This window comes from Ictalurus furcatus, chromosome 15, assembly GCF_023375685.1.
Source record: "Ictalurus furcatus strain D&B chromosome 15, Billie_1.0, whole genome shotgun sequence".
Lineage (NCBI taxonomy): Eukaryota > Metazoa > Chordata > Actinopteri > Siluriformes > Ictaluridae > Ictalurus > Ictalurus furcatus.
The window spans coordinates 8298583-8369587 of record NC_071269.1 but is presented as its reverse complement, the minus strand read 5'-3'; the positions used below and the strand labels follow the sequence as shown (position 1 = coordinate 8369587).

Here is a 71005-nt window from a genome sequence, read left to right as displayed (position 1 = left end):
CAAACAGAGAAAAAGTAAGGAAAGGGAAATGCCCACACTGAACCGATCCACTGAACACACACTGAGGGAAAGTTCAGATTAGATGGAACAAGTTATTGAACCCACTGATGATAAAACGTTTGTAAAAGTTTGGATTTGTTATTCAAATCAATTTGCTTCATTCGCTTAAAAAGCGTTTAATGAAAAAGAATCAATTCAGTTGACCGGTTTATTCGCTCAGGAAATTACTAATAACTATTTTTTTAATTGAAAACTGACAACGATAGGTTTGATTTATTGTTTTTTGACTTGGTGAGCCTCGTTAAACTCATTATTAAATCTTCTGAAGACATGGACGAGGAGCGGAAGGAGAGGAAGCGCAGCAGCGTGCTGAACTGGGAGCAGGTGAAGCGTCTGGACACCGTCCTCACCGAGTCCATCCCCATCCATGGCCGATGGAGTTTCCCCACGCTGCAGATGAAGCCGCGGGACATCGTTAAAGCCGTGCGATGCAGAATGGCCGAGCAGAACATCTGTGTACGCGAAGTTCGGCTAAACGGTTCGGCCGCTAGTCACGTCCTGCACGAGGACAGCGGCTTAGGATACAAAGACCTGGACTTGATCTTCTGCACCAAGCTCAAGGATGAGCTGGACTTCCAGACTGTCAAGGACATCGTGCTGGACGCTCTCCTGGACTTCCTGCCCGAAATAGTGAACAAGACCAAAATAACGCCATCCACGCTAAAGGTAACTCAGCTCCGTCCTCAAACACTCGTTTGTATTTTACTAGAACATTGACAACTTAATGAAAGACACCTGACTGGTAGAACAGAGAAAATGCATTCGAATGACACGTGATGTTCGTGAATATTTTATTGTTGAACGTTTATATGGAGTTATTCCTGTGTGCATTACCTATGATGCAGTGCTGGTGCACATACTCGACACTGGAGGCTCCTTCTATAAATATTACCATATCAATGATTACACACACTTTTTAATCCATTTATGTAGCGCATCGCTATCCACGTCCCTGATAAATTCAATTCAATTCAATTTTATTTGTATAGCACGTTTTACAATGGACATTGTCTCAAAGCAGCTTTACAGAAACATATAAACACAGGATACAGATTTTAAGTGTGTGAATTAATCCGTAATGAGCAAGCCAGTGGTGACGATGGTGAGGAAAAACTCCCTAAGATGTTAAGAGGAAAAAACCTTGAGAGGAACTAGACTCAGAAGGGAATCCATCCTCATCTGAGTAACAACGGATAGTGTAAAAGCAAAGGAAAGTTCATTATGGTTTTTACATGAAGTCTGTTTGTTGAACTAGTCCACTGTTCAAAGAAGACCCTTTAAACCCTTAGAACAGACGCTTAAAGAGCTGCTACAGAAAATTAATCAGCACCTTAATGCTGTAATAACACATTCGAAAACTTGTGGGTATGTGGAAGGAAGCGGAAGTGATAAGGGAGAGAAAAACACTGGGTTCTGCTTTCACAAGTCGCTCCTCTGTGTAGATGACAAGCGAATAGTTCACCACTTCAGGCTTGTCTGCGTTTTAACCAATCCTCTATGCATGTTTTATAAACTGAAACAAACCTTTGTTTAGTGCAAACTGAAAAAATTCAGTCCAAGTAATAATAAATAATAAACGTCTCTCTCTCTAGACATTTTCCACTTTCTGGACTCGATGTGCAAACTCTCCCACTGTGTCACGTTGCCTAACGTGTGATAGTCATGTGATGGAGGAAAGAGTAACAATCATAAATGTTATGTCATCCAGTGACTCTATATTCCTACACTGAGTTACCACTTTATTATGTACACTCTTAGAACATTTAAAGGTTCTCCTAGAGAGACAACCAAAGACATGTTAAGGGTTCTAGACTTCTGTAGAACAACAGAGCTCTTTCCTATCAGAAAAGATTCCAAACTAGGACCTTTTCAGGAAGCCAAGAACCTGTTAAAGAACCTACTAAAGGACCTGAATCTGTGAATGTGTACAAGTTCAATACTTCATTTAAATTGTCTCTCTCTCTCTCTCTCTCTCTCTCTCTCTCTCACTCTCTCTCTCTCTCTGTGTTTCTCTCAGGAGGCGTATGTTCAGAAGATGGTGAAGGTGTGTAATGACTCGGACCGCTGGAGTCTGATCTCTCTGTCCAATAACAGCGGGAAGAATGTGGAGCTGAAGTTCGTCGACTCTCTGCGCCGTCAGTTCGAGTTCAGTGTCGATTCCTTCCAGATCCGCTTGGACTCGCTCCTTCTGTTCTACGAGTGCTCTCTTGAGAACCTCATGAGCGTCTCGTTCCACCCGTCCATCCTGGCCGAGAGCGTGTACGGCGATTTCTCCGAGGCCCTGGATCACCTCCGGCAGCGTCTCATCGTCACTCACAACCCTGAAGAGATCCGTGGTGGAGGCTTGCTCAAATATTGCCACCTGCTGCTGCGAGGCTTTCAAGCCCCAAACCGACAGGAAAAAGGCATCTACCGAGAGCTGCTGCAGCGCTACATGTGCTCGCGCTTCTTCATTGACTTCCCACGTGCATCTGAGCAGCATCGCAAGCTCGAGTCATACCTCCAGAGCCATTTCGTCGGGCAGGAGGAGTGTAAGTTTGCATACCTGAGCATGCTGCACGACGTGGTGCGCGAGAGCAGCATGTGTCTGATGAACCGCGAGAGATGCCGAGTGCTCGAGATCATCGCTGCGATGGCTGTGAGAGCGCTGGCTGAACACAGCGACGTCCCGAATGTGGAAAACGTCACGTGCTACTACCAGCCCGCTCCGTACGTCAAAGACGGAAACTTCAGCAACTACAGCGTGGCTCAGGTGCAGAACGTGTACACCTGCGAAACGGACCAATCGGGACAAGTCTGGCTCTGTTTGTTCATCTGAGACACGTGCTGAAAATATAGTTTCCATGTCAACCAATCAAAGTGGAGCTAATGATGGACAGCACCACAGACCAGTCAGAATGACTTCTCACGTGGGATGAGAAAGAAAATCCAACCAATCAGAGATCAGCGATTGTATAATGGACCAATCTGGACAGCTGTGGTTTGGTTTGATCTGCACAAATCCTTTTTTCCGAATTATTAAATCCAGTTTAATTCACCTGAAGCCACCAATTACAGAGCGGGAGCCATGTGATGAAACGCTTGGGTTTTTCTGACCTGAACGTTGGATTGTTGTATACTGCTTTTCATGTGCTTTAAAAATATGAAGCAGAATTCAGAACCAGAACTTTATATGACAGATGGAGAAAATGGACCAATCGAGATGGGATGGTGGTTTGACACATGGGTGTTCTTTTGTTGTTTTCAGAGAATTAGCATCACGTCTATTTGGGACACCTTTTGGTTTGGTTTCTTCTGAGGCAACCAATCATGAAGCAGGGATCTAAAGATGACATCAAAATCGACCAATCACCATGATGTTGGTTTGGTTTGGTTTGGTTTGCTGGCCTGAGGGATTTTTTTGTTTTTAATTTCCAAGAGAGAAAACATGGAGAAGAATTAGAGTCCACACCTTTCTGGCTGTATAAGAACGTTCATAAATTACTTTTTACACAAGAGAGTAAGAGGGAGAACGCAATGGTGGGAGACGAGAACGGAGAGAGAGAGAGGAGAGAGAGAAGGTCACTCGGTTCAGTTTCCAGTGGACGCCAAAATCTGAAGAAACAGATCACACTGGCAACATGAGCCTGAGAGCTAAAACCGAGCTCTGATTCTGATTAGGAAAATAAAGAGACAGGACAGAGAGAGAGAGAGAGGGAGAATATTCCTGCTAGCTTTGCTCTGGATTTAGTGTGAATATAAAAATGTCATGTTTCCACATTGCAGCAGATGTGTTCTCATTTTAGCATTAGCCAAACTCTAATATGCACGTATACTAAAATGGAGAATTTTACAGATCTATCTGTGATTTTAAGATTTTGAGCCATTATTTTACACCTCAAATACAACTTTCCAATATACTATATATCTTTGTACATCTATAAACAACATTCTCGGGTATAATTAGTCATATTCCTGCCAAAAAAAATGTCAGAACTTTAATTCCAAAGTCTCAGAATGCTCATTATATTAATGCGGCTTATTCACTGACGTGATGTATATATTGATTTTTTTTCTCCTTTAAGTAGCTTATTGACTGAAAGATATGATATAAATCCAGATGTGTTGCTATACTCCAGATGAGTTTTGATGATAAAGGATTAAAAAAAAGAAAACTCATGACACTCGGCTCACTGGGAGTCAGGATGGAGGAATAAAATAACTGAAGAGATTTTTTGAAAACAGAATTCTAAAACTATTCAAGTGCCTGTAACGCGATATGAAAAGACTCGTTTTAGTGTGTGTTTTTTAGAAAAATGCATTTGTTATGCATTATTATAATGATATAAAGGAATATTAGGGGCAGGGTCTCCTCTGCTGATCTGCAAGGGCTGTTAATTGCATTAACAAAGGTGTGTGTGTAAGCTCTGTGTGTGTGTGTGTGTGTGTGTGTGTGTGTGTGTGTGTGTGTGTGTAAGATATGTGTTACTCCAGGACGCTCACCTCCTTCTGTGTGACCTCAGTGAGCTCCAGCTAAGCTCAGATTAGTATGTAGAGCCAATGCCATTACAGCGGAAGGAGAAGATGAAAGTCATTTCCATTCGATCACAGCACAAAATGTAAAATAGCGTCACGCTCGTAAACTTTTTTAAAGTTTTCACGCCCAGTTTGGCATGCTACACATTACAGCATGGCGCTGTAGAGTTCTGGATGGTGATTGGTCAGAAAGTGTTGATTGGTTTTCTATAACAGCGGCTCTGACAATAGTGCAGGTTTATATTAACACGCTCGTTCTGATACGTTACCGTTTCTATGGTAACAGCTCGTTCACAGGGACATGTACAGCGGACGCTCCACATAAACGGATTTGAAAAATAGTTAATATGGTGAAGTTTTCTCCAGAGTAAGGAGATGTTTATGTAACATGTATGGAAGGAGTCTCCAGTGTCAGCGCTCTGTGACAGTCAGAGGTAAAGCTGTATAGGTTTTGAGACATTTTCAGGACAGAGAGAGAAAAAGAGATAGGCTGAGAGAGTGTGATGTGTTTCTGCAGTGTGGATTTTCCCTTCATCTTTAGACCTCTTTATCATCCTCGACATCTATTTTTGACTCCGCTGTTTTCTGTAATGTGATGCTGAACATTTAAAGAATATTTTCATGGTTTATGATGCTGTGAAAAGATAAAAATGTTACAAGTGATTTAAAAAAAATCATTACTGTGTGTTTTCTGAAAAATCTAGCTTTATTATTTTTTTCCAGCACATTCTGGTGTGTTCATATATACTTACAGATTGTGTATTTGTGCAGTTGTGTGTGTGTGTGTGTGTGTGTGTGTACGTGTGTGTTTAATATGTCTGTATCACAGGGTTTACCGTTAAATTGAAATTAAAGTGCCCTTGAAATTGAGTGAAGGTCATGATTTGAGTGTTTTTTTTATATCAGTTTTTACAAGCAGTTACTCATCCATTACAGCATGTGTCTGGTTACTTCAACTTCTAAACTAGGGATTAATCGATAGTGACTAGGGTATGTGGTTTGGGACATGCCCACAGAGCTTGTATCTAGCACATAATACTTGTTGTTAATCTACACAGGTACATCTAGAAAAAATTGAATATCGTGGAAAATTTTTCCCGTAATTTAATTCAAAAAGTGGAACTTTCATATATTCTAGATTCAGTACACATAAAGTGAAATATTACAAGCCATTTTTGTTTTAATTTTGATGATTACGGCTTAAGGCTCATGGAAATCAAAAATCCAGTATCTCAAAATATAAGGATAAAAATTTATGCAGAAATGTCAACCTGAGAAGACTCTAATCCGCTAATTAACTCAAAACACCTGCAAAGATTTCCTGAGTCTTTAATCTCTCAGTCTGGTTCTGTCAGTACACACAACCACAATCATGGGGAAGATGAAAGTAAATTTTGCATTTCATTTGGAAATCAAGGTCCCAGAGTCTGGAGGAAGAGTGGAGAGGCACAGAATCCAAGTTGCTTCAAGTCCAGTGTGAAGTTTCCACAGTCAGTGATGATTTGAGGTGCCATGTCCTCTGCTAGTCCACTGTGTTTTCTCAAGTTGAGAGTCAATGCAATGTCTACCAGGAGATTTTAGAGCACTTCATGCTTATATCTGCTGATAAGCTTTATGGAGATGCTGATTTCCTTTTCCAGCAGGACTTGGCACCTGCCCACAGTGCCAAAACTACTAGTAACTGGTTTCTGAACATGGTATTACTGTGCTTGATTGGCCAGCCGACTCGCCTGACCCGAACCCCATAGAGAATCTATGAGAGACACCAGACCCAACAATACAGACGAGCTGAAGGCCGCTATCAAAGCAACCTGGGCTTCCAGAACACCTCAGCAGTGCCACAGGCTGATTGCCTCCATGCCACGCCAAGTTGATGCAGTAATTCCTGCAAAAGGATAAAATCCCTGCCCGAGTATCAGCGCATAACTTAACATACTTTTCACAAGGTCGACATTTCTGTATTATAAACTCTTTATTCTAATATTTTGAAATGCTGGATTTTTAATTTCCATGAGATGTAAGACATAATCATCAAAATTAAAACAAAATAAGGCTTGAAATATTTAACTTTATTTGTAATCTAGAATATATGAAAGTTCCACTTTTTGAATTAAATTACGGGGGGAAAAAACAAATTTTTCCATGATATTCAACTTTTTTGAGATGCACCTGTATATTAGATTAGTGTGATGCATAGTGCTGCTGCTTTAATGCGTGTCCATCGTAGGAAATAGGGATTAGGGAGTAGTGAATAGGGAGTAGGGCGCCTTCAGTGATGATGAACAAGGGGTTAGGGTGCACAAGACCTACATTATCTCATTATGTAGCTACAGAGATTGTGCTATATTTAGGGTTTTGTGATAATCACATTAACCTGCATCTCCTAATCTAATGAACTGCTTAACAGCTGAGAGAGAGAGAGAGAGAGAGAGAGAGAGAGAGAGAGAGATTTAGGTAAGAAGTAAAAAAAGGAAAAGTCTTATCTTGTCCACTTTGTCCTTATGTCTTGAAAGAAACCCATGAGGTAAATAATAATATGCAGTTATCAGAATTTGATATATTTATTTGTTTGTTTGTTTGTTTGTTTGTTTAATCAGTCAATACATCTCATCTGGATGCAGTTCACATACGGCCCAAATTATTCCCAGACTCAGTAAGCTTCGTTATGATGTTATAAGTAAACAAAACTAAATATTTTGTCTTTAAACGACAAATCAGTGTTCAAATAAATAAATAAATACATAAATAAAAACATTTATGTACGTGTTTAGAATGAAATCTTCACTCAGCTAAACAATGCATTCATACGTCGACCATGTTGCTTGTGATGAACACACATAATTTATGTCCTGAATATGATATTAATATGGAGGCAGTAATGTTTGTGTTGTAGCGCCTCCTCGTGATAGGAATGCGACATTACATCTCATACACAGCTACAATTCTTTACCTTTCTTTTGTTTAATGGTTTCAGGTAAAACCCAGTCTCTGTGCACTTACAGTATAAGAATTTCCTGAGTTATTCATCTCTAATCTGATTCCGTGAAATTATATTTCTACATCGTCCTTCGATACGAGCTTATTTATTATTCATTATTTATTTATTTGAAAGCAAAATTGTAACATCTAAATCAGCTGCTTCCAATCAGTCTGTTATTGTTATTAACACATTTAATACATTACAGTGTCGCACAATGGTTAAGTTGTGTTTATAACTTACCCAATACTCCTCGACAAGACACTTGTAATTCTCAGTGTTGGACTCGTGCAGTGTTTCCCACACACCACCGGTTCAACTAAAACTCATCAGATTTATAAGGAGATGAGCAGCACTTTTCTCTCCATCTTATTTCATTGTATTTATAGAACTTTATTAGTGTGACCTTCTCATCCATTTCCTTCTTCTCATGATTTTATTAGCACTATTTAGAGAGGTTTTTTTTATAGCTGTTTTTTTTAAATGATCAAAAGCCTGTGTTTATAAACAAATATTTCAGTTTTTATGACATCATTTAATAATATAAAAAAACACCACTGTCCTGGAATAACCTTATTGGAGAGATGGTGACCTTTAACCTGCGCTCCAGCTGAGGACTCTCTGAGCTGAGTGTGTGTGTGTGTGTTTGTGTGTGTGACATCCAAACAAACACGATGAGTGTTTCAGTAAATCTCCAGAGGCTTTTCCAGAGGTTGTAGTGAACTGTAAATGTTTTGGCAGATTGATAAAGCAACTGAATGAGAAGGAAAACCAGTTATCAGGGCCATGTGTGTGTGTGTGTGTGTGTGTGTGTGTGTGTGTGCGCGTGAACAGTTAAGGCACTTTAGCCAATGTAAGGTGTTACGAAGCATAGGCTACTCTGTATGGTAAGATAAGGTACTCATTATTATGAAACACATTCCTCAATTCAGCACACACACAGACACACAAACACACGCACACACACACACACAGGGATATAAATTCCACTGGACGTTTTTATGTGTGTGGTGTTCAGTGGAAAAGCCGCGGCTGTGTCTCTTCACCGCACACAGATTTATCTTCTCTCTGAATTCCAGCTGTTGTGTGTCTTTGGTACTCGGTTGTATTTTAGAGCGAACCCTCACACAAGCTCGCCTCAGAGATCTGCGGCGATAAGATACGCTGAGATACTCTAAGATACTCTAAGATACTCTGAGATACTCTGAGATACTCTAAGATACTCTGAGTCGCTAACTGTTTGAGGTGAGCACTTTCTAATAGATTTACTGTAAATTATAAATAAATATAAATACAAGTATATTAGCAGCCCACTGAGTTTATATGTAAAGTTAAGAATGAAGTAAACGTATTTATTAGTCAGTCTCTCCAGGATTTAGTGATTTCGTGATCGCAGAAATGACCGCAAAATCAAGGAAACCCCGCAATATTCCGAGGAGTGTGCAATTTTCCAAAATTACCACAGATTTAACGCAAATTCGGGCCGAGATGCGTCATGTGACGTCATCACGACGCGCGTTCAGCCAAAGCACTCTTCCATTCACGTGCGTCAAACACGAGTACAGATAAAAGCTCTCGTTTACCGACAAACATCACTGCGAAAGAGCGCGCAGAACTATTTCGTGCGATTGTGATTTCGCCGATTCTATGTAAATTAACTGTGATGCTATAAAGCAACAAATCCACACAAGTGTCTCAAACGATTCCTCAGATCAATCCTACTCCACGTGTGGTTCTACGTTTCTTCAGTTCCTCGCTCAAAACTTTAAATTAGTTCCTATTAACTGTGGTTTCAGCTTATCCTGTTATATAAATGTGTACAGAGACATTAGGAAATAAAATAAAGCTCAGAAGGAAGTAGCAGAGATGGTTGGTGCATCTGGTGAGTGTATGTAGCTAGTACAGTTAGCTTGCTTTGCTAATCTAACCTAAGAATCGTATGAAGCCAAGCAGGTAACACGTAAATCAAGCTAGTTAGCTTTATAAGTTATATATAGCTACTACTGTTTCTTATTGGAACAACCCTGGACAGGCCACGCGGACAAGAGACAACATTAGCACTCGCTACATGCTCAAAGGATACACAAGCGACTTGTCACATACTAGTGTGAAGGTAGCGTAACTGTAAAGGTACAGAGAGCGTGTGTAATATTATTCTGTTTATTATGGGGAAATATAGTCAACTAAATGTGTCAGAAAATATCACAGGTAGTACGAACAGAGTGGATTAGAAATGTTCTCGTGTGTATCTCCACTCGGCATGGAGTTATGTCCACTGTGCAGCTCTCTCAGCAGGGAAAAGGCCGAATCGTGAACGTTTTCTTCCTTCTTTTTCTCATCATCCAAGAAAAACTCAAGAAAAAAGTTATTTACCTTTGCTATCGGTCCGAGCGTCACGCGCTGGCATCACAGAGCGTTTCACAACACTCCCATACAGTGAGGTAATACTCACAAACACCAGCGCTAGCTTAATGATTTTTAACACTTGTGAGCAAGTGACATGATTCAGATGTCTGGCTCTTTCACTGAGAGAGAGAGAGAGAGAGAGAGAGAGAGAGAGAGAGATAACGAGAGATATTGTGGCAGAATATTCATGAGCTAAACACATTTGGAAGAAAGAGATGGGGATTCTGGGTTTTCCTCTGAGATGATGTTGGGATCCTCTTGTTTTTGGCAATTCTCATGCTCTCTGTCTGTCTGTCTGTCTGTCTCTCTTTCTCTCTGTCATGACCCTGATTCGGAGTGGAGCATGAGACTGTCTGGAAAAGAAAATCAGAGTCATGTTTACTGACCAAAACCAAGCAGGAGAATAAATAAAGCTGTGTATGTATCTCTCTCTGTATGTATTTGTGTCTCCGTGTCTGTCTATCTGCATCTCTCTCTCTCTCTCTCTCACACCTTCCTTAAATGTTAAACGTTAAATGTTAAATGTTTTCTCTTACAGAAAACTTCACCAGATCAATGTGGTTTTTAATGTATTTATGTGGAGTGTTCGCTGTATGAGTCTCTGCTGATGGGCTGTTACTATAGAAACGATAACGTATCAGAACGAGCGCATCTACATCTTCTGACCAATCCGAATCCAGCTGTGGTTATAAGCTGAGACCGAAACCCGGGTGAATGAACTTCAGTGAAGGTTGTGTCCTTATAAAACAGCGTGATGTCTCATTGTGCAGATGATCAAACACCTGCTGTTTACTGCAGAGGTGCTATAAAAAACAGGATCATCTCTCTGTCTCTTTCTCAGTGTCACTACAGGACACTGCTTTCATGTATTTGTGTTTAAGAGTGCTAAATGTCTCCAGGACACGTGATCTAAAGCTTTCTCTCTAAGCCCAAGATCTTTAAAGGAAGAAATGTTTCAATCCATTATTCAATAAATTATATTCAAAACATAAAAACTCATCATTTTTTAAACAATGCCTATTAATTAAGTTGATATACTACAAGAAAACCACATGGAACATGGGCTTTTTCAATCATGTATTCAACTTTTTTTTGCTTAATTGTCCACCAAGCTTATAATTTTTGACCAATCTTCCATGCAATATTCTTTCTGTTGCAATATGTTTGAGGGTTTTCTTGTATGTTCTGCCTGTTTCAAATCCCCCTACAACATTTCAATGGGATTCAAATCCGGGCTTTGACTAGGCCATTCCATAACCCTCCATTTCTTCTTTTTGAGCCATTCCTTGATGGATTTGCTAGTGTGCTTATGATCATTATCCTGGTGAAAGGTCCACTTTCGGTTCAACTTCAACTTTTGGACAGATGGCCTCACATTATCGACAAGCACTCTTTGATATGATGCAGAATTCATAGATAATTCAATGAATGCAAGCTGTCCAGTCCCTGAGGCTGTGAAGCAACCCCAAACCATAACATTTCCACCACCATGCTTTACAGTTGGTATGAGGTGCTTCTCTTGTAAAGCTGTCTTTGGTCAGCACCAAACATGTCTGCTGTTACTGTGGCCAAACAACTCTATCTTTGATTCGTCTGTCCAGGGCACATTATTCCAAAAGGCCTGGTCTTTGCCTATATGCTCATTGGCATGAGCTATGCTCATAGTCTTGCAAAGGCTTTTTCCTGGCACGCCTCCCATGCAGGTCAAATTTGTGCAATCTCTTTCTGATTCTAGAAGCATGCACTTTAACACCAACAGCTGCAAGTCTTACTAGCACATCCTGTGATGAAATTCTTCTTTTTCAAAAAGACGGACTGCTCTTGGGCTGAATTTTCTGGGACGGCCAGTCCTGGACAAATCGGCAGTCGTTTGCAATCCGCAACATTTGTAGATTATTTTTCTTACAGTGGAATGATGTATTTCAAATAATTTGGAGATCTTTTTAAATCCCTTACCAGACTCATAGGCATCCACAACTTTTTTTCTGAAGGCCTTACAGAACTCTTTAGATCTTGGCATAATGACACCACCCACCTCAATAACAAAGGGAACACCAGACACTAGAACTGAGAGGGGTATAAATAAGACTGGATCACTGGCACCCAATCTTCAACACCTGATTCTAATTTTATAGATTTGAAGGTATGATAAATGTAGGGGTGTACTTACTTTTTCCATGTGACTGATTTTTTGTTAATTTAAATTGTGAAAATTACTACAAAAAGAGGATCAAATGTTTGCTTGTCCAAATATGTCAAACAAGCCAATGATTTCCATGGGGTGTACTTATTTTTTCACATGACTGTATATTAACTATACAATTTTTATGTACTGTGGTATGTTATAGATAACATAGCTAACTTTACACTTTATTTGAGTACACAATCCATCATCTTATGTATGAGAGAGAAAGTGTGAGAGAGTTTGAGAGAGAGAGAGAGATTAAGTGTGTGTGTGTGTGTGTGTGTGTGTGTGTGTGTGTGTGTGTGTGTGTGTGAGTATATGAGACAGAGAAACGTCTTGAAGCTAAAAAAAAACAACCTCCAACAACTGCTTTTGATTAGTGTGTGATTACTGCCAGAGAGAGAGAGAGAGAGAGAGAGAGAGAGAGAGAGAGAGAGAGAGAGAGAAACAGAGACAGATACAAAAAAATAATAATTATTATTATTTTATTTTATTATTATTATGATTATTGTATATTTTTTAATCTATGTTGACACTTTGGCAATATTGTATGTAAAAAATCACGCCAATAAAGTACTTGAAACATTTCAATTGAATTGAGAGAGAGAGAGAGAGAGAGAGAGAGAGAGAGAGAGATTTCTGTATCAGGAATCTGAGAGAGAACACCAGAGGAATGTTTGGCTGTAGTGTGTTTGTGAGTGTGTGTGTGTGTGTGCGTGTGCGTGTGAGACAATAAATCAGTGTAGTCCAAATATTAAACACAAACCTACTCTAAACTAAGCATTAAAAAATACACAACACAAAACTACAAAACACACACACCTGAACAATAAACACTACATAGACAACTACACTGTACACAAATTACACAACTATACACTTCTACAGACCAACCTCCCCCCATTAAAACCTCTAAGTTTATGTACAGTATTAGCATGATAACTCTCCGCTTTAGGTAGCATGTACAGTGATAAAAAACAAAACAAAGCGAAGATAGGCTTTTTATCATCACACATGTTGTTGTTCTCCATCAGAGCTTCTAATAAATAACTAACTGTAAAAAAAATAATAATAATAAAATAAATGACACTCTGGTATAATTCCTGAGCAGGAGAGCAGGAACGATCATGGAGGCTGGACGGAGTTCCTCATTTTTCATTTCTCACAGGAGGCTACGCTAAACTGGCTAAAGGCAACACGAGTCCGAGTCTGAAAACCGATCCACAGGATCTCAATTTTATTCTTCTGCTGTCTGGAATCTCATAAAGCCTTTATCACTGTCTGGCTCTTTTACACACACACACACACACACACACACACTTTATATTAGCAGGAAGCATTAGCATCAAGGTCAGTTTCAGGAACACACACGACGCTGAAGGTAGAGGCACATAATGATGATGAGAAAGACAGAAAGAGAACTTTATTCCGATTAGCACTTTCATACTTTTTTTTGCGTTTTGTTTTTTAACGTTCTCATGTCTGATACAAATGACAACATTTATACAATCCTGACCTCCCGAGCCATAATTACAAACCCACACTGTAAGATTTACGCACAATCAAACTAACCACCCTGCTGATATAACCATCAGAAACCACTAGAAATGTCTAGTGCGTCCTAATGAGGTTTAATGGGTCTGTAATGGGAATTTAATGGAATATGTTAAATATCTACCCATAAAAGATGATCCTATTGGATGCCGGTGGTGTTTACTGGAATCTGATGGAATCCATTATGTAACGGAAACTATGGACTGCTTTTTTTCAGCAGGGGCACTAGCTCACATGAGCTAACCTGACAGGATTCCTAAAAGAAAATGTAAGTACTATTTATAAATGTTTATAATCTTTATAGCTACTGCCAGCTAGCTGGCAAACATGAGCTAACCTGACAGGATCTCTGAGAGGATTTTAACTTCATAATCAGAATTGCTCATAAACTTTACTACACTACGTAGCAAGATAATATAAAAAGTATTGACAATTTCTTACAGGATTAAAAAAAGTATTCACTGCTAAGGCTAGCTAATATAAGCTAACCGGACAGGATGCCTGACTGAATTGCATATACTGCATAATTCATATAATTTTATTAATTATATACAAGTTCTACTCATGAATGTTGCAAAAGCTGACAAGTTTTTTTCCAGAAAGTTAATTTTATTCGCTGATAATGCTCGACAGATAGCTAGCACCAGCTAACCTGACAGGAATGTTTTTTATTTTATTATTTTATTCACCAGTAATGCTCACCAGATTTTCATAATGGATTAATGTGTTTCTTTTTTTTTTCTCGGCAAGGTTAGCATCAATTCAGAAATTGTTCATTGCAGCTTTAATGGACCAAATACTGAAGTGATAAAATACACCTGGGGTTAAAAATACACCAGACCAGAACAAGAACTTTCCCATGGCCTCATGGCCCCTTCGGCTCCAACGCCTCCGTTAAATGCATTGTAGGAACACGGACCCAAAAGATCTGGCCTTCTTTTTCCTCACGTCATCTCCACACATCAACGCGAATGCAGCCAGAACACACTTGCCAAAAACCCCAAACCCGTACGCCAACAGAACCACATCACCAAGCCATAAAGCATCAACAAGATGCCATAAATGTGTTTACAATCTGTCAGTGCTGCCGTTTCACACACTCACCAGTTTTAGTGCATGGGAAATCAGGACTTACACTTAATTAACTTAAACTTTAATTACAGTGCTGACTGTGGTGAGCTGGATACGATACAATAGTCTTACTGGTTTCATTTAGGGTCACACACACACACACAGAGTAGTTAAACTACTGTATGGCCAATAGATTAAAATGGCAACTGTAATTTGCGCCTCAGTGATGTTTGGATTTGGTCAAATTAACTCTAAATATCAGATTCAGAGGCGTGAGCCTGCCACAAAATCATGTGTTATCAAATTTCCAAAATCACACACAACTGACTGGAATAAAGTGACGTGCATTTGATATACAGTGCCATTTGTAAGTATTCACTCCCCCCCCCTTTAACTTTTTTTTATATATATTATTTTATACATCAAGAATCTACACAAAATAACCCATAATAATTCAGCAAGAGAAATTCAATACAGTTTGTAAAACTGTTATTGTTAAAACAATTATGTTTGGATAAGTATTCATCCCCTGGTGAACTGTACAGGAGCTGGAGACAGCCACGGCTCAGACAGAAGACTATCGCCACATGGAAAACCAACATTACCCCGAGAACACCATGCACGGTGAAGCATGGTGGTGGTAGCATCATACTAAACATTCTGCTTGCCCTCTTGTTTGCTTCTCTGTCTAATCTCCTCTTTACCCAATCACTGACTTTTGGTGGATGGGTTCCTCCAGTCAGAGTCACGGTTGTACGGTTTATTCTTCGGATTTTTTAACAATGGATTTAATGTCCCTCTGCAGAATGTTCAAAGTTTGTGATATTATTTTTAAGAACCAAACTCTTTTTCAGTACTTTGTCTCAGATTTGTTTTAATAGCTCCTTGGTCTTCAAGATGCTGTTTTTTTATAGGTATGTTCTCTATTAAACTCTGGGTTCTTCCAGTAACAAGTTTATACACACGCCCACACACACACACACAGAGCAATATGAGAATGGATTTATCATTCTACTCTGGAATATAGTAAAGTGAGCGAGTGAGAGAGTAAAAATGTGAAGGACACACAGTTTTTCTAAAAGAGGGATGATTAAATGGACTAACACAGAGTCAGGTTCAGATCGGTTTACATGAGACAGAAAGGTCAGCACACCTCCTCAGGATTACATAACAATAATGGTTGGCACAGCAACAACTTTCCACAAGTTTCTTTTTAATTAATGGAATAAGTTCAAAGTGTTGTCAACTTTGTGACTTTGTCGCTGGATTTGGTGACTTTTTAAACCCCTTTAGTGATTTAAAAAAGAGACCAGTGACAAATCTAGCAACTAACAGATGTAAGCGACAGTCCTGCACTCGATACAGCTCTCTAGCTCACAGCTCACATCACAGCTGCTGGGATACAGACAGAGAGAAAAGGTTCACCCCATTCACCACCAGTGTGTAAAGTCAATCACTCATCCCCACTGTTCCCAATCACTCATCACCACTGTTCCCAATCACTTACCCCCACTGTTCCCAATCAATTATCCCCAATGTTCCAAATCACTTATTCCCACTGTTCCCAATCACTCATCACCATTGTTCCCAATCACAATCACTCATCACCACTGTTCCCAATCACTTATCCCCACTGTTCCCATTCACTTATCCCCACTGTTCCCAAACACTTATCCCCATTGTTCCCAATCACTTATCCCCACTGTTTCCAATCACTTATTCCCACTGTTCCCAATCACTCATCACCACTGTTCCCAATTACAATCACTCATCACCATTGTTCACAATCACTAATCACCACTGTTCTAAATCACTAATTCCCACTGTTCCCAGTCACTCATCACCACTGTTCCCAGTCAGTTACAAGGTGGGGTGGATGGGGTGCCAATCCATCGCAGGACACAATCACACACACATCCACACACTATGGACACTTTGGACATGCCAATCAGCCTACCATGCATGTCTTTGGACTAGGGGAGGAAACCGGAGTACCCAGAGGAAACCCGGAGGAGAACATGCAAACTCCTCTCACACAGGGCAGCGGCGGGCAAATGACAACAACAACAACAACAACAACAATCGGAGCAATTAACACAAGAAAAAGAAGTGGTAAATATTTAAATTATTATTAATCCTCTGCTGCCCCCGTGTGGTCAGAGTCCGAAGCGCATCAGGCTGCATTTTTCGTTTGTTCTTTAGTTTCAATGACAGAAGTAAAAAAAACACAGAAAGAAAATAAGAAGTAAGTAAGCAGTAAAATATCATTATGTTTATTATTATTTATAAGAAAAAAATAACAGCAATAAAACAGATTTGCAATAAAAAATGGCCAACGTGAGTTAGGTATTGAAATTTTTCAAATAACCCTGCTGAAAAACAACAACAGAAACCATCACTGAATTTGTAATGGTTTTAATAGTTATAATGGGAATTGTATTCTAAACTAGTTTAGAAAGTTAACACATAATAAGACAGATTGTACTGTTAAATGATTTAAAGAAAATGAAATCCGAGTTTATGATTAAAACACTAAGACACTGTAAACTGTTTGTATATGAATGTAACTTTATTTTATGAAGTTTAAGACAGTAACTGTGCTTCATCACTCCACCTCACTGTTTAATTCTTTTTAATTACATCATATGATATTAAAAATGTAGTTTTATCTCGACTGCTGTTTAGTTAAAGACTCAATAACCTAACACATAGTCAGCCTAGCAGTCACTAATGCTAGCATGAGTGAACCTAACAGGTGGCTTTAATGACAGCTTTTCAGTATCCAGGCAACGCGGTAACGCTTTGATGCCTCAAAGGGTACGTCTCAAATCAGACTACTTTAAAGTGGCCTTGAAATCATAACGAGTGTTTCAGAGCTGTTGTTGTTGTTTTTGTTGTTTAGTGTTATGGACATGATCATAACATGGTAAATTATTGGGGGAAAAAAGAAGTTCAGAGATTTAAAAATTTGTACTTTGTGACTTAACATGGTTTGTCTGTGTGTTTTTGTCGTGTGGCTTCTGTTCCCTTTTCTATCTGAGTAAATGTTTTGGGGTTTATTAGTTTGGAAGTGGGTGGAGTTTGTGCGAGTCTGTTTTGTGTCTTTTCTGAGGCATGTTTTAGGAAATGGGGTCTGTTTAGTGCTGGAACGTGGCTCCCTCAGACTCATGGAGAATTCCGTCTTTATACGCCGCCTCCATCAGTAAGAGTCAGTAATATCACTTTATTTAAGTGTCCCAGTGAGGACATCGTGCCATTTCCCGAGGACACCGGACCTAATATTCATGACTCGTTAGTGTTCTTCCTGGAACATCAGCCACATGTAAAGAGATGTGAAGAAGAACCTGATATTTCAGTTACAGTGATATAACCGTGTCCGTTTGGGACGCAGCCACATCAGACTCATTAGAAGGCAGTGAGGGTGCAAGTTCAGCAGCTCTTCAGTTTCATACACACCCTGAGCTCTCTTCTACCCGTGACCCCTGTGTAGGGCAGATGGGGTATAGACTCCGCCCCCGCGCTCGAGCTGCTGAGTTGCACGGAGCGGTTCGGGCGCAGGAGCGAACGGAGGCGCGCGGAGGGCATGTGACCGTGTCAGGGGTAAAGCTAAAGAAACAAACATTACAACAATTACAGGCTGTGTGAATGTTTTTAGTTTACCTTCAGAGGTTGTGCACTTTGATGTTACCGCGCGCTTTGGCACTCGGAGATATTTAAGGAGAGAGAGAGAGAGAGAGAGAGCGCTCGCGAGGTTCCGCTGCACCGGATGCCGGTGTAAAGTTACTGACCTGCAGCCAAGAGGTAATATTTACACTGTGCATAAAGATTATGTTCAACTTCCTGTAGACTTTAGTGACCACCTGCTCTAACACCCACACACACACGCATACATGCATGCATATATATATATATATATATATATATATATATATATATATATATATATATATATATATATATATATTAAACTTTGTGTTCACTGACACTTTTACAATCCAGAAAACGAGAAAAATACATTTTACCATCAATGCTATCTATCTATCTATCTATCTATCTAGATAGATAGATAGATAGAGTGTGTGAGTGTGTGTTATAGAGTACATGTATGATCACAGCTGGTTACATATGTGTTAGGGTGAACAGTTAGAGTACAAAAAGTTTGTGAATCCTATGAAAAAGTTGTGTAATATAAAAAACCTTAAACTGTAGAATGTTTGTAGAGAAATTGTTCAGTGGAATAAAACCGATGTTCTGTTCACTTCACCTTTTCCACTGGTGGATGGACTGATACGTCATACAGAGATGGTTAAGTTATGTATATACGTTTTAATGAACACTCCTCAGTGTGTGTGTATGTGTGTGTGTGTGTGTGTGTGTGTGTGAGATGTGGGTCGTGTCACACTCGTCCTCTAAGCTCTTAGATCAGATGGAATTAAGGTCCAGTGACAAGTGTGTGTGAAAGCTGCTGACACACACAGCGCAGGGCTTTGGGGCCGGAGTGTGAATAAGTTCCTATAGTCTGGAGGGTTAATCCATTTTCACTCTGTGCTGTAACACACACACACACACACACACACACACACACACACAATGAAGCCTATGAGTTCTAATATGTAAATTATGGTTGTACATGAACCCAAGTGTGACGTGTCGTGAGTGGTCTGGCCAAAACAAATGGGTTTTTTTTTACTTGAAGTTTTTTTTGGCTTTAAGTTTACGCTTCTTTGTGGTTTCTCAGTAAAATGACAAGCTGCGATTTTTTGTCTTATTAACCTGAAGAGAGAGAATAAAGAGAGGGAACGAAGAGAGAGAATAAAGAGAGAGAATAAAGAGAGAGAATAAAGAGATAGAATAGTGAGAGCGAATAGAGAGAGAGAGAGAATAAAGAGAGAGAATAAAGAGAGAATAAAGAGAGAGAATGAAGAGAGAGAATGAAGAGAGGCTGGTGAGGGAACGAGTGTTTATAGCTGCTATAACGTAAACCAGAACACAACAATAATAACAGATGACACTTTGTGGTGGTAACAGTAACTCCGCTTCATCACTCCACCTCATCGCTTTATTCTTTTCTGTTTTCTCTTTTTCATAATTATAGAATAATAAAATAGAGTGTTGCCATGGATACGGTGCTTCACCTCATCAATGATACAGCAGAGTTTTACAAATGGAGCCTTACCATAGCAGGTAAGTGTCTGTCTGTCTGTCTGTCTGTCTGTCTGTCTCCCCTACTTAGTTTGAGATTGTGTGTGTGTTTGTCTTAGACAAGCGGGTGGAGCAATGGCCGATGATGTCATCACCCCTCCCAACACTGGGCTTTAGCGTGCTGTATTTGCTCTTCCTGTGGGCGGGGCCTCGCTACATGCAGCACCGGGACGCTTTCAAACTGCGCAAAACTCTCATCATCTACAACTTCAGCATGGTGCTGCTCAACTTCTACATCTGCAAAGAGGTGCGCTGTCTTCCATCACTCTTCATCCATCCAGTCCTACGTCCATCTGTCTGTCCATCCATCTATCCATCAGTCCTTCGTCTATCCATCCATCTGTCCATTCAACCACCTGTTCATCCATCCCTCTATCCATCTACCTGTCCATCAGTCCATTCCTTCACCCGTAAATCCTTTTGATCGTCTGTCCGCCCATCCATCGTTCCATCACGCCTCTATATATAACTCCATTCATCCATCCATCCATCCATCCATCCATCCATTCACCCCTCAGTCCAATCCCTCACTCATTCACTATCATCTGACACCCATCCCTCTCCTCAGCCCTCCAACCAGATCTCTGAGCTATCTATCCATACCTCCATCACAGTCTTCCATTCAAAATCTCACATTTATCCATCTGTTCATCCATCCATTTATTCCTCCATCTTTTATCTCTTAGCCTTCCATTCAGGCATCCATCTCCATCTCTCTATCCTCCTTCATATCTGAGTCTTTTCATCAGTTACCAAACACTTATACTATTAGAAGCATCAAAGTTAGGTTCTGCTATCTCTCTCTCTCTCTCTCTCTCTCTCTCTCTCTCTCTCTCTCTCTCTTTCTCTCACTCTCTCTTCAGCTGCTGTTGGGTTCCAGAGCGGCGGGATACAGCTACCTCTGCCAGCCTGTCAACTACTCCAATGACGGCAACGAAGTTAGGGTGAGAAACACATTACACACACAGACACACACACACGCCAAATCAGTAGGTTATTTCACTTGAAAGGAATGTGAAGGGAACTGAATCTTCTTGGTGAGAGTGTGGTGATTAAATAAACCATAGCCAGGAGGGGGCGCTGTGTTACAGTCACACATTACACACACAAGGATATCTGACATGGCACTGATACACACACTGTGCGTCATGCTAACATCTCTTCAAGTTCATCACAAGTGCATCTGAAGCACATGCCCTTTGCGAGTGTGAGTGCTTCAGACAGGGTGCACACACAGTCTGTAAAAAATGACTGACGTGATGTATTCAGAATAAAATCCCAGAGATACACTGGGAATAATTACTTTGCACACCTCCACATGGAAGACTTATCCTGTCTGAATAGGGGTTAATCTAAACACCAAATATTGGGGACAGATTGGTTGCTGAGTTGCCACAGTGACCAAATATTGGTCCTGTGACCTGTAAAAATTACTTCAGCATATCAACAGATAGCATTTTCAGGTCTTATATTTCACCAAAACTGTGCAGAAAACTTATATTGTGTGTGTGTGTGTGTGTGTGCGTGTGTAGATAGCATCAGCTCTGTGGTGGTACTACATCTCTAAAGGTGTGGAGTTTTTAGACACAGTGTTCTTCATCATGAGGAAGAAGTTTAACCAGATCAGCTTCCTGCACGTCTACCACCACTGCACCATGTTCATTCTCTGGTGGATTGGCGTCAAATGGGTCCCCGGAGGCCAGTGTGAGAACACACACACACACACACACACACACACACACAGTAGTGGAGTGGAGAGATGGAGTCGTATGTGGAAGCAGACGAGGAAAGACAGGTTGGTAGGAAGGTCACAGGGGGTCAACATTAATGATCGTTAGAGGAGCAGGAGTCTTTTGAGGTCTGGAGTGTATTTTAAGGAGGAGATGAGGGATAAATGAAGCAGATGCTCCAGTCTAATGCCTTCTTAGTGTACAGGCAGATTATATACTCTTTACATTTAGAGGCTTGTGTTTCCAAAAGGCCAAAATTCAGACGGTTGGCACATTTTGTAAACAATTCGAATGACTTTCCTTGCTACTGTCATCTGTTTTTTGATGTCTCGTGTACATTGATACCCAACACCTGGTCAATCACATGATCTAAACCTATTTTTAAAAACTTTGTAACTCATATGCTGAATGCACAACACCTGAAAATTTTCCTGGGGTCCCAGAGTGGAACATCTCACAACAATACAGTTTAACATGCATCTACTGCAAACTGCATGTTCACTCACAAGCAAGTGGTGGGTTATGGACTGATTTTATGGGCTCCTGTAGCTGTTTTACACGATACTACTACATAATCAATGTTTACAGCTTGAAGCAGAGGAGAGGTCTTTGGAAGAAAAAAAAACAAGCAAGCTCAATGTTCTGTCTGATTTCCATGCATAAAATAAACATGTTTACAGTTAGGATTATTTTTCATATATTGTCTTTAAAAGATCTTTTGTTTTTCAGAAAATGTAAAAAATTCATATATATATATATATATATATATATATATATATATATATATACATACATACATATATATATATATATATATATATATATATATATATATATATATATATATATATATATATATATATATATATATAGTGGCTGACCTTAGGCTAGTTCTTTATTTCCTCCAGTGTTCATCAGCCTATCAGCTCAGGCCAGGGATTTCTCTGCCCAATCACAGACTGTTAATGTGGATCTCAGGAACACCCCTTGTTCTGATGTGTGCTAAACTCTCATTATAATCTTATTAAAAAAGCCAACAGCATGATGTACTGAAAGCCATGCTACACACCTGTTAACCTGACATGTTTTGTTTTTAACTTTGTTTCCTCACAGCGTTTTTCGGTGCGACTATAAACTCGGGTATCCACGTCCTAATGTACAGCTACTATGGTCTCGCAGCTGTTGGTCCGCACATGCACAAATACCTTTGGTGGAAGAAATACCTCACTATCATTCAGATGGTAAACACGCTCATCACACGCTTACCACGTGCTTACCACACACTCACCACGCACTCATCACTCACTCAGCACATCCTCATTACACACAAATCACACAGTCATTACAAACATATCTCATTCTCCTCAAAAGTATACTACACTCATCACACATTCATCATACACTCATGCACACTCTCATCCAAATTCATCCATACTCATCCCACACTCATCCACACTGATCACAAACACATTCATCACACATTCATCACAGACACTCATCATGCACTCATCACACACACGTGTGTGTTACAGATCCAGTTCCACGTCACTATCGGTCATGCGGCTCACTCGCTGTACTCCGGCTGCCCATTCCCAGCATGGATGCAGTGGGCTCTCATCGCCTATGCCATCACCTTCATCATCCTCTTTGCCAACTTCTACTACCAGACCTACCGCCTCCGGCCACGTTCTAAATCACCCAAGAGCGCCTCCAACGGTGTCACCGATTCCGCTATGACGAATGGATCAGCGAGGTGTGTAGAGCACGTAGAGGAGAATGGCAAGAAGCACAAGAAGGAACAAACAAAGAGGGAATGAAGGAAGGAGAGAGGAGCGCTGGGAACTTTTCATCGGTGGGATTGTGGGGGTTTTAAAGGGGAGTAGTGTGTGTGTAGGCTGTTTGTTGATGGGCTAGATGGTGTTTACAAAACCGCTAACAATGCTAAGTGTGTAACTGTTGGGGGGAAAAAATAGAAATGATTCAGTCAGTCCCTCCAGGATTCTGTGATTTTGCGATCACAGAAATGAACGCAAAATCAAGCAAACTCCACAATATTCGTAGGAGCTTGCAATTTTTCTAAATTACCGCAGATTTTATGTGATGTCATCACAACGAGCATTCAACCAAACCCTCTTCGAACACGAGTACAGCTAAAAGGTCTCATTTACCAACAAACATGACTGCGAAACCGTGCAGAACAATTCTGTTCGATTGCGATTTCGCAGATTCAAGTAGTTTTCGGCAAAAAAACCTCCGTGAAATCCTGTACGGACTGTTCAGTGCTGATTGAGGGCTGCCATTTCGCTGGATTCCATTTTTTAAATTTATTTATATTTATTTATTTCAGGGCATGTGCTGATCATCTGTTTGTTAATATTTATCACAATATGCACTCTGCGTGGATCGACGTAATCGTTCTCAGACAATCCGTAACTCTACTGCTAATCTGCCATTTTTCATTTATTATTGTAAATAATGAAAAAAAGTGTTATGAAGAATAATTGCGATATGGAAATGACATCAGCACATAAACGTTTATTTATCTAAATCTCAGGAAACACATCGAGATCAAAAACAAAAATAAACCAAATGAATTTATATCAGATTCTACGCTCATGTCTAAACACAACCTTAGACACCATGTGATATTTAAATAATTTAGTGTCATTAGAGACCCTGGTTTCCTTTAATGTTTATTCCAGTGTGTGTGTGTGTGTGTGTGTGTGTGTGTGTGTTAGGCTGCTTTACTACTAGCTGTTTTGTTCTACAGAAAAAAACAACACTGGCTAAAGCGCCTTCTCTGCTGATGAGAAAGAACATGTAAGAGTACAAGTTTCAGTAACGTACAAATCTTCCAAATCACAACATGGGTATGTTCACAAAGTACAGTTACTGAAATATTTCCCTGATAACAGAGCACTGTTTTTGATCGTATCACGTAGCACAGTGAGTATTGGAAACTTGACATGCTGAATAATTTGTGTAAATAACGACTTGTGAAGGCTGAGTGTGTGTGATCGTACTGAAGCTGATGCTGTGATAGATTTAGGGAGTGTTTGGCTGGAGCGGTTTCTCTGAGCTGTTATACGGTTATTGTACATTCTGCTTGCTGACCTCATATAAGCTGATGTTTATTAATGTGTAATTACCGGCGGTGGTAATTTTATTATAAATAAAGTAAGCATTTAGATCTGTGGATTGAGAACTCTTTACAGTCTATTGGCCAGTCTAGCGTGTGAACGGCTAATTAGATTTTAAATCAAGCAATAACAATCGCTCTGTCTAAAAAAAATTATAAATTTGATGTTTGATGTTTATTGGTTAAATTGTGGGCAATTCAAGTGACTAAAAGCCAACATCTTCATCATTAAATATCTGTTAGTGTTTACGAAGTTTTCTCGTTCATGTCCTTTTACAAATAATTTCCCCCACAAAAAGTGTTACATAACACATAACATCTAAATAAAATGTATGTATGGCTTTCCACAGATTATTTTTGCAAGCTTGGCTTTGTGTGTGTGTGTGTGTGTGTGTGTGTGTGTGTTCGTTTTTATGGATTTATATAGGAAATATGGAAAGATGATTTTTAACCATTGTTTTGATGGGACTGCTGAAAATAGCAAATATCTGTCATTCTTTAATAAATATAAAATTGGAATTGTTGGTAAACTGCTGTGGTGTAAGAGGAATAAAACACTCAGGGACGTGCTGTTAGAGGAAAATAATCAAGTCCAGGGTGTTAACAGTAACTCCACTTCATCACAACATCCTGTCACTCAGTATTGTACTGTAACACACACACACACAGTGCATCGTATTTTTATATATCGCCTTTATATTTTGCTTTTATCTATTGCTTAGTGCTGCAGGTTTTTGACATTTTATGATCTTTAACATTTTATAATAAGGTTCTGGCACCTGATCTTCATAATGTGGAACCTCACAGTACTACAGTTTCCACTTATAACACATCTGATCTGAATAAGTGCTACAGTAAATTACTGTACTGTAATAAACTGTGGGAAAATATTTGCAGACTATCATGATATATAGATTTAACACTTAACGTTTATTTCAGGAAGCATTTATTGTGATGTTTTTTAGTCTGAGACTGAAGTGTTTACTCTGAATCGCCTCTCTAACTCGTCTTCTCTCTCTCGGTGACAGAGGACAGAGCTGTATGACTTAGGGCCCTCAATTCAGGAAGATCTAACCTAAGCAGTCCAGCAAATTGGCTTTAGCTGCAAAAGAGCTTACACACACACACACACACACACACACACACACACACAATTTATGCTGAGAGGTTACTAAGGAGAGCGGGTCAGTGGAGAGGTGAAGGAGCGTCTTTAGTCCACTAAGCATGGTGAGTACACTGAACACCAGCTAAAAGACAATCAGGTTATAGTAAACTGTTCTGACAATGTATTATAGTGTGTGTTTAACAGTTTTATTCACTCCTGAAACAAAATAATCAATAACAGGGTGTTGTGATGGCCCAAAGTTGATTATATTCCTATAACAGCACATCCCCAAGTGTTTTATTTCTCATACCACAACAGCTTGATAATTACATTTTTGAAATGAAAGAATGGTATGTTGTGCTTTTTATTCATATTTAGTTACATTTGATGTTGTAGAACATGTGTGAATCAAGTCAGTTCCTGTTCTCGCTTACGTTATAGCAGCTATAAACTGTCACTCCCTCATCAGCCCTCTCTTTATTCTCTGTCTTCTTTTCTTAAAAAAAACCACACCTTGTCTTGTTATTGAGAAACTATAGTGGTTGAATGTTCTTTGTTTTAAACTTTCATCCTTGTTCCTGCAAAGGAAGCTGTTGAGAACCCTACTCATACCGCACAGTTATATAGTTATACTGCACTTTTTGAAAGTGTTATATGAAAATGTAGGAGCTGATTGAATGGAAAGAACTTGATTTTGCAACATAAGCGTCTATATGACAGGTAAACTTATTTCATTTTAAAGAAATAATCTTTTGTAACTGATTTAGGAGACGAGCGGAGATATGTTCAACATTACTCTTCATCTTTTTCATTATAATAGCAAGCAAGGGGATTCTGTTGGTTAAGTGGGTCGAAGCCGACAAATTAGTCACACACGCACGCACACACACACACACACACACACACACACACACACACACACACACAGATCAGGGATTGTGAAGTAAGAGGATTGGGGATTGTCCAGTTTTCCACTGGGCCACTTACCATAATGCAGACTCACCTCAGTGTTAAACCTGTTCAGCTGTTCGCCAAACAGAAACGGCTTTTATTTCACCTGGAAACACTAATGCCGTTTTGTCTTACTGTATTTCTCCAACAGGATACCATCATCCTCCACCAGTCCAAACCAGGGGTTCAATCTTATTCATAAAGGGCCGGTGTGGCTGCAGACTTTCATTCCAACCAAGCACCTGATTCCACTTGTTTAATCACTTCATCTTGGTCTCCAATCATCTATTAATTGTACCTCCAATTTGGCTGGAATGAAAGCCTGCACCCCGCCGGCCCTTTGAGGATAAGATTGAAGAGCCCTGGTCCAAACAGTGTCTGTGCAGTATGGACTGAAAGTAGTGAAGATGAAGCAATAAAATGACAACTTCATTTAAGGCATCAAAAAATTAAGCCAGTGGTGGTGAGCAGGACATTTGACATTGTTTTAGTTTCATATTCAAAAGATCTCAGTTTTAAATGTATTCTAGTAAAGATATGCCTTAATGCCCTGTTCTCAGATACACAGCTCCCTCTAGTGGTCAGACATCTCACCAGCTACAACTCAGAATATCACAAATCTTCTAACATTCTTCAGATCACATCAAATGACTTGCATTTGGTTCAAGTGGCAATTTCCTCTCATATTCCATCACCTCAGTGTTGGAGCCATACAGTTGGAGGAGATTAAAAAAAAGTTAACAACAACCTTGTATTCATACCTGTTTAAACATTTTAAACTTTAAAATCTTTTAGCACATATTTTCAGTGTACTTAACTACAATTTTCTGGTACTTGTTATACGCCATATAACTAACTGTAGTCTAGACAGAGAAAATGGCGGTGTGTAACCAAGTGATTTTCGTTGGTGATTTAAATATTCAAACAACCTTGAATAATAAATATAATATATAATATATAGTGTATATGGTTTTTAATAATCCATTTGGGCTTTGTAAAGAAACCAAACGTTTATTATTATTTTTTGTAACCCTAAATACGTTGCTAGTTGGATGCTAACTTTCAAAACTAGGTCACCATAGCAACCTATCAGTAGTCTGCAAACACCACAGAAGTGACAGAGTAATTTAATTATTAAAATATGGGACTCTGTAATATTTCATTATCTTGTATATGAACATAATTAAAATGTTAAAATTGTCTAAATGAATGTTATTAAACGCCTTATATTCGCGTTTTTTGCATAATTTGTCTCCGCTTTTGGCTTTACTTCCGGGTTGTGACAGGGTTGCCAGGTCTGTGTATAAATAATACCATCTAAACAGCAAAACAACAACAACAACAGAAAGCACTAACTATTAACTATCCAACCTAGCTTTTAAATCTATTAGGCGTGTTAGGATTGGAAATGTTCTGGTTATGTTAACCTAGCCTAAAAAAACTCCGTATTACTTTAACATTATTAACTGGAAGAGTGTGGATCTGGCAACTGTGGTTGTGAAGCTGCTGTCCGACCCTGACGGTGCTGAAATCGATGGATCGTTGTTGCCACATTGGAACGGTTTCATCGTATGCATTATGGGACATTATTATAATTGTTTGACCAGATACCAAATGTTTTTGTATATTTTCAATAAAAATACATCAATTTTAATGTATACGTACATTTATTTATACATAAACGTAAAATTTACTAAATCTACATCCACTGATTCATAAACAGTCATAACTATTCCAAGTGCGAGCAATCAATATTCATTTGTATTATTTGTGTACTAAGTAGTATATTGTCATTTCTCTAAAAAAGAAAAGAAAAGAAAAAAAGAATAAATTCCGGTGTATTCTGATATAACGCTTTGAAATTAAAACAGATCAAAACAGACCTGGCAACCCTGTTCTTCAGTAATCCTACAGTGGAATAATAAATGTATTATATTGTATTGGCAATTTGTTATTGTATTTAATATTTTTTAAATTAATTGTATCAATTATTTAATATTCATCCCTGTTTAAGATTAAGATTATTAAAAGGAGGAATTGAAATCTACCATGAGGAAGGATAATGAATCTAACTTGGCTACCTCCCGGTAGCGCTTCCGGTTTATGGGTGGATCCGGTATCATCACATACAACACCGGCTACAGAGAGAAACCCAAACACTCAAACAGCACCAACATGCAAAGCGAACCGGCAGAACCGGAATCGGGTGGAGATGAAGAGCTGCACGAGAAGCTCCGGAGTTTACAGGATGAGAATGAAGCTCTCAAAGTGCGTTTCCTGCTCACACACACACACACACACACACACACACACACACACACACACACACACACTTAAAATTTTGTTGTATATTTCTGTGGTGTGTCCAGATTTTTAGAGCCTGGGGTGGCAATGAAGAGGCAAAACCACTCTAAGGGGTGGCACCACATATCATGATTTACTGATTTGTGCAAAAAGGGACTGAGATAAATACACAGGATGTCCGAAAAGTCAGGAACCAATGGGAGTTAAACTGCATATACATGGTTTTGTATTTTATTTTATTGATTTACTTATTATACTTTAATACATTTACACATATTTTTATTTTGAGCCATATTCAGCAATCCTAGAGAGGGAGGGGGAGGGGCTTACTCTGTAATTTTAAATTTTAAATTACTCTGTCCCCTGTCAGTCACAGTGACACTAGCCAGTCATGTGCATCTGTGAGCTCATGTATGTGGAAGAGGGTGGAAAGAAATTTCCTTTGTGTATGTTCCGCCGCCCTGTGATGCAGCATGAGCAGCAGTTTGTAAAGCAGCGCAGCGACTGCGTGGCTTCACGTGTCTCAGAAGAAGCACGCGTTAGCCTTCCCTGGCTCGTAGCTGTTGGTTTATGGTTTGTTTCAGCACATGACAAAGTCTAGTCATGTTCTGCGTTTTGTGCAGAGTGAGATTCAGGAGATGCGTGTGGAGATGGAGGAGATGCACGATGCGTTTTATGAGGAAGACACCTGCCGGCTACACGAGCTGCGACGAGAGCTCGAGCGAGCTAATAAAAACTGCAGGATCCTGCAGTACCGCGTGCGCAAAGCCGAGCGCAAACACCTGCAATACACGTCAGGCCAAGAGATTGACGAAGAACTGCTGAGGAACCTGGAGCAAGACCTGAAGGTGAGACGAATCAAGTATGTAGATTTAAAAAATCACCACGCTAGGTTCTGATGGCATGTTCTATTACATCATTTCGGCATTACCCTGCCTTTACACTAGCAGCTGTGTGGGTTTGAGAGACAGTAGTAGCTATACATTAGAGCTAAGTAGTTAAACACAAATTAAATAAAGCACCAATCAGTGTGAAAGTTGTTTGCATGATCTGCATGCGACGTCATCGGCTTGGTTCTGGCTTCGTTCTCAGATTAGAATAACAAATCAAGCTAGCTATGTACTATCTACATCTACACTCACCACGTGCGCCAACAATCTTGGCCACTTCCTTCCAAAGCTTTGATTTTTCTTCCTAACGTTTATGTATACATTTAATGACAGGATAAGATGAAAACACGGTTAGGAACTAATTGCAGGTAGGAAATAAAGTCTGGAACTGAAGAAATGTCGAACCATGCGCTCTGTAGAATTTAGAAAATGTTGCTATTGCTGAAATTGCAAATTGTTGTTTTGTTGTTGCTAGTGTGACTGTAGGGGTAATAGTGCACTGCATTCAAACCAATGAAACCTTCAGATTGTAACACACACACACACCCACACATACACACACATGCAGTAAGCCTCACGAGTGTGTGGGTTGTGTCAGGTGGCGAAGGACGTGTCGGTGAGGCTCCACAATGAGCTGAAGAACGTGGAGGAGAAACGTACAAAGACAGAAGAAGAGAACGAGAGACTGAGAGAGAAACTCATCGAGCTGGAGGTCGACAAAGAGACACTGCAGAACGAGCTGGAGAGAGCCAGAGAGGTGTACACACACACATTATCACTTAAGAATATAAGCATTTTTGGTCAGAACATTTTATCTTTAAACTTGTAGTGCAGCTTCACTGCTTTAATGTGTGCGTGTGTGTGCATGTGTGTGTGTGTGTGTGTGTGTGTGTGTGTAGTGTCAGAAGAGGAGAGGCAGTAAAGATGCTCAGAGGACTGAGAGGAAGAACACTCAGAGCCTCAGTGAAGTGAGTACACACTCATTCACTCATTCAAGAGTAAAGCAGCATTTAAACACGTAGTACAATAAAAATATGGATATTATCATGACCAGATAATCCATCATTTTATATTTATTAGAGAAATAAATACAATAAATAACTCATCTTTAGTAGTTTTCCACTTTTAGTAAAAACATTTGTGTCATTGTGACCAGAACAAAACATGAGGCTTCTTCTTGTTTCTTTTCCCCCGTTGTACTTTAAATCCGTTATATGAATAAAATAAATGATTGTTTGATTATCCTTATTATTATTATTATTATTATTATTATTTTATGGTTATTTGATATTATTATTGTTGTTGTCAGGAGGACAGTGAGGATCTGAAGTGCCAGCTGTCCTTCATTAACGAGGAAATGACGCTCATGAGGAAGAAGATGGCGAAGCTCGACAAGGAGAAGGATGACGCGGAGCAGGAGCTGCAGAAGTATCGCGCCTTTTACGGTGACTTCGACAGCCTCCAGTTTAAAGGTGAAGCCGTGGGCCCGCCCACCGCCCGTCAGTCAGAGCTGAGGCTCCGCCTCCGATTGGTAGAAGAGGAGGCCAACATCCTTGGGCGCAAGATCGTCGAGCTGGAGTTGGAGAACCGAGCTCTGAGGGCGGAGCTCGACAACATGAGAGGAGGGGAACTGTCTCCAGGAGCAACAGGGGGTGTGGCTGATGTAAATCAAGGGGCGGGGCTTTCTGAACTGAGGCAGCAGTTGCAGCTAGTGGAAGACGAGGCGGAATTTTTGCGGCGAACTTTGGCAGACACGGAGGAGCAGAACAGGAAAGTGAAGAGCGAGCTGAAGAAGCTGCGGTTTAAAGAGGCATCGAGGCACGCGGCTGAGGGAGGAGCTCTATTGTCGGAGGACGGAGCTAAGGCTATGGAGATGTTGAAGGAGGAGCTGAAAGCAGCACGGCTGCAGGTGAACGAGCTGAGCGGGAAAGTGATGCAGCTGCAGTATGAGAAGAGGGTGATGCTTAATAAACAGAGCGATGATGGTGGAAGAGAAGAAAGAGGAGGAGGAGGGGGAGGAGGAAAAGAAAGCAGAGGAAGAACAGAAGAAGAGGAAGGAGGACAAGAAAAAGGAGGAGGAAATTTAGAAGAAGGAACTAGAGCAGAAGAAGCAGTAAAAGAAAGACAAGAAGGAGGAATTGGAGAACAGGAAGGAGGAGGACATGAGGAAGAGAAGGTAGGAAGAGGAGTAGAAGGACGAGGAAGAGGAGAAACCGCAGGTGGAGGTGGAAGAGAAAGAGGAAAAAGTGGAGGAGAAGAACGAGGAGGAAGAGAAAGAGAAAGTGACTCCTCCTCTTCATCACTCCTTCCTCTCCATCAGAAGCGTGAAGGCCCCATCGGCGGTGAAAGTGACTCAGAGGAGTTTCTGCACTCGTCTGTTTCTCCTCATCCCCTCATCCGTCGCTCCACTCCTCCAACGCTCCCTCGTTCACCTCGTGATCGCCAGCGCGTGACGGAGATCCGGGCCGAGGCAGAGCGTCTGACGCACACCATCGAGCTCCTCATCGCTCACACGCAGGAGTTTGTGGCTGATGGAGAGCAGACTGGAGGAGAGGATGGTGATGGAGCTGATGATGAAGACGTGAGGACACGTGAACGGCAGCTGCTCCATCGCATCGGCACGCAGATGAACGAGTTCAGAAACGAGCTTCAGGGGTTTATGGGATTTATAGAGACACTGGACGGATCCAAACGGGAGGAAACGCATCCGGAAGAGCGGCTGTCTGTAAGTGTATGTGTGGTTTTTGCGTTTGTGTGTGTGTGTGTGTGTGTGATACATTAGATGCACACCCACTGGTGAAACGTTTTTAAAAACTTTAAGCATGATATTGCGGAAAATTAATTTATATTTTATATAAAAAAATTTAAAGTGGCAGTCAGTCATTTTTAGAGCCCTCTGCTGCCTGTGAAGGGAATTACAACTGAAATGAAAATATTCACACGCCTCCATCCTTTCTCACAACTGACTCCACCCCCTTTGCTAAACTACATTTGCCTCATGAGTTGCCTTTTAAGCTAAAGGGGAGGGTGTGGAAGCTTGGTTCTGACTGGTGGGCGGAGCTAACTTCTGGGCTGGAAAAAAAACTAATTAAATCAGACTTAGAAACACGACAGCATAGCAGATCATGTGTTGTAAAGAAACCAGCAACCATTTTAGGGGACATTATTCATCTAACAGTTGGTTAGAGTGTGTAAAAAAAGCATGACGTTTATTTTGAGAACAATCCAGAAATCTGTAGCAGGGGTCCAAGCACCACAGAGAGCACAGCATTAACACCAGGAATTAAACCTGAAAAATACAGGTATTTTTTAGAAATAACACCAAGCACACAGTAAGATTTCGCTGACGTAACATGGAAACACAGAGCATATAAATACATTAAGTCATTACGAGGAAATGAGGGACAGGCGCAGATATACAGCGATCACTGAGGGCGGAGACTGGGGCTGAAATAGGAACCGAAACTAAAACACAACACAGTGAGGTCACCTGTCGCTATGGGAACCACAACATTAATCAGGGAGGGGAAAATGTTACCATTCAGTAACTATGCGGAACAAATGCAGAATGTTAGTGACATTTTTATGATCACAAAGTCACGATTAATAAAATGAAAGTTAGGATTGGATATTACCTACAATAACAGGGAGGCTTTTACAGAATGGTTTGATGTGTGACTGTGTGTGCATGGACGAATTGAGATTTTTTCTGAAGTTATCCTCTAGTATGTTCACGATGAACACGATGTGGCTTAATTAGCATTAAAAACATTATGCTAACTGCTTCCTTTAGCCTCTCTTAATTTCCCATGTGAACTATTACTTTAAATAACTCACCATCACTGACGATTTCTCTCTTTCCCCGACCCTGTCTTTTCTCACATCCCTCTGTGGTTTTTGATGCACATCTCTTTCTTAATTCTGACCGTTGTTGTTGTTTTTGTTTTTTGTTGTTTTCTTTGCCCAGATGTTTCAGCCGATCATTTTACTCATCCTCATCCTACTGCTCTTCTCCTCCCTTTCCTACGCCACCATGTTCAAGCTCGTTTTTCTTTTCACCCTCTTTTTCGTGCTGTGATCTCGCCGTCTCATCCTTTCGTTAGCAGACCTTTTGTCCTTTCGTTTTGTTCGTATGTAGATGTTGTGCTCGTTTTCCGTTCATGCAGAATTACAGGAGGCGCGCGTCTCAGGAAAACCGGGACCGCAGCACCCAGAATGGACACCGGACTACGTTCCCCAGAGCGTTTTGCTGACCAGAGCCACAGGAACTTAAATTACAAAGACGGAGTGCCTTTCATTTTCTTCCAGAATGCAAAATCGAATTTTATCTACATTACTTTTGTGGACTATTGCTGTCATTGAGGATCGTACCGTCTTCACTATTTTTTCTTTACATTTGCCGTAACAACGTGCGTTATTGAAGCACGTGTACAAACACACAGTGCTGCAAGATTTAGTACATGATTTTCCAGAATTCCTGCTGCTACCTTACGAAGAGTCTGATTGGTCCCAGAGGTGAGTGAATGCACGACAGGAAAGCACTTCATCCATTTCAACTTTAGAAATTTAGGATTTCTGTAATGAGACGTTTATGTTACATGTATGGAAGGTGTCTCCACTGTCAGCGCCGTGTAACAGTAAAGCTGTAACTTTTAAGTTTTCCGACATCTTCAGGACAGACGAGTTCACGCTTCTTTGCAGTTTCTGGGAAACACGACAAGCTGCGATTTTTGTCTTATTACCTTCAAATGGTAAGAGAGAGAGAGAGAATAAATAGAGGTCTGTTGAGGGAATGGCTGCTATAACGTAAGCGACAACAGGAACTAACTCGTTTCATGGACGTTCTACAACCTTAATTGTAACTATAAACAGATAAAAAAAGTGTTGATCAATAATAAGTAAAATATTGTAATTGTCAGCAAATATGTGATGTAAGAGGAATCACACCCATTGGGAAGTGTTGCTATAGGAAAATAATCAACTTCAGGTTGCTCAAACACCGCTAAACAACTACACAATACACACAAGTGCATATAATTCAAAGTGTGCAAGAATGTAGGAAAAAAAACAGCGTGGACGGTGGCTACAGTGTGCAAACGCACCGCATACACACCTATCGTGCAAGCTCTAAATTAAAACCACAGCAAGTGTGTAGACTGCAGACAGATCGACTTGCTCTAATCCTGCTCTCAAAATAAATCCATAATAATAAACAATAAAAACAAGCATTAACCAATGGCCTGTGTGTGTGATCGTGTTTAGGGTTCTGTTGTTGAGGGAAAACTCCAGCCTGTGCAGAAACTCACACGAGCTTGGAATCTGCCGCGTCCTAAACCAGAGCAGCAACAGCAAAGGCAACAGCGGCGTTAAAAATACACGTGAAAACTCCGCCATGTAAACACACTCGTGTCCAACCAGGCCCTGTGTGCTGCTGTAATTAGAACCTGGGGATGTCGGTGACGACAGGCGCTCACATGGTGGTAATAAATCTCCTGTTATGACACACCGGCCCGAGTGACGCCGCGGTGGAAATAGAAATAAAAGAAGAGCTATAAAGTTTCCCCGCTTCAGCCGTACCATCATTCGGTAAATGTCTGATCTGGAGAGAGGAGGAGCAAGTGGCCTGTTGATCTTAAAATATATTCAAACTCAGCTCGAGGGGACTTTATAGAGAGGACTGAAAAGAGAAAAAAGGAGAAATTTCTCAAATAGAGGACGTGTAGGATTCACGCTCGCAGACAGGCTTCACATCTCACAACCGGTAAGAAGTACGAACTGTAAATTCGGTACGGACTGAGATATCGTTATATCATGTGAGAATATATTATGGTCCTTGAATGTTTATACAGGAACAGGTTGTAATGTTGAGTTAGCAACTTGTTGAGATACTGTAACAGTAACAATGAAGTTTATCATTGTACTGACAAGGTTTCGTAAAAGTCGCGGAACAAAATCTTGTCAAAAGGTATCGCAGTATTAATATGGTTTTGTCATATTTCCCCGCCCTACACGTCGCTCCTTGTGCGTTACTGGCTGTCCTGATTGCCCGTGATATTTGTTTGTAAATTGCAAATGTTCTCGTAGTTGCATTTAGCTCTTTAATGTAATACAACCTGACTAGCTAGCTATATTAGTCTGCTATCTCTGTGTAAATAGCCGAGCTGTGTTTGTATATCTAATGAGGAAATGGCCAGTCGTGATGACATACGAAAAATAGATCTAAATCTCATATTTAAAAAAATTATTTAAAAAACCTGACAAATTAATGTGAATCAATAACCATGTGGCTTTTATGGGCCAGTAATTTTTTCCATTTGTCACAATAAAAAGAAGTGAAAAGGAAAACAACGTATTAAAATTCCATTACAGATGTGGCATGTTTGAAGCATGTTCTGACACGAAATCAGCATGTGAGGTTTATTTCGCAGCTCTCTGACTCACTCTGTCCATATATATATATATATAATATATATATATATATGACTACATCGATATTATAATTGATCTCCGCACCTCGGTTTCTGATCCATAGCCCAGTGACAGCGGTCTAAAAATTTCACACTTCTTACATCACACGCTGCTCCCATCCGGCACCCAGGAGACACTTGGGCGTCCGATTTCTGATCCCACAGCTCATACACACCCTTAAATCAAACACACGTTAGGGAATAACACTCGGGTGGTATTTTGGAAAGGAGTGGACTCCGTTCCCTTCCAAGCAGGTCAGAGGTCCTCGTCTGTCGGTTGTCGTTGACCTCATCAGATCCGGGTGAAGGAAAAGCTGACAAAGATCATGACTGGGAAGATGAGCGTATCCGAGTTATTTAAACACACTCGCACAGAGGGAGAAGATTTAATACTAATTTCCTGACTTTCTGTAAAACATTATATATATAATGTATAGTTATATATAATGACTACATGCTGTAGTGTATAATATAAATACTAGTATATAACATACACTTTATACATCATTATTAAGTATAGTATACTAAATACTGATTCTAAACACTTTTATCCCTATTCTCGTTTCCTTTCTTTTCCTTTTCCCCCTTTTCTCCATTATTTTCCCCCCATTCACCTCTTTTATTCTTTTCTCATTTTGCCTCCTTGCCTAATTTCTTTATTTTTGTTTCTTTTTAACCCATTTGTTCCCATCATTACTATTGACTCTTTTCCCATTTCCCCACCACTCTTTTCCTCCTTTACTCTTTCTGACCTTTCTCCCATTTCCTATTTTTAGGTTTTCCTTTCCCCCTTTCCTGATGTCTGCCTCCTATTTTCCTCCTTCTACATTTTCCCTTTTCCTTTTTCTCTCCTCCTTTCTGATATTTTTCCTTTTTCCAACTTTTTTTCCCCTGTTCATAATGTCCTCTATTTCCCTTTTGCACATTTTTTTCTGGTCCTTTTTACTCTTTCTTTTTTTCCTTTACCCTTCCCCTTTCATCCCTTTTCCCCTTTCCCATTCCACTTTTCTTGCTCCATTACGGTCTCGCTCCAATTTTTTTTAACCCTTTACCTTCTTTACCTTTTCTACCTTCCTTTTGTTTCTTTTTTCCCCTCTTTCTTAACTTCGCACTTTGCCCCCTTTACAAATTTCCTACTTTCTTCTCTTTTCCTCCCTTCTCTCAGGAAACACTGACATGTCGGTCAGAAGGAAGACACAGAGCAGAATAAACACCGCCCGGGGTTTAGAATACTGACCCTCTCTATTTCACTGTCTTTCTCTCTTTCAGAAGCCTCCCATTCTGATATACAGCTGATCTCGACACATCAGTGCAACACACACACACACACACACACACACAGAGCACATGATGGCTGCCCTGGACCTGCACTGTGGAATGGATCCTGGAGTGGGTGTGTGGAGCGGAGACTTGTTCGACTCTTTCGACTCGGAAGTGCAGCTGTGGGAGGAGCAACTGCAGGAAGTGCAGAGGAAGATTGAAGAGGTGAGACAAACATCACTCAACAACCGGCTAGAAAAATTCAATGAAATCAGCTCCTAATTCCCTCCAACAAACACAAGCAAAACTAACAAACACCACTCAACAGCAAACACTGAATAAATACCAACGATTACATGCACAATACACAAACAAACGTTAACATAACTAAATACTAATCATCAACAAACACCTATTTCTGCTAATACTATTTCTGCTAATAAAGTTGGTATTAGCTATACAACTACTAACAGTAAACAAAAATTGTAGTGCTAAACAACACTTAGAAATCCAACAAACACTAATACATACTAACAAACACAAACTACACATTAACTCATTAACAGCAACACACAGCGCACAAATACTCACAAACATCAACCAAACAACAATGAGAACAAACTCACAAACTTCACTTACATAAACAAACACCTAATAAACAGGCCAACGAGCTGCAGCATGTTCTGCAGACGCTACACAGAACTGTCCTGTTGTTGTTGTTGTTGTTGTTGTTGCTACTCTGCGGTGACGGGACGGGGTTTCTGATTGGTTGAACGGGTTTTGACCCCCAAGAGTTGGCAGCACAGTGTGTCTATCTCTGTAGCTGGCATAGCGTGTGTCCTAGAGTGTGTTTATGTGTGTAAGAATAGCTCCGCCCATATTCACACAAACACACACACACACTGAAAGGGGATACGAACAAATTTAATAACATTGGAATGGACACTCGTACATACACATCCTCGTTGTGTTAGTGTGCTAGCAGTGTGGATGTGCAGACGTGTTACAGTGTTAACTATCTTACTGAACTCACAGGGTGTCAGCTGTTAGGGTGCTGACACACACATACACACGCTATAACAAATGATGCACATGCTACACACACACAGGCCGTGTTTACTGATAGTGTCTGACGGCTCGACTTATGATGTGTGTGTGTGTGTGTGTGTGTGTGTGTTGCAGTTATATAAGGTGGTGGAAGCACGCAGGGGAACCAGTGAGAACAACCCAAACTCCAACACTCAGCTGGACATCACCTTACTTCCTGTCAACAACACCAGTGGTTACCCTAACAACGGTTACCATGGTAGAAATATAAACAGCGTCCCAGTGCAACACAAGAGCTTTAAACACCCGAGTAATTACACCAGTGACACGTGCAGTTTTGGTGTTAATCATCAGAACAACGTCTTTCCGGGTCCTCAGAGCTACACTGTTAACGGCCAGGATGTGATGTTAGACATTCTGGACAGTTACCTCGGGATAGAAAGTGGGAATTTGAGCCAAAGCCGAGAGAAACCACATGGAGCTCCAAGTACGGTGAGCATCCAGGACTTGTATTCTGTCTTTACACTAGTTTAGACTGGTGATTTATCCATTTTCTCTCTCTGTCTTTCAGAGCTTGATCCAGAATCAGAAGGGAAGTCATCAGTGGCCAGTGAGTGGCAGGTTTGTGTCTTAAACAATGACTCTTCACTAATATAAGTCCAAAAGGTTAGCAGTCATGTGTGAACAGTCAACAGTCGCCTGTCGCTTTGTCACTTGCTAGTCTGAATGTAGGGCGTGACGGCTTGAAGGAGAACCCATGAGAGAAGCTAGCGTGGTAACTGCATAAGTTATCTACTAAGGTGACATTAGAACAGAACAACTTCTGATACGCTACAAACACATATATAAACAAAGCACTTTTTTTAAACGATTCATCGGTGGGAGGAGTTTCATCCACCATATTTGTGAATGGATCACCATTATATAATATACATATAGTTTGTATTATACATAATAAAGAATGGGATCACCTAAATCAAGAAAAAACAAATACTGCTTTCAAAATTTGGCAAAAATAAATGCTGCCTTCCAGATAGGACAGTCTTTATTTTTCCCCTATGTAGGCCACCTATGTAGGGAGCTGACTTCCGATTGGAGCGTGTCCTTTAACAGTGTGTCTCAGTTATAAATAAGGGCTTTCCTGCTAGCCAGTTGTTTTCTCTGATTAGTTGTTTGGGGTATCCTCTCTGTTGCAGGACTGGCTGTGTGTCGCTGGGAGAATTTGAGGAAGTGCTGAACAGGAAGAATAAAGGCTCAGCTTGGGACGAAGCACAAGTCCGACATGTCAGCTGGAAAGACCAGGTCACCTCCGCTGAGAAATCAGTCAGTAAACCGCTAATCAAGCAGAGACACAGCCCCCATGTCTCCGCTCGCCCTGCACACTATTCCGATGCGCTGAAATGCCCTCTAGTGGACCGGAGGTGCGGCAGCCCATCTGTCCTGAGGAAATTCGGTGCCATGTTGCAAGAAAATGAAGGGAAAACACTGAATGAGGATGGAATTGTAATCACATTGGTGCCCAAATTGGTGCCCAAGTCGCCGAAGCCTGGAAGCTGGGGCTCCAAGAAAGCGCCTGTCAAGGACAATGAAGTGCCTGTAACACCTCAGAACTGGGAACACAGGGGTGCAAAAGTGGGTGTCAAGACCTCCCACTGGGGTACAGACAATCTACAGACTGACTTCAAGATGGCAGAGAGGATTCTGGGTAATTGCTCTACACCATCACCAAGGAACACACCATCACCACACCAGGTGAGGGGACTAAACAATATTTGCTAAAACTGAAAATTCCTTCAAGGGCAAGTTAAACGTTCACTTGCTCATGATGTCCTTTTTATTGCTCTAGGCGAGCCGTGACTCATCCCCCACTGCACCCAGAAGGAGTTTCTCTCGTCCGGCTCGGCCGACCAATCAGCGGCCTCCGTCCCGGTGGGCAAGCCAAACCCCAACAACTACAGTAACCACGCCTGTCGCGCCTAGATCCCGCTCGCTCAGCCCTGCCTGTAGAACCAAGCAGCGCTTCAATAATTACAGTTTGTACACAGAAACCGTGATCATGTGAGCTGGAGGGATGGACACAGTAAAAGTTTCACCTTTGACCTTTGTCCTTTTGGAATGTTTCCATCTTTCATATTTTTTGTACCGTTTCACACTTCAGTCTATCTCAAAGTTCTTTGTGTATTCTGCTGTGTATATATATATATATATATATATATATACAGTATACGCATTGTATTACAAACTTGAATTTAAAGAAAAATGAAAAGGTAAAGATCTGGGATCTTGCTGTAAACTCGTAAAAATTATATACTGTATACAGTGTTGATGTAAATACTAAAATGTTTGGAGTATAATATAGACAATATAGTGCCTGTAAACTTTATTCATTTCTCCATTGTTTTCTATCATCATATTTGAAGTTGGGTTTGGTTTGGATTTTTGCTTTTACTTCTTTTTTCTCTCTTTTTAAAGGTGCCACTTGGTTGGTGTTTGAGGGACTGTAATGTAACTATATTATATTTTCAGTATTAAAATTTTCTGACCTGATATGATCGTAATCTGTACACAACATCCCTCCCAAGAAGGACAACATTAAATGTTGTTCAGTTATTTGGTGAAGAAACATCTGGAGTATTATTTAAAGTGGACTTGTTTCTTGTTTAGAGTAGAAACACTCTGCTTTATTTCTCTTCATAAAGGGCTTTATCTCATTACGGTGTGCTGAATGTATCGCTTTTCATGTCCTCTTGAACTGTCATAATTCAAAACTCTGCAGTGTTTCAAACCAAAACTCTAGTTTTCTTTCCTGACTGTGCTGTGAGCCTGAAAACGTTACTTCACACTTGGAATTTTTTTTTTGTTTAATAAATTTTTTAATGTTATTAAAGCTTTTGATCATCAATCCTTTGCTGTGTAATGGTTTTCCCCCCACATAAATAAAACGCTTAAAGCATGATGACATCACAGTAATAGAGTACAAATCAGGTACTTTACATATTAGACACTGAATATGGAAAACAAAAAGGGTCATAAATGGCCGAAATATTTCTCTCTGAACATGTATTGCCTCTGATATTTATTCAGCTTTCTTCTACCTCTAATAATAATAATAATAGCTTTTACAATTTATCATTTTTATTTATTTATATAATGTCTTGCAGCCAGATGAGGATAAAATTAAAAGGATACATTCAGGAAAAAATACCATGTTTACATTACATAGATACAGAAAGTGATTAAAGAAAAGAAATGATATTAAAGTTCTTTTTTTGTCTCTCTCTCGCTGTCTCTCTCTCTTTCTCTCCTGTACAATCCATGCCGCATCCTTTAATTCTCATTAGGGTGCATTAGCATTCCTTGTCCTTGTCTCACCACTCTAAACATTATCAGCAGGCTGTTTTTCAAACAGTAGGAGGGTCCTACTGAGTAGTGACACCCATTCCTACCCATAATGCACCTTTCGGCGCCACCCTAGCCCGCTCTGCTATGTGGCATTCGGGCCTGGAATAGCTAGCGTGACGTTGTTTTGGTGCCAGAAATCTTAGACACTGACCTCCAAGGACAAGATTATATATACATACAGACAGGACGAGTGTGTGATTATGAAAACACACACACACACACACACACACACACATTCATACACATATACACACAGCTCAAATAGGTATTTTAACAAGGCTTGGCTTCCTCACAGATATTTAAGTGAATTAAAGTGAGGGTTCAAGCCAAAAACATTTCATTCAGGCTACAGCAGCTAATGAGGAATGGATGCTTACAGCCACCAGTTTAGCATTGTGAAAATTGCATGTCTAAATTATTGACTCTGAAGGACCTTATTCGTCAAGCTGTTTACCAACATATTTATTCATAATTCCAGTTATTAGCAAAAAACCCCCAAAACCTTCCATATCCAGAAGCATAGCTAGCGGGTAGAGTTCGGGTTTGAACCCACCCTGAAATATTTTACGACAGTCCCAAATTCTCATTCACTGGTGGTTAACAAGCTCAGTGCCAAACACGCCCCTTACTCTGTTTAAGCACGTTTTATTGGCTACCGCCTGTTATTGTGTGGAACAGAATTTTCCCCAGTGTTCTGGTTTTCTAATGAGATGTTATTTCTGTCGTATAACCAACATGTTATTTTAATTACTTTCAGTGGAATTGACTGTTTTATTTCCTATGCCTACTAGCGTTATCAGTATGGCAAGACTGCTGGATAGAATGATAGATGCTGCTTTAAATAATAAAACGAAAAATTCTTGAAATTCCACCCTAAATGCTTGAGTGGGTCGTAATTGCCGTTTTAATTGTACAGATAATGTGATGAATTTATTTAGCATGTCTCTTCATCCCCTCCAGCTAGAACTGACGAAATCTATTGAGTTTGTATAAATTTACGTGTAATGAGACTTGAGAATTCCTTTTGTGTTCCTTATCACCGTATTCATCACATCCCCTTAAGCCTACTATGAACTGCAGGACTTAATAAGACGTAGCGCTGATGTAACTCTTCTTTTGATGTTAAAAATATTAATGATCCTCTCGTCGTCTCTTCGTGCCTGTCTGTGTTTGGCGATGTCATCACCTCTCCATTTAGCCTGGTGTTAATCCCTCTATCTTTCTCTTCAATGTGAAACCATTCACCATGATGCGTTACTCTCTCTGATGGTCTCTAAAGATGTCTTGCTCCGTGTTATACAAGATCAAATACACGCTGAAGAACACACAAACACACACACACACACACACACACACACACATACACTTAAATGCAGTACACACTAAAGTACTTCCAGACAGCTGGAGAGTCTCCATGATGTCACGGAGCGGTCTCTGTGGGAAAGGCTAATCCTAAAGATGTTCTTAAAGACAACTATAGAAATCGTTTAATACACAACAAGACAAACTGTACACACTACAAAATATAACAACCCATAACTATACTGTTAGCTGTTATTAGAACGAGCGCATTGATATAAAGCTGCGATGTGCAGCTGTGCTACTGTCAGTGCTGCTGTTCTAGAAAACTAATCGACACCTTCTGATCAGTCACAATCCAGGATTCAAAAGCGCTGGCGTTTAAGCCAAAATAATCCACATAAAGTTTAAATATGAACATAGTGATGTCAGTATCGGGGCAAATTTTGTGATTTGGGGCCCCGAGGCAAAATATAGTAATGTGGCCATCATTTCAGCGTTTTAACACCGATATTTAAATGTTCAGCGTACATTATTTACGTCAATAATTAAATATATATATAGTTTGGATTTTTAAGGGGTTGTTGGTGTCTAGGGGCCCAAGGCGGTTGCGTGGCTTTGCCTAGCTCTAAGTCCGCCCCTGGTCAGTATTGTGACCATCAGTCAAACCTACAGAAATATAAAGCCGTCTGAGGTGTCGGACCTCATTGCCGTAATGAATGTAATGTGTGTGATCTGTCTATAACCCGATCTCATGAGGTCAGTGTGTATTCCCAGCTCGCTGTAAAATTCATGCCACATTTTGTGTCTGTCTCCATTACGACACTCCACAGCTATTTTTCGAAGCACCTGCTCTGGACAGGACGAGTGCTGATCTGGGTTCAGCCGGCTCGGTCCACATGATCATATTTAAAGGTTATAAAAGGTAAAAAATATCTCAGATGAGTGTCTGTGATGCTGAAACTCTGGAGTGCCATATACGACCAAACAGGCAGGCTTCAGTGCTGAATCGTGACATCAGGAGCCATGCTGTTGTTGAGCTAGCGAGTATTGCTTCTTTACACCACTGAATCCTGGATTGTGATTGGCCAGCAGGAAAGTGTTGATTAGTTTTCTATAAGAGCAGCTCTGACAGTAGTGCAGGTTTATTTATAATAAATGCGTTTGTTTAATACTTTGTCGTTTCTATAGTAACAGCTCGTTCACAGGGACGTGTACAGTGGACGCTCCACTGATAATAAACATGTATTAAAATCATTGATATGGTGAAGTTTTCTCTAAGGACATGTTTATGTAACGTTTATAGAAGGAGTCTCTAGTGTCAGCGCTTTAGTGTCATGGTTATGCCACAGTTAGCACTGAACTACATTACCCATCAGCCCCTGCATGTCACATGACCATGTCACATGGCCCACTGATCACTCACACCTGTTCTGTGTTACTCCTAATAAGCACCTTTATGTAACTTCTGGTTTCTACGCGTTTCATTTTCAAGCTTCTGTTGTTGTGGCTCCTCGCAGTCCTGTTTTCTGGCTGGATGCGTTTGGGGTTTTTTTTTGGCCTCGTCTTCTCTGTTCCAGTCCTGATTCTTGTTTTTATGGTTTTGGTTTTCTGGTTGCACTTCATTTAAATAAAATCTTCACTGACATTTAGCTGTAACTTTAAGTTTTCTGACATCTTCAGGACAGAGGAGTTTATGCTTCTTTGTAGTTTCTTGTAACATGAAAAGCTCCATTTGTTTTTTTTCTCTTATTGATTTCAAGTGAGGGAGAAAAAGAGATGCTTAACAACATTTAAGTGTGATTAAAAACAGGTAAAAAGTATGATGTGGTGTTCTTTAATATGAATTGTACTTGTTGCTAAATTGAGGAATAAAACGCCTGACATGCTGTTAGGAAAATAATCAACTTGCTGGTGGTAACAGTAACTCTGCTTCATCACTGTATTTTATTGCAACAGCATGAAACAATGTTTTATTTATTAATAATGATTGATTCATATTGAGTTTGAGGGCTTGGGCATGAGCAAAGATTTACTTTTTGGTCTTCAAAAGAAATTAACTGTCTACAATGTAGACATCATGTCTCTCCACACCACAAAATATTACTTTATTCTCAGATGTGTGCACACCCATAGGAATCTTGCTATAACTGAGAAATAAGAAGGAAGATGATGATTATAAATGATAAAATTTGAATGTTCCCAATACACGGTCTGAGGATTTTTCCACTCCAGAAACTATGCTAGAGAGAAGGAAAGTGCATATTTGAGGTGTCTGGTAAACGAGGTTACGGAGAGGAAGCAGGCATGTGCAGAGCGCTGTGAGGGTCAGAGAGGACGAACCAAGATAAACTCCATCCTGCTGTGAGCAGATGAATACTGAGCATGCTTCTATGGTGTGTTCGGCAGGTTCGTGATGTTTGCCAGACACCAGGTTATATTCCTCTGTCTGCATTTCTCATATAGATCACTTGCAGTCTAATTCACTGAGGTGACACTAATGACACTTCTTTATACCTTTGCTCAGACAGAGAAGGTAATAGAGATGGTAAACATATCACCACCACCCTGCTTTGGGTGTGTCCTAAATCGGTTGGTTCATTACAGAGATCGTGTGCAGGTAGTGGACTCACAAGTAGGGAACTATGTAGGGCAGTAGTCACCAAGCCTCTTCCTTGAGATGTACCTTCCTGTAGGTTTAACCAAAATCTAACACACCTTTTTATACTACTACCATTTTATGTCGGAACTTAAGAACAGTTGTTTGGTGGTGGTGTGCACTGTCCTGATAAGAAATTTATACACATGGCGTTACATTTTATTTACATGTTGTGTTCAGCTTCATACTATCTTCTTAGGCAAAGTAGTGACCGCCTTGGGCCTCCAGAAGCCAAGGGCCCCTAAAAATGCAATGATATGTATTTTTAATAATTAAGGCTAAATAACATGCTGAAAATGTAAATATCGATGTTAAAACACTGAAATGAGGCCCCCAAAGCACTAAATCTGCCCCAGGCACAACCTGGCTGATTATAGGAATGATGTACGAGTTACTCATAACCGTTGAACATTAGTGTGTGTGTGTGAAAGAGTGTAGGGAGGCTTGGAGGAGTGTGAACATGACACTTCCCTTGTTTGTGTGTGTGTGTGTTTAAGTAAAAATCGTGAGAAAACTGTCCCAGCCAACAGCTGTCATCTCCATGAGAGATTATCACCTCATCTCCAAGCACAACCCCCTCCCTCTCACTCACACACACATTTAATGTTTCAGCTCCAGTACTGCATTGTAGTTTTGTGTTTTCATTGCAAATACACACTTCATTCACCTCCCACTCACGCTGATCTTTATTATACACTGAACAACTGAGAAACGTTAGGCACTTTTTAGTATTTTTATTTCATGTTAAAGTGTGAAGTGATGGAGAAGTGAAAATGAACTCAAGATGCGTCATTTCAGACAAATAACAGACAACACTTTTATTAATTCAATCGACTTGGTAACAAAAGAGAAAAACATCACTATTAAAACAAAGTACAGCAAAAGAGGTTATCATAGCTATTATCATTTCTTCTTGTTTGATGACAAAAAAATTAAAATAAATCCCAATCAACTGGACATGAATATTGGGATTGGGGAAACTAAACAATAATTAAAACTCTCAGAACCGGACATTGAAGAAGAAGAAGAGAACCACAACTACAATAAAATCCTCAAATAACACTCCATTTCTCAGAGTTCATAGCGTCTCAGCCTGGGGCACGGGCACTTTCTTCAAAACGCATCACAGTAATACATGTTAAAAAAAAAAATCGAGAGAGATATGACACATAACGCAAACACACATCACTATCTGGAGTCGTGATTCTACTAAAGTGTGATGTGATGAAACACTGAATTCAGTTCAGTCGAGAGAGAGAGCGAGCGCTGTACCACCTTCTGATGATTTATATGTTTTTCTTCCACATTCCATACGAAACACGACACGGTGTGAATATTATCCGAGCAAAATGTTTTATTGACGCTCCAGTGACATAAATATGGAGCTGAGAAGAACAGAGAGAAAGAGAGACAGAAAGTGAGAGACATACAGAAGGAAAGAAGCAGAAAAACAGAAGAGAAACTATCCCACAAAGTGAGAGACACTCAACAAGAGAGAGAGAGAAAGACAGAGACTCAGCAAGAGAGAGAGACAAACTGGCACAGTGACAAAGAAAAAGACAGAGAGACATGTCTACAAAGAGACGCAAAAGACAGTGTGTGTGAGCAAGAGAGAGAGAGAGAGAGAGATTAAAAGAGGAAGGAAGGAAGGCTGCATTACTCATACAACTGCTATAGAAAGATAGGATGAAGAAAGAACAAAAGACATTCTCACTCCTTCTCTCTCTCTCTCTCACACACACACACACACACACACACACACACACACTCTTAACCTTACACTGAAACCTCTCCGTCCTCGCCAACCCTCGCTCTGGCTGAATGAACATTAAATGATGATGTTTTTTTGCTTGTTTGGATCTTCAGCAGTCCCTCACGCATCTCAGTGTCTTCACACGTTACGTCCCCGCTTCGTATCTACAGCTGTTTATATTTCGTATCTATATAACCTCGTATATAGATATGATGTACGATGTAGGTCAGTAAAAATCACACGAAAGCTCCGTCCCAAACTCTAGACATCGTTAGTGTTCGCACAAGAGCGCTGGCTGTTTATTATTATTTTTAAAGAAGTGTTAGAATACAGTTTTCATTTCATGATAGCGGTTGCATGATGTTTCGCGTGTTGTTCTTGGTGGCTCAGCAAACGTAAGTATTACTCACGCTGCACCAGAAGCAGGTTTAACACTGAGAAACTGCAGCAAGCGAGTTCACAAATAATTAAAGGTATAATAAAATAATGCGTAAAGTTCTAGCTAGTTTTAGCGTTACGCTTCCGTGTGTCCTCTAAAGGCAGGCAAGCAGTTTTTGATTAGACGATTAGCTAGCTAGCTGGACAAAATTTTCAATTACGAAGTTTCGTTCCGACTTATACGCCAAAACCAACCAGATGTTCTTCCGCATGCTAGAGTTTGGGATACAGCCAAAGGTTTGTAAAGAACACGACGTTTAAGACAGAAGTGTACGCCCTGCTTCTCAAGTTCTAAACCGTCTGTGTTTACAGGTTCAGTCATGTTCACGTCTCACACCTCCGTCACCGTGCACTGGCCGTCGGGACTGCGGGACCGAACTCCACCGTCCATCCTCTGCAGTCTGTGCCTCACGCCTTCCTCGTCGTCTTCTCCTTCCTCTTCCTCGTCCTCGTCTTCACTCGTTCCTGATTCCGATTCGTAACCGGACGGATCGGGTGCTGCAGCCGAATCGTCTGCGTTATCGTCGTCGTCGACTTCATGTTCCTCTTCCTCCTCCTCCTCCTCAGGAGCGGACCGTCCAATATGGAGCTGCGCGAACGCCTGGACGAGTTGAGGATTATGATGAAGGTCACGGTCGCCGCCCAGCATGACGGGAGGACGGATCGGGGGCAGGGCAAACGCAGCCTGAGAGCGAATCGCTCCACTTGTATCGGCTCCGTCCGCCGAGTTCTCCCTCTCCGATGTTGTGGTTTCTGAATTCAGTGACAAATCTGTGGCTGTGGGATCAGCGAAGCCTGGAGACACTCTGTCTCTCTGTCTCTCTCTCAACTGTCTCTCTGTCCGGACGTCTCCCTCTCTGACATGGCTCTCCGTTACCCCTCCATCTGAACTTACAGTCGAATCCGTGGGTACAGGGACAGGAAATGCCGGGGAAACCGATCCAGATCTGGGAAGGGAATTGGACCCGGATCCTGTAGCGGGTTCTGGATCCAGCCTTAGTCCGGCCACGCCCTTTTTAGGAACGTCTACAGCATCACGCTTCATCCTCCTGCGCCGGCCGTGCTCATTGCGTCTGTACTGCACCATGTTCTCCAGGTCGGCCACGTACAGGAAGCCGGCGATGAGCATCTCGGCACTCTTCTTGCCCTCACGGTAAGCCTCCTCCAGCTCGCGGCTAGTGCGCTCGTCATACTGCCACCAACCGTTACGGCCTTCGTAGTACCAGGCGTGGCCGCCTAAGCTCCGCCCTCCCGTAGCGGTGGCCTTCAGCTCTTCCGGAGAAAGCAGCGTAGGACGGTCCAGGAAGTCCTCGGGCACTTCCTGTCTGCACAGGGCGCAGCGTTTGCTGTGCCAGGACGCGCCCTTCACGCACAGGAAGCAGAAGACGTGGCCGCAGGGGAGGCGCACCGGGTGGACGCAGCTCTGCAGGCATATAGCGCACTCCGGGACAGGAAGTGAAGGGGGAGGAGAGGGGGAGGGGCTTCCACTGCCATCTCTTACCCCACCCACTTTTTTACCTGAGGCCAGCGCGTCCATGGAGTGATCGACCTCTCCACAGCTAGCCATTCTGAGAGAAGAGAGCAAACACATGTCAATTTCGCAAACCACACTTGTTATGTTATGGATGTTTTGTTAGAGGTAAATAATAATCATCATCATCAGGATGGAAACGTGAACTCAGCATTATCACAACATGCTGAGTGTTATTCCTTACAAAATAATCTAATGACAATTTCGCTTCATAAGTATCGTCCCTCGTTATTACAGTCGGTGCTTTTATCACTTCATTAATCACTCAGAAATGTAATCAAGAGAATATTTACAAACTATTTATACATCGATTACTTTTCATTCTTATAAAATCCTCTTAATTTGTAAACCCTGATGGTGCTTAGTCAGCAAAACCTCAACACCAGACCTTTATATCGTTATACAAATTGTTTATCGTGAAGATGTCGAATATCGCCCCTTCCTAATGAGCACTTTAACACGAATTAAAATGTCTTTAACTATGAGTTAGAAGATGTATAATATGTAGAAAAGCAGGTGATTAATTTCCTCTGGCGTTTCTGTGTTTAATCTTTAATAATGTGTTTCAAGATAGGAGGCACAGAATCACACCCACAAACACAAACAAAGCCTTCGACACAGCGCTTAGCAACACCGCTAACTAGCTAACGAATCAACATTTTTAATCAAACTGACGACTAATTTGGACTCATGTGGAAGAAAACACGAAATAATACATCGTTTAAATTATTAGACAGACTCGTGTTTTAGAAAAGTCTACTGCTAATAAATCTAACCTAATTGTTTACAGGCCTTAGCAAGGACAGGTGCTAGCATTAGCTTGCTAACCGCGGCCTTATTTAGGTCACAAAATGTACTTTTGTACGACAGAGTCACATCTTACTTATTTTCGGATAAAAGCCAAGTGAATTGTGGTTAACAATTTATTGTATTGTTAAATATTTTTATTCCAGGTTTCAGCAAATGCAAAGTTAGTTTATCATCAGCTAGCCTAACCGGCTAAGCTAGCAGAGCTAACTAACCCAGTTTTGCTTTAGATGCCGTTCAATGACTCACCTGTCAAAATTCCCCAAAAACTCGCCCTTCTTTCAAGATTTATTTTTCACTCATCTGCTGTGAACAGAACGACTTTTCATTTTTTTAAACTAAAAAAAAATCTGTAGATAAATAAACAGAAGCTGTTTATAGGAAACCTGCGATGTTTTCAGTCCCACTGGCAATTTAGTAATTCACCAACGAATCGGTTCCTCATGAACGACTCCTTTAAGTGAATCCGAGGAATCATTTCTTTTTTAAAGTAAGTTGTATTCCGTTAGAAATCCTGCCATTAAGCATTTAACATTTAAATGCAGAACTCTTAATTCATATATTATGATTTTTAATAAAAAATAATAATTTGCGTTATTTGTTAACAGTGATTTCAGTGTTTGAGGTTGAACATGTGAAAATACAAAATGAAGTCCTTGTATAATCGATTTCCAAAAAGTATCCAATGTCTAATATTAATTCAGGTTTTTCGACATTCACTTGGGTTACTGTTAGCTGTTTTCAAACAATCTAAATGTGTGATTTTAATATAGAATAGACGCTCTGTGAATCAAATTCACAAGATTCGACTCACTTGTACGGGTTCAAAAGAATCGACTCAGTGAAGTGATCTACACTGACAATAACAATGTACTGTAGGTGCTACTGCACGTTCATGCTGCGTAGAATAGAACAGAATAAAAATAGATTGCAAAATAAACCGCTGTCAAATTTCATAATTTAAGCATATTCACAAATGTTTATAATTTTCACTGCTTAAAGCCAGTTATCTAACACGGGCGAACATGAAACACTTTCTGAGTTATTTTAAAGTCATATTCGTAAATACCTTTAATATTATGTGTTAATACGAGACAAATTGACTACAGTTAGGGCATCTGAGGATTTTAAACTATATGTATACTTCAACACTGAATGTTTTAACAGAAAGATAGCAAGCTAACTCATGTCAGCATGGTGAACAAAACGAGGAAAGTTAAAGACATCTACTATCTATTTAGCTCAAACAAAACAAAATAACCGACACCCTTCCAACTCATCTGGTTGCTATTTGTCTCGCTCTTTAATCATCCCGAAACAATATCTTTGATTTATTTATTTTATTCTTCTCAGCGGAATAGGAAAATTTATTTATTTGATTCCATCTTCAGCTGAACAACTTCTAAATCGAAGAGCTGTGTATACAGGACAATGTACAGTGTATTCGTTATTTTATTCGTGCAGTTACAACATTTAAACAGCAGGGGTCGCGAAAGCGCCGTGTTTAGGGCGTATTGCGCATTCTTCTGACACCATACTCTCGAACCGGAGTTTGTTGTTTTTCTTCGGTAAACATCTGAGTTTAAGGAGCGGGTATGGCGGATGAGAAAACCAAAGGAACTCGTTAAACAGGTAAGAATGAGTATCAACAGGTCCAAATGTAGATTAATGAAAACCGGAAACGAAATATGAAGTTACTTTTGCGAAGTTATACAGAGATTAGAAAGCACAGGGCCGAGTCTCTACTTTAATTTGTTCATGATCTTAATTAATACAAACTAATAAATAATAATAAAAAAAGTAATATAGCAGTAGGGCTACAGCCAAACCTTCCTCTGGTTTTCTCTCCTGATACAGAAATCTCTCTCTCTCGTAATTTCACTTTCTGTCTCTGTGTTAAGGGAAAATCAGGGCCATGTTCTTCACATGTCGCTTAACAAAGCCAATATAAAATGTCGTGTGTTGGATTTACTAATCGTTATTAATTCAGATAATAACCTGAGAGCTTGATTAGTAATTTAAGATGATAAATATTCCATGAAAAATGCAGATATTTCTTTCAGTGTAGGCACTTTAGTTACACCATGTTGAATATGTACAGTGGTTCTCGGCCATGGGGCGGGGCGCGGAGAAATCGGAAGGGGGCGCAAATTGTTTTCAAGAAATAAACAACGACAGGGCATCATTTGGGTACTCGGTGTATTTTATTGCTTTTCAAACAGAATGTGCATAAATGGAAAAAATTCCGTGTTCTCTCTCTGTATTTTCTTTTTGCTGGGGAGAGGTGGAGCTTAGCCTGCCTTTTATCTAGCCGTCACTGCAGACCAGTGATCCTTAGCGACTTTTCAGACCCCTTTAGCGACTTTTTTTGGCAAAAAAAACCAAAAAAAACCAAAAAAACAAAAAAAAACAAAGGCGCCTAGCTACTTTTTGGACAAACTTTAGCAACCTTCCAAATTTCACCAGTACTGTCATGCACACGTGAGGTCTCGCTTTCCCGCTGCACTCACACCTGTCTCTGCGTCTGCGGACTACGTTTACATGGACAGCAGTAATCTAATTATTGACTTTACTCCGAGTAAGATAATATTGTGATTAAGGTGTTTACATGAGTCGCTTTTAGAATACTCCTTTCATGTACTCCGTTTTACATGTTATAGAACATAATTAGATTAACGGCACATCGTCTATATAGTAGCCGAGATACATGTATTTTTCCCCACTACAGGCCTATAGTAGGCAAGTATGCGGTTTGGGATGCAGCCGTACTCTCTCGTTCGCCAAAATGTTGAGCACTGCCGTGTGAGATTGTATCTTGACGCAAAATGCAGTGAAAACCCTCACACGACGTTAATAATGTGATTAAGGTGTTTATTGACATGTATTACAGACATGACACGACTAAAACAGGAGTACTCCACGTCTTAATTCCATTAGTGTTTACTTTGAGTATGACCGTAATCAGATTAAGGTAATTAATAATTGCTGTTTACATGGTAATTTCTTAATCACAGTATTGTTTTAATCGGGTTAATAGTGGATTATTCTTATCCATGTAAACGCACTGACTGTGTCTGCTCTGTTCAGTGAGAGGCTGAGAACCGGAGCAGAACATCCTGGTGATCACATGGCAGTAAAAAGAAGCAAGCGCAGGTGTAGCACTTGTATGCTCTGATACAACTTTATTGAGCTACTGGACCAGTTCTAGGCTCGGATGGAGTGGGGTAACGGTGAAAAAATTAGACCAGAGACCAGGTACTTTAAATACAAAAGCCGGCAGTTTACTGAAGGCCAACAAAGACAATACAGTCAAACCTTGGATTGCGAGCATAATTCGCTCCTGAAACATGCTCGTAATCCAAAGCACTTGTATATCAAAGCGAATTTCCCCATAAGAAATAATGGAAACTCAGATGATTCATTCCAAAACCCAAAAATATTCATATACATAATAATGATTAACACAAAATACCATTTTATATTTTTATTATTTAAATTTGATATAAAGTAATCGAATTTATTAATTATTGTGTAGGACGACTTTCACTGTTAGTAATGGAATCACTGCTATCTGTTGGCTCGCCGGAATCTTTTTCTTTTTGTACGATGTTAACAAGCAACCTATCCAGTGACACTTGCTTTTGCCTCCTTTTAAGGATTTCGCGGAAATGTGACATTGCATTGTCGTTAAACAGATTCATCGCTCGCACTGCTACAGTCTTACTCGGGTGGTGCTTTTCTACAAAATTTTGCACTATTTCCCACATTTTACACACCTCCCTAATCACATTTGAAGTGAGGGATTTCTCCGTCTTTTTCTCCTCCCTGATCCATGGGCTGGAGTAATAGAGTGGTGTTGGGAGGAAGGAACTTTAATGAACTCAAATTCCTCCAGTATGTCGTCCTCAAGGTCTGGAGAATGAGCAGGGCCATTATCCATAACCAGCAAAACTTTGAGTGGAAAAAGGAAAAAGTTCTAAAAGGTATTTCTTCACTGCAGGACCGAAGACCTCGTTGATCCACTCAACGAACAAGATACGAGTGACCCAAGCCTTGCTGTTGGACCTCCACATAACGTTTAACTGGCTCTTCTGCACCTTGCATTTCTTGAAGGCTCGTGGATTCTCGGAATGATACACGAGCAGGGGCTTGACTTTGAAATCACCGCTTGCATTAGCACAAAACAAGAGGGTGAGACGGTCTTTCATGGGCTTGGGACTGGGCATTGCATTCTCTTCTGCTGTAATGCAGGTCCTCTTTGGCATCTTTTTCCAAAAAAGCCCCGTGTCATTGCAGTTAAAAACTTGTTGCGGCAGGTAACACTTGTAAACCATGAGCTTCTGGAACTCGGCAACAGAGAGAAAAAAAAAAGCAGCGTATACGTACTACTCGTATTGCAAGACCTCGCTCGTATATCAAGTTAAAATTTATTTTAAAATTTTGCTCGTCTTGCAAAACACTCGCAAACCAACTTACTCGCAATCCAAGGTTTGACAGTACATTAAACAGACATCAGAACCAAAGAATAGTCCTGCAAGTAGCAAAAGGGAGGTAGAACCCACTTTAATCCTTTTTTTCCTCTTTCCCTTTCCTTCACCTAGGTCACAAATAATTTGGTTTACCTAGCTTATTTTATTAGATTAGACCGGTCTAAGTATCTTATTTTAGGTTAATAGGGTGTGCCTATTTTCTCTTTTTTTATCCCTTGAGTTAACTCTTTTATTCCTTTCCTTACAAGTGAGAAAATATGTCATTTCCAAATCAAAGTCAATTCAAGTAAAACACTCTTAAACCTACATAAGTCATATTAAATCATAATATCCACAATGATGAAACAGAATACAATGTGAAGTAACACTTCAGATCCAATTCAAGTTCAGTTTCACTTATACCTTCAAATTCAATTAAGATCAGTAAATTTCAGTTCAGTTCCAAGGGAAAAAATTAGTCCCAACACTCCTACTGCTCTGGCAGCGAGTTTTCCGGAGTCCCATCGTACACAGCAGATCCTCTCTGGCACAAAGAAGCCGAGTTGTGTCTAGAAACTTTGTCCATGGGTTTGGCTCGCCATCTTGTATCCCGTGTCTGTGTGTGTGCGCGTAGTCCCCACATGCGGCAGACCAAAGTCCAATTTCAAACAGGAACATAAACAACAACAAAAAAAACCTGACCTGTACAACAGGTCATAAAATAAATAAATTATTCTAACCACATGAATAAAGCAAATACCCCTTTACAATTTCTGTGAAATGTAACAGTATCATTTAACAATGTCATGGATAACGAGACGCGCCCTTCCTCCCAGTTTACATCATTCTTATGTGAATGGTTTTAGAACACAAGACGAATATAATGCAACATAGAACACGTTATTACAGCCTAATTCTCTTGTTCAAAATAGCTATAGTGTTCAGAAACATTTTTGATCATTCAGGATCCATACCTGTCATTTACTTTTATAAAAGTTATGTGGGCGGGGGCGCCACATGATAGGGGAGGCTTGGGGGGGCTTTAGTTAGTGGAGCAGTCAATCAGATCCCTCCTGAGTGTGTAGACCAGGTAACAGAGGTACGAGGGTTCAGTGATCCTCAGAAAGAGGAGTACTTCAGTAAGAGGATCACTAATCAGAGCCTGGCCAATAAAATCATCTCACACCTGAAGTCTTCAAGAAGCCTCCACATCATGTGCCACATCCCAGTCTTCTGCTGGATCTCAGCCACTATTCTAGAGAGAATGTTGGGTGAAGCAGAGAGTGGAGAGATCCCCAAGACTCTGACTCAAATGTTCACACACTTCCTGATCTTTCACATCAAACACAAGGACCAAAAGTACCATCAGAAATGTGACCCTGATCGTCAGCAGACCAGAAAGACTATCCTGGCACTGGGAAAACTGGCTTTCCAACAGCTAGAGAAAGGAAACCTGATCTTCTATGAGGAAGACCTGAGAGAGTGTGGAATTGATGTCAGAGAAGCTTCAGTGTACTTAGGAGTGTGTACTCAGATCTTCAGAGAGGAGTTTGGGCTTCACCTGGGGAAGGTGTTCAGCTTTGTACATCTGAGTGTTCAGGAGTTTCTCGCTGCATTATACGCTTTTCTGTCCTCGTTAAAAATCAGAAATATTTTTCAGGAGCAAACTGCTGGATGTTTTTTCTTAAAGAAGTCAAAAATGTCAGATTTCCTGAAGAGTGCAGTAGACAAGGCCTTACAGAGTGAGAATGGACACCTTGATCTTTTCCTCCGTTTCCTTCTGGGTCTCTCACTAGAGTCTAATCAGTCTCTCTTCCGAGGTTTCATGCCACAGACAGGAAGCAGCTCTCACAGCAAAGAGAAAACAGTCGAGTACATCAAGGAGAAGATCCGAGAGAACCTCTCTCCAGAGAAATCCATCAGTCTGTTCCACTGTCTGAATGAACTGAATGATCATTCTCTAGTGCAGGAAGTCCAAATTTACCTGAAGGAAGGGGCATATAGTCATCTCCATGGAGTCAGTCTTTCTCCTGCTCAGTGGTCAGCTCTGGCGTTTGTGTTACTGACCTCAGAAGAGAAGCTGGATGAGTTTGATTTGAGTAAATATGACAAATCAGAGGAATGTCTTCATAGGCTGCTGCCAGTGGTCAAAGCCTCCAGAAAAGCTGTGTGAGTATTTCCATTCTCACTTTCCAATTCCATTTCTATTTAATTGTAATGTTTGAAACACAAAATTTTTATGTGTATAATCTCTCTTAATTCATATATTTACTTTCAAAATAATCTTACTTACACATTTAAAATAACATCTGGGTAATTCACAGGTAAAGGCAGAACACAGAACCTCTCTCCCGTTCTTCAAATAAATAAATGTAGTTTGTGTGTTTTTTCTCCCAGGCTGCATGAGTGTAACCTGACAGAGGAAAGCTGTAGAGTTCTGTCCTCAGTTCTCAGCTCAAACTCCTCCAGTCTGAGAGAACTGGACCTGAGTGGAAATAAACTGCAGGATTCAGGAGTGAAGCCGCTCTCTGCTGGACTGAAGAATCCACGCTGTACACTGGAGATACTGAGGTACACACACACACAAATGCAAAGAAAAATAAATTAATATCATTAAATATATCACTGCAGTGGTTAAAAAGAAAGGCAATTAATTACCATGACAGTTGTTTGTACCTGGAGGCTGTTCATTGTACAGAAAATTATTTTGCATAAATCAGTCCACTCTTCTGTTGTTTTTAAAAAAGTTTTCTTTCATAAGAAATTAGAATACATTTTTCCAATATATCATTTCTTTCTCACGTTGAGCTTTGAGAAAGCGAATATAAAATATATTTTGGTTTTGACAGTTCGACCATCTTGCTTTGTGTATTTACAATCACATGGATGTGATATAATTCTCTCCTAGGCTGTGTTGGTGTAATCTGACAGAGGAAAGCTGTAGAGTTCTGTCCTCAGTTCTCAGATCAAACTGCTCCAGTCTGAGAGAACTGAACCTGAGTAATAATAACCTGCAGGATTCAGGAGTGAAGCTGCTCTCTGCTGGACTGGAGAATCCACACTGTACACTGGAGATACTGAGGTACGCACACACACCAAAATAACAGAAATTACAAAAGAAACTCTACCTCCTTAAAAAAGGGAATTTATTTGCATATAATATAAAAAAAATACCTTGTGTGTGTGTTTATCTTGAGCTGTAACCGTGAGATTTCCTCCTTTCTCTCTACAGGCTGTAACGCTGCAGTATTACAGGTGAAGGCTGTGCTGCTCTGGTTTCAGCTCTGAGGTCAAACTCCTCATCACACCTGAGAGAACTGAATCTGAAACACAATAATCCAGGAGAATCAGGAGTGAAGCTGCTCTCTGATCTACTGAAGGATCCACACTGTAAACTGGAGACACTACAATGAGTTACTGAGATTCTGTAATTTCATACTGTAACTTACAGATCTCAGAGAATCCTGAAACACAACCCCAGATTCAGTACTTTTAATGATAGCAGTGGTGAAACACAGAAAGGCACAAATATACAAGCAAAGGACAAATACAAAGAGAAGTCAAGGGAATAGGTCAAAACACAGGAATAGTCAAGTGGCTTTTATTGCCATTTCAACCATATTTATCTGGTACAGTACACAACAAACAATGTTCCTCCAGGACCATGGTGATACATAAAACAACACAGAACTATGTGAGACTGCACAGAACTGAATCGTTCGTGTGAGGGGTGGTGGCTTTGCGGTTGTAGCGTGTGGTGTAAAATGCCCTTTGTGTGTGTGGCACACAGCAGAAGTAAAATGTCAACTGTACAACCTCACACAGTTCACACTTCTGTTATAAATACCACTGATTGATATGGGAGTGTGTTGGTGTTCACACCACTAACTTATTGCATATGGTGTCATTCTATTTTTGCCATGTGCTTGTTTTATTTAATTACACTGAATATTTCAATAAGTTTTCTACTGTTGGTGTGATAAGTGTAACATTATTTTATGATCATTTTGCTCTATTCACAGTAAATAAATCTACAAGGTAATGGATGCTTATTAGTCTAATCTGAGATATCAAGATATCAGATGATGTAATCAGCTGCAGTCTCCACTTTACTGAGGAGCTACATGAATCCAAACTGAAGAAACCAGGTGATGATGTGACTGCTCTTACCCAAGACACAACCTGCTCTGAAAATATTTTCTGGAAACTTTAATCTATCAATCACAGAAGAATGACTTCTTTCAGAGAAAGGAACTGGACTCTTGTTATTCTCCTTAAAGGAGACACTAGAACTAATCTAGCCAGATACAGATGATTTTGTTCTGTAAAATCATTCAATAGACATGTTCACAAGTCCCTGAGGTCCAAGTCAAGTCACAAGTCATAAGTGCGACTTGAGTCCAGGTGGCAGACTTGAGTTTCCATCTCTGTAATTCAATGGCACTTTATTATTCTGCTGATAACATAATCAGGGTTAAACATTTTCTGTGTGGTGCATTTTGACAAATTAAGGCTAACTGCAATCTTACATGACAGCGGCTGGTCTGTTCAGGTTTAAGTTAAATGCTGTGATCAGATATCTTTGAATGGCCAGTTAATGGTATTAAAAAAACAAATTGTGTGACCTTCAATAAATACAAAATGTCTGATTGTTTGGTGCAATTTGAAGAGCACCACTAGCTGTGGTTGTGTTCTAACTCACCCTAGATATACACTCAACATCTACTTTATTAGGAACACCTGTACAAATGCCGTGTAGGAACTAAGGCCATCATGGGCACAGACTCATCCAAACGGAACAACTGAAGATTAGAAAAATAAATCACCTGATCTTTTTCCAGTCTTCAGCTGTCGAGTTTCAGTGAGTCTGTTCCCATGATCACCTCAGGTTCTTGCTCTAGGCTGACAGGAGTGGAACCTGCTGTTGTAGCCCATCTAATTCAAGAGATGATGTGTTGTGTGTTCTGCGATGCTTTTCTGCCCACCACAGTTGTACAGAGTGCTTATGAGTTACTATAGACTTCCTGTCAAAAAACAGTGACTCACCAAGAGTCAGAGCCCTGAAGCCTGGGAATCACCAAGATTCAGACCTTCTGTTTCTTTTCAGTCCTGTTTTTACAGTTTTACATCTGTATTTAACAGTATTTAAATGATGAATCCTGTAAACTATTGTGTCTATTAAAAAACAACAACAACAAAAAACAATGTTTAAATATTTGAGATAATTACAGTGACCAAAGTTGGAGCACATACAGCACACACTTCTGTTTTGTGTTGTAATCTTTTACTATTATCCAGTTCGCTATTCTGAGAGGAATTTTAATTCATAAAATTATTTTCACTGCTAATGCAAAACTAGCAAACATGATAATTCTGGCCTTTATTTAAATGCTTAAAATATTCAGTGCTAATTATAACCAGCTAATATGAGATAAACTGACCAGACTTCTGAGAGGATTTGTAAACAACATTCATAATATTTTAAAACAAGCTTTTAAAGTTAAAAGAGATCAGAATAAATTTTAATGGCAGAAAGAAATCCTGTTACGGATACAATTTCATTATCATCTGTTATCTACAAAAATGTTTTATTCTTATTTCAATCCAACAAATTGTATTTGTTTTTATTCATATGTAAAATGCCCTGCTCTGTAAAACAACAAAAAACATTAAAGCACAGTTTAGGTTGCTAATGCTAGCCAGCTAGCTAACGTGAGGTAATTTGACAGAATTTCAGATTAGATTTATTATGTATGTCATTTTCTTACTTGCACTTTCATACTTCATATTATAAAACATCAAATTTAAAGGAAGGTATGGTGGCAACATAACACTTTACCAAATTAACAACCTAGTTATTCAGTCAGCTTACCTCAATCTTCCTCCTGAGGTAACTGCACCGACTGAACACTGAGGCGATCTGACAGAGAGTCGATTCACCAGCACCAGTCATTTGGGAATTGACTCTAAAGCTTTGGAGGCGGTTTAATTCCTCTCACAGAAGACGTAAAGTGAGAAAGTAGGAAATTCCACTGTCACATAGTGTTTTACAGTGTCTGAAAGAAGTCTGAAAGAATAAAAAATGGACAAAATTTATACCAACACTGGAGGAAAATTTATTTATTTTTCATGTTCAGCTGAATGTTAGATTGAGTAAAATGTATGCAAGAGCTCTAAATGTATGAACTGTTTGTTTGATGTTTTTTCTGTGCCATTACAGTTATTTGACCAGCAGATGTCGCCGTTGTGCTCTGTATAGCGCGTTTGGAAATATTTTCTGAAGCAATTTATCGGTTCAGAGTTTGAGAATGATTCCTGATTTTTGAAGAGTTTGCCGTTCTTTCTCTGTATTAACATTAGATTAAGGACCGAGTTTGATGGATAATAATACGCTATTCTATCAGTCGTTACCTGTTTAAAGGTGTAGTTAAACAGGTGAGAATGGGGATCTGCACATGATGACAGAGACCCGCAGTCAACTTACTGATTTTTAACTGACTGGACCATAAAGTAATTTCATTTTACTTTTTAAATAATATTTTAATGCAGTATTTGTATTAGTTGTCCACGTGATTGGATATTTACTGTTACTGAGGGAAAAATTTGTATAAGAACATTTATTTTCTTATTGTGGTTTATATTAACGTCCAAATGTCTGTGACTACAAAATGTATAGTCCTTGAGAAAGTGATTCAAACTTGCAGACTATTTTGCAAAGTAAAATGAGAGCATAATAATGGTCAGAGCCTGTTATAATTAGAGAATTAACAAAATTCATAACAGAAATCACGTGGATAAACCTGTGTTGTTTGCAATTGTTTGATATCCATGAGAGCAGAGTATTTGTTATTTTTTTTAACAAAAGATCAAAAGGTTAAACAATTAAAACAAATTCACAGTCTTCTTTGCTCATATTTACCAAGGGTGTCAATATTTGTGGAGGGCACTGTAGATAGTTCAACTTGTAACCTAGTAAAAGCGACTTATCAAAGCAATGGTTGTTTTAGTACCCAATTATCAAGCCAGAGTGACACACAAAGCATGTTATGGTCAGGCCACATTAAGGGCTGTATAATGAAATACTCAAGAGCTCTCGCTGCAAAATTCAGAGCTCTAAACCTGTAAACTCTGTGCAAATGTAAGAAAAAGACACCTACATATTAAAGAGCTCTGAAGACTGGTGCTAACCAAGATTCAGACCTCCTGTTTCTTTTCAGGCCTGTTTTCTCCTTGTCTCTCTTCTCTATGGACCAGCCTGGTGGGAAAAAATAATATAAGTAGTTAATATTAACAGTTAACAGGCAACATATAGTTAGAAAGATTAAAAAAAAAAAAAGCTAGCTAGTTAACAAGCTTCTGAGAAGAATTTTAAGCTGTATTAATACATGTTTATTTTCACTGCTAATGCAAAACTAGCTTACATTACATTCATTTCTGAAAGAAATGCCGTGTTTATATATAAATGTTTAAAATAGTGAGTGCTAACCATGACCAGCTAATATAAGTTAATATAACCAGATTTCATATTTTAATGCAAGTTTTAAAAGTTAAAACTGACGAGAATAAAGTTTAGTGACAGAAAAAAGTGACACAAGTTCATAATTTGATTTCTAAATAAGCATTTTATTCTATCTTTTTAATCGCACAAATTATATTGTATTCGTTTTTAGCTCATTTGTAATTAATTAATTAATTAATTAATATTTTTTTTAAACTGCTTTGCTCTGTAAATCGCAACAATCAGCTCAAAGTATGCTAACGCTAGCTAGCTAGTTAACCTGAGGTAATTTGACAGGATTTCAGAGAACATTTATATTTTAATACATACTTTCAGATTTAATATTATAAAACATAAACGTTAAGTCAAACTATAGTCGTAATATGCAAAGTTAACTTAGTTATGAGCTAGTTATTCAGTCATCTACCACGCTACCTCCATCTCTCGTCCTGAGGTAATTTCACAGATTGAAGACTATGGGGCTGGGATTTGATTCCAGAAGAGTCGACTCTCTGATACCACTCATTTAGGAATCGTGAGTCGATTAAAGCTTTAGACTCGCTTTGATTCTCCCCAAGCTCGTGCACAGTCGACGCAGAAGGGACAAAATAGGAAATTGACATGTCTTCTGGTATTTTCTCACACAGACAAAGCATACAGCTCGAAATTTTACATTTGCTTCCAAGAATATAATATATAATATTATAAAAAATATTATGTTAAAAACCGTCATAAATGCTAAAACAACACAAAGAGCCTATGTTTTATCTTGGAGTTAGACAGACAATTTGAAGCAAATATTCAGAGACTTATAATGAACATATTATTTGCCATTCATGATATAATGAACGTATTACATGAAGACACGTAGAAAAGAAGAAATCAGAACAGAATACAGCTTTTTCAGAATAGAAAATATAGATTCTAACTTATTTCTTGTTGAAAGAAGTATTTGGTCGCAGCATCACAAACTATATATTTACAAAATTCCGTAATTTCTATCACTGGCAAAAAGAAGCAATGGTAGGGATGAGTGTTTTGGGAACAGTGGTGATATGTACTGTATTTGGTTTTTAAGGAAAAAATGGTGATCTGTATTTGGTCTTTTGGGAACAATGCTGATTTGTGATTGGACTTTTGGGAACAATGCTGATTTGTGATTGGACTTTTGGGAACAGTGGTGATTTGTGATGAAACTGGAGAGCTGTATGGAGAGCAGGATAATCCCAAATATCTGTTCAAAAAGGTTTTCGATTTATAGTGAGACTCTTTGTTGTAAAGGTCACTAAAGGGGTCTAAGAAGCTGCCAATAGTTTGCTATGATTGAACACAGTAGGTTAACACATTTAGGACTCTGTTTTATTTATTTATTCTTGAAATTAATCATTTATATTTTTACCTGGCATCTTTGACCAGTGTTAACCTCTGTGCTGATAAACAAAAAACAGCTAAATTGAAAAGTCTATGTTAAATAAACGTAATAAAATTATTTTATAAAACAAAATAACATTTTTTTTTGTTTTTTTAAATCAGGGGCTTGTTGGCCCTGCAGAAGATCTCAGCTTAGTCTGAATAGCTACCAAAACACAGGTTAAGCTGGTCAAGGTGGTAGACCTTTACCAAATATTAAGTGCTGGTAGATGCAAAAACAAATTCTGAATTATCACTACTAATGCTACATCGATTAAAAAACAACAACTGTGAGACAATTAGAAATTCTTAAACATTTATTGATCAGTTTATTCAAGTAATAAGGAAAATATCTAAACAGCTGTTGAAGATGATCTACCAGCTCTGCCTGCATTTTTGGTCTAAAGAGGAGTTACAATTTATATTTCTTACTGTGAAATGTGTAGCCTTCCAAAGGAGTAGGACATACAGTAGTCAGGATCATTTCACTGGCCATTTGAATTGAGTGGACTTATATAAGGATTTGAATCCCACATGGCTCCCAATAAGAATTATCAAGCACTACAAGAGGGCATGGATTTCATTATTCATGGCCTGTGTTTTAGCGTAGTTGTAAAGGGAACAGAGGGATGTTTGAGACAGATGGTGTCAGTATGATGGTTAATGAGCCGCCTGTGGAGTGCAAAAAAAAAAGTGAATTGACCTGCAGCGAGCACACAAATGTATGCACGACTGGAGGTAATGTCAACACTGTGAAAAAGGCATGCGCTGTTTTTATGTTCGGTTGAAAAGTCAGATGGGTCAGTGCACAGTGTTGACCACTACATGTTAAAGTCCTTCTGACTGATCAGTAGTTTGTGTGTGTGTGTGTGTGTGTGTGTGTGTGTGTGTGTGTCTGTGTCTGTGTGTGGAGAAGTGTGGAACCACCACTCATCCGGTCCAGCTTTTATCCCTCTATTCATAGTCTTAGTGTGAGAGTGTGGTGAGTGAGCGTGAGTTATTTTTACTGTTGGAGATTCAAACAGCGATATGCCATTTGGAACATGCTGACCATCATCATTACACACACTCACTCACACACACACACACCCACACAAGTTTTTCCTCTTTCTGTCCATTCTTGTACTCTCTGTCTCTCTCTGTCTGTGTCCTTTTATCTTGAAACACACACACACACACACACACACACACACACACATGCACACACACACACACACACACACACACACACACACACACACACAGAGTTGGTTTCATTAAAATAAAAAATAAAAAAGAAATGTAATCTGCATTGTTTCCTGTAAAGGACCAGTAATGGTGAGGGGAAAAAACCCCTAAAGATTTTTTTCATTTGAACTGAATTCAAATTTAGTTTTAACTTTCAAACGTTAACTTGTTTTTTTATTTCTTTCCCATTGCCTTGCTCTCTGTCTGTCTCTCTCTCTGTTTCTCTGTCTGTCTTTTTCTTTCCCTCTCTATCTTTGTCTGTATGTTTCAGATAAAAAGGGAGTGATTGGGTGAAGAAGTAAAGTGAGTGAGAAAAGGAGGGTGGGAGTGATTATGGGAGAGAGTGATGGAAGAATGGAGGTAAAGGCATGATGAATGAGGGAGTGATGGATTGGGAAAATGAAGGAATGAGGGACTGGTGGAGTGTTGAGGAATTGATAGAACGAATGATGGATTGAGGGAGATTAATAGAGTGAAGCGTGATGAGGTGAAGAGTGAAGAGGTGAAGCCATCATAAGGGGGTGAGGGAGTGACGGATTGGGGCAGAGTGATGGAGTGAGGGATGGAGCGAATTGAGTAAAGGAGGGATGGAAAGAGTGATAAAGTGTTTAAGGAGTGAAAAGAGTTATTGTGGGAGGAAGAGTCATAAAGGACAGCACTGACTGATTATGGAATTGAGGGAGTGATAGAATGACGGAGTAACGAGTGTGAAAAAGAGTGAGGGAGTGAGGTATGATGGAATGAAGAAGGGAGAGTGAAGGTGTGAATATTGATACGGTGATGATGGAGTGATAAACTGAAGGAGTGATGGAGTGGAGTGATGGAGTGAAAGAGTGATCGAATAGTGATGTAAAGATGATGGAAGATGAATAAGAATGAAAGTGGGAGTGATGGAACAAAAGAGTAACAAAGTTGTAAAAGTAAAAATGTGAGTGATGGGGTGACCAAGTGAGAGAGTGAAAGGGTGATGGAGTGAAGAAGAGAGGGAGTGACGGAGTGAAAGAGAGAGTGATGAATAACGAGGTGAGACAGGGGAGATATTGTTGAACGCAGTGTAATTACACATCGTTAGAGGAGTGACGGTCTTCGTTCCCTCTGAGACGCTCAGAAGATCGATGGCTACCTGACTTTAATACTAACGAAGCTCATCTCGTTAAATGTATTAATTACAGCGTTTATGGGGACCATTTATCAGGCGAGCAGGGAACGTCTGCACAGAGAGAGAGAGAGAGAGAGAGAGTAAAGCTGTGTAACTACAACGTGATGTTTCTGGAGTCTAACAGAGTTTAACCTCTGGACATTTTGGTTATAAAAACAGATGCTACATTAAATTTGGTGTTTGTTAGTTGTTTTTTTTATGAAAAGATTCCATATGAATGACCAGCTCCTGCAGCATTTACTACTTTGAAAGTAATTTTTTTTTTCATTTCGCCCGATGTTTGTTTTTAGAATATGTGATGCAATGTCGACGCAACCCGTTGATGTTTGGGTGGCAGTTGACGCTAACCACAATTATTTTATTCATACTGTATCATTTCTGAGTAAGTTACAGTGCGAGAAATGTTGATATTACACACAATTTCTTTCTTGTTTCTCGTGTCTGTTCAAAAGATGATTCTTTTATGTAAAAATCCCCAGCTTATGTTCCTTTCCTCTTAGTGAAGATTTTTATAAACAATACTACATACAAATACAGCTACAGAAGCTGTTCATATTTTATTTAAGATATTAGACTATTTTTATTATGCTGAACTGCAGTATTGATTCATTCCACTTCACAGAAATGTGCTAGTTAATGCTAAAGGAGGAGGAGGAGGAGAGAGAGAGAGAGAGAGAGGTACAGTTAAGGTTATAATGATTTTTTGCTCAGTGATGATGGTTTATTGGAAACAGTGCTTTAGATTTCAGCAGTGCGTCACTTCGACCTCAGCAGTTGATTTATACTTCTGTGTCTATGAATCTGTGATGCGTAAACGTTTACATAAGCCTTGGGCAACATGCAGTACATGCATGTGATGTGAGCATGTGCCCTAGAGGGCAGTGTCACAAATGAAAATGAATCAGGAAAAGTAGAGAAAACTATCGTTTCTCTGTAATGGAGAGAATTGGGAGAAGAAAGAAAGAACCGGATGCGACATGTTCCTGTTACCACCCTGAAGTGGATTATTTTCCAGTAACGGCATGTCTCTGAGTGTTTTATTCTTTTTATACCACACAGCAATTTGTCAATGATTTCAATTTATTATCTCTTAAAGAATGACACCATGTATATTTAAACGCCTTAAGCACTTTCCTCTGCATCTTGATACAAAATTCATGTACGTGTAAATCAGATCTGATTCTGTCCTTGTTAGCTGATCATAGTCTGCACCACCTGGCCTGTTTTATTTTATGGTCATTCCATCCAGTTCTCATTATCCTTTTCTGCTGATTAGTAGCACCTGTTCCTTGTTTTTTCCAATTTCCATATTTGGTCACAGCTTCCTGTTCTCGTTAACTCCACTCTTCATCGCCATTAGCTCTCTCTGGTGGTCTTTGTTGCCTAACTAAGCTCTGCAAATTTCTATATTCTCTGCTTAATTTCCATATGGTTTCTGTGATGTAAAGCCATAATACAAGCTTGTTTAATCCCTGCGTGCAAATCCTCATTTCCCGAAATCATTTTTACTAAGTAATTGTAGGTCGCTGTTACAATTTGTCCTTTTATTGAAGCTGTGTGTGTGTGTGTGTGTGTGTGTAAATCCCTCTGCTGAAATACAGCATTGATCAAGTGCAGCAGGCCACATAAAGGATTTATCACCTGGTATTAACAGTCCGTTTCACAGCACAGCGTCTGATATTAAAAGGAAAGACAAGAAAGGAATAGAGCAAGAGATAAAGAAAGAAAAGGATACCTTTATAAATTCCTTTATTAGATCATTTATTTATAAGTAGAATAATTTTAAAATGACACATACATACATACATACATACATACATACATACAAATACAAAAAAACTGGTTTCTTTTTTAAAATCTTTTCATTTTTGAAAGCAGGCACATTCTTAGTATTTTGTTAAAAATTAAACTCTTTTCTCATACCGGATTTCACCAACGGTTTAAACAAGCTGAACACATTGATGTCCATGCCTTTAAGATTTACCCTGCAGGATTCACAACCCATGAAATTCATCGGGTTTCATTTAACCCCTCTGAGCCTTAAGCTGTTGCTACACTGCAATTTTGCAGCCTTGTTTTGTTCACAAAAAAATTATCAGCTGATTTTGAGCAATCCTGGTGTGACCTCGTTTTGAAGGGAACATAGTGAAGATGCAGGACTTGCAGGATTGTGATCAGGTATGGTGTTATTATTATTATTATTTTTCATAATTTTTTTTTACCCAAAACAATAACATGATTACAACTTGTTTTAAATCCTGCAGATGTTTCACATAACTACGCAAAAGACCATTGTAGAAAGTTATTTTGGTTAATGTCAGTATTTGGATCAGTATTCGGCTAGTATTAGCTTTGATATTCGAATTATGTCCTAAATTTACAAAATAAAAAATTCTGCCTGTCACAGGAAAAAGTATACATGGTAAAATAATTATTTGGTCGTGAGTTGAAATCTCTGGTCTTAGGACAGATAATGTGACTGATTTAGTGCCATTGCAGCCAAAGACATTTAATGATGAAGTTCTGTTAGTACGAGAAATGTCTGATTAGTGTGAGTGCTGCTATGACGTTCATCTTAAATCAGACACTCGAAGATTTTGCGATTTTTTTTTAAATCGCAGAAATTAATGCGAAATCATGGAAATTCCGCAATATTCGGAGGAGCTTGCAATTTTTCAAAATTACCGCAGATTTTGCGCAGATTCGGGCTGAGACACATCATGTGACATCATCACGATGCGCATTCAGCCAAAGCCCTCTTCAATTCACGTGCGTCGAACACGAGTACAGCTAAAAGACCTTTCGATCACCGCGAAAGACTGCACAAAACCATTTCGTGTGACTGTGATTTCAACAATTCAAGTAGTTTTCTGCAAAAAAAAAAGCTCCACAAGTTGCCCAACAAATTTTGAAAAAAGCCGCAGCAAAATCAAGAATTTTGTCTGCACTGATCACAAAAAAACTCTGTGAAATCCAGTATGAGCTGTAAAATCGACCAATAGGAAGACGGCAAACTCACAGGACAGCTACAAATATGGTAGCAGTGATGGATAAACATAAACGAAACGTGCTAATGGACAAAAAAAATCTCCTCATAGCTCAAATTTGTGTGTTTATGCGAACCCGCTTTCTGCACGAGCTCATTTCCGGATCACGCCGATTGATGGCGTTTATTGAGACCTTGTACAGTATAACGAGGAATAATAAAGGAGTGCTGAAATCACAGAGTCTAAAACCAGCTTTAATCACCGTCACTGTCCATGGCACTGGATCTGCAGTTATAAACATGCAGTTGTTAAATCTGGGATGAAGAACATATTGCCATGAGATTGTGTAGCAGAGTAGATGGATTTTTATTAAAGCTGTGGATGTGGAGTAAAGCTAAAGGACATTGAGAAATCACAGTGAGCAGCTCATAACTCAGAAAGTGTGTCCTTCTCACTGTAAAATGTCCAGCAGCATGCGTGTGTGTGTGTGCGTGTGTGTGTGTATGTGCTCTTATTTGTTTTTCCATTGAACAGCATATTTTTCGTCCAAGGTTCAAGATTTTAGAGAAACACAGTGTTATTAAAGCTGAAGGAGCTTTACATACGTCCGGGCCCAGACCCCTAGTGAGGCAAAGCTGATAGTGATGAGAAAAACCTCACTGAGAACATCAAGAAGATGTGCTCAAAGGAACTGAGAGTTTGAGTGATATTAACAGTGGGGTTTCCATAGGATACGACAAGAACTGGTGTTAGAAGTCTTCAGAAAAATCTCAGAAAAAATTGCAGCAGAATGACAATGTGAGAACGTGGAAGACGTGGATCTTGGTCATTTGATGGAACCTCGTATGGTGTTAAATATGATTTAGCAGGATAATGTAGAATAATCAGACACTGATTGCTGCATTTTAATTAGCGTGATTAATCATTTCATACACTCCTACACACAAAGTGACGAAAATGTGTGATGTGGTTTGGTTATGTCACAGAAATACGCATAAGCACACGCACACACACACACACACACACACACACACACACACGCACACACACACTTTATACTTTCAGCTCTCTCCTCTCTGACGTTCATCCCAAATAAATTTAAATATATATATTTTAAAATCTGAATTAGTTTAATGATGGCATTTAGCCATGTGTCAATGCTAATTCTTCACATCAGCTTAATGTCATTAATGACCAACACATCACACTTTTTATCCATTTATGGTTACATTTATATCGATAGTTCCTGTTCTCACTTACGTTATAGCAGCTATAAAGAGTCATGTCCTCACCAGCCCTCTCTTTAATCTCTGTGTTCAAGTTAATAAGACAAAAAAAAACAATCACCGCTTGTCATGTTACAGAGAAACCGCAAAAAATATATGCAATCGCCTCCGTCCTAAAGACGTCTGAAACATTAAAGTTACAGATTTACCTCTGACTGTCACACAGCGCTGACACTGGAGACTCCTTCCATAAATGTTCAATTTAAGGAAAGCTTCA

General features: G+C 39.7%; 6 protein-coding genes and 1 long non-coding RNA gene across 16 annotated transcripts in view; 5 read left to right on the top strand and 2 right to left on the bottom strand.

Moving 5' to 3' along the window:
• The window catches only part of tent5ab (terminal nucleotidyltransferase 5Ab), a 5064-nt gene extending 1758 nt beyond the window's left edge, over positions 1-3306 (top strand). Inside the window, exons 2-4 of the mRNA XM_053642554.1 lie at positions 1-14; positions 329-726; positions 2078-3306. The exon at positions 1-14 is cut by the window's left edge and continues 56 nt beyond it. Of these exons, the coding sequence (XP_053498529.1) occupies positions 331-726; positions 2078-2878 (1197 nt within the window). The 5' untranslated portion in view covers positions 1-14; positions 329-330 and the 3' untranslated portion in view covers positions 2879-3306. The remainder of the gene's footprint in view (positions 15-328; positions 727-2077) is intronic.
• Positions 3307-18283: 14977 nt separating this feature from the next.
• elovl4b (ELOVL fatty acid elongase 4b) lies at positions 18284-24716 on the top strand. 3 transcript variants are annotated; one of them, XM_053644155.1, is made up of 7 exons: positions 18284-18569; positions 19864-19952; positions 20030-20217; positions 20834-20914; positions 21503-21674; positions 22814-22941; positions 23233-24716. In XM_053644155.1, exons 2-7 carry the CDS (start codon positions 19886-19888, stop codon positions 23515-23517), a joined length of 921 nt encoding a protein of 306 aa, XP_053500130.1. In that variant the 5' UTR covers positions 18284-18569; positions 19864-19885; the 3' UTR covers positions 23518-24716. The 3 variants fall into 3 exon arrangements, with proteins under 3 accessions (XP_053500130.1, XP_053500128.1, XP_053500129.1); XM_053644153.1 differs by having other exon boundaries at positions 22814-24716; XM_053644154.1 differs by lacking the exon at positions 18284-18569 and having other exon boundaries at positions 19300-19952; positions 22814-24716.
• Positions 24717-27957: 3241 nt separating this feature from the next.
• Positions 27958-32871, top strand: LOC128619667 (protein SOGA3-like). The gene is made up of 5 exons (XM_053643993.1): positions 27958-29163; positions 29823-30047; positions 30688-30846; positions 30989-31057; positions 31399-32871. The coding sequence occupies exons 1-5, from the start codon at positions 28999-29001 to the stop codon at positions 32869-32871; spliced, it is 2091 nt and encodes a 696-aa protein (XP_053499968.1). The 5' UTR covers positions 27958-28998.
• Positions 32872-33247: 376 nt separating this feature from the next.
• LOC128619669 (uncharacterized) lies at positions 33248-39068 on the bottom strand. Of its 8 annotated transcripts, none has more exons than XR_008387977.1 (6): positions 38850-39068; positions 38456-38718; positions 35203-38011; positions 34461-34831; positions 33927-34357; positions 33248-33378 (listed from the first exon to the last, which is right to left on the bottom strand). It is a non-coding gene; the product is annotated as an uncharacterized LOC128619669 (long non-coding RNA). The 8 variants fall into 8 exon arrangements; XR_008387978.1 differs by having other exon boundaries at positions 34577-34831; XR_008387979.1 differs by having other exon boundaries at positions 33927-34338; positions 34577-34831.
• LOC128619666 (uncharacterized) lies at positions 37904-41765 on the top strand. Its single transcript, XM_053643992.1, has 5 exons — positions 37904-38041; positions 38999-39355; positions 39435-39484; positions 40060-40615; positions 40710-41765. The coding sequence occupies exons 1-5, from the start codon at positions 37904-37906 to the stop codon at positions 40923-40925; spliced, it is 1317 nt and encodes a 438-aa protein (XP_053499967.1). The 3' UTR covers positions 40926-41765.
• Positions 41766-46942: 5177 nt separating this feature from the next.
• rnf146 (ring finger protein 146) lies at positions 46943-51191 on the bottom strand. The gene is made up of 2 exons (XM_053644157.1): positions 51002-51191; positions 46943-49982 (listed from the first exon to the last, which is right to left on the bottom strand). Exon 2 carries the CDS (start codon positions 49979-49981, stop codon positions 48746-48748), a length of 1236 nt encoding a protein of 411 aa, XP_053500132.1. The 5' UTR covers position 49982; positions 51002-51191; the 3' UTR covers positions 46943-48745.
• Positions 51192-56245: 5054 nt separating this feature from the next.
• Positions 56246-59263, top strand: LOC128619634 (NLR family CARD domain-containing protein 3-like). The gene is made up of 4 exons (XM_053643938.1): positions 56246-57390; positions 57619-57792; positions 58130-58303; positions 58454-59263. The coding sequence occupies exons 1-4, from the start codon at positions 56435-56437 to the stop codon at positions 58458-58460; spliced, it is 1311 nt and encodes a 436-aa protein (XP_053499913.1). The 5' UTR covers positions 56246-56434; the 3' UTR covers positions 58461-59263.
• Positions 59264-71005: the final 11742 nt, after the last annotated feature.

Bases quoted from the DNA above. Each gene is read 5' to 3' on its own strand.
- elovl4b (XM_053644153.1), top strand. From the start codon at position 19,886: ATGGATACGGTGCTTCACCTCATCAATGATACAGCAGAGTTTTACAAA. The intron at 20,218-20,833 runs GTGCGCTGTCTT...CTCTCTCTTCAG, and splicing joins ACTTCTACATCTGCAAAGAG to CTGCTGTTGGGTTCCAGAGC. The intron at 20,915-21,502 runs GTGAGAAACACA...GTGCGTGTGTAG, and splicing joins ATGACGGCAACGAAGTTAGG to ATAGCATCAGCTCTGTGGTG.
- LOC128619667 (XM_053643993.1), top strand. From the start codon at position 28,999: ATGGGTGGATCCGGTATCATCACATACAACACCGGCTACAGAGAGAAA. The intron at 29,164-29,822 runs GTGCGTTTCCTG...CGTTTTGTGCAG, and splicing joins ATGAGAATGAAGCTCTCAAA to AGTGAGATTCAGGAGATGCG. The intron at 31,058-31,398 runs GTGAGTACACAC...TGTTGTTGTCAG, and splicing joins ACACTCAGAGCCTCAGTGAA to GAGGACAGTGAGGATCTGAA.
- LOC128619666 (XM_053643992.1), top strand. From the start codon at position 37,904: ATGATGGCTGCCCTGGACCTGCACTGTGGAATGGATCCTGGAGTGGGT. The intron at 39,356-39,434 runs GTGAGCATCCAG...TCTGTCTTTCAG, and splicing joins CACATGGAGCTCCAAGTACG to AGCTTGATCCAGAATCAGAA. The intron at 40,616-40,709 runs GTGAGGGGACTA...TTATTGCTCTAG, and splicing joins ACACACCATCACCACACCAG to GCGAGCCGTGACTCATCCCC.
- rnf146 (XM_053644157.1), bottom strand. From the start codon at position 49,981: ATGGCTAGCTGTGGAGAGGTCGATCACTCCATGGACGCGCTGGCCTCA.
- LOC128619634 (XM_053643938.1), top strand. From the start codon at position 56,435: ATGTGCCACATCCCAGTCTTCTGCTGGATCTCAGCCACTATTCTAGAG. The intron at 57,391-57,618 runs GTGAGTATTTCC...TTTTTCTCCCAG, and splicing joins AAAGCCTCCAGAAAAGCTGT to GCTGCATGAGTGTAACCTGA. The intron at 57,793-58,129 runs GTACACACACAC...ATTCTCTCCTAG, and splicing joins TGTACACTGGAGATACTGAG to GCTGTGTTGGTGTAATCTGA.